The 72089-nt window shown below is 42.0% G+C and overlaps 1 protein-coding gene and 1 long non-coding RNA gene across 2 annotated transcripts; one reads left to right on the top strand and one right to left on the bottom strand.

The window, feature by feature from the left end:
* Window positions 1–27058: 27058 nt before the first annotated feature.
* On the bottom strand, window positions 27059–52213 carry LOC133539662 (uncharacterized). The gene is made up of 3 exons (XR_009803464.1): window positions 51072–52213; window positions 46184–46308; window positions 27059–27693 (listed from the first exon to the last, which is right to left on the bottom strand). It is a non-coding gene; the product is annotated as an uncharacterized LOC133539662 (long non-coding RNA).
* On the top strand, window positions 27198–62773 carry LOC133539661 (soluble guanylate cyclase 88E-like). The gene is made up of 16 exons (XM_061881723.1): window positions 27198–27539; window positions 43149–43281; window positions 43358–43532; window positions 46563–46654; window positions 50575–50832; window positions 50912–51056; window positions 51132–51257; window positions 51342–51462; window positions 51555–51684; window positions 51773–51919; window positions 51994–52140; window positions 55601–55757; window positions 55835–55944; window positions 57361–57450; window positions 60327–60445; window positions 62300–62773. The coding sequence occupies exons 1-16, from the start codon at window positions 27307–27309 to the stop codon at window positions 62667–62669; spliced, it is 2553 nt and encodes an 850-aa protein (XP_061737707.1). The 5' UTR covers window positions 27198–27306; the 3' UTR covers window positions 62670–62773.
* The last annotated feature ends 9316 nt before the right edge of the window (window positions 62774–72089 follow it).

The raw sequence follows: 72089 nt of genomic DNA, 5'->3' as shown, positions 1-72089 counted from the left end.
ATCGCAAGCATGATGCATGCCAACCCGACGCACGTACTACCCGTGGTGCAACGAGGCCGAAGACCCATTCAACGCTGCTCGCGGATTTAACTATAATTTCATTTTTTACTTGTTGGGGGGAAGCCCATTAATGTATGATTGACAACTTGTTTCAATAATCCATCCATCCATCCATTTTCTACCGCTTATTCCCTTTCAATAATGTGACGGAAAATCAAATGTGGCACCATCCAGGACTAGCTGCAGTGTGCTCAACTAACCACCAGGTAGCATCTGTGAGCAGATAATAATGTATCATCTGTTTCGGACTTCTCAGGTCTTATGAGGTCAGCAATGTAATATTCACTCCAGCCTAGCGCTAGTGCAGTGTTTTTCAACCTTTTTTGAGACAAGGCACATTTTTTTCCCATTTAAAAATCTGGAGGCACACCACCAGCAGAAAATGTTAAAAAATTCAACTCCATCAGGTCCTCCTCGTGCCTTATTTTGAGTTTGTTGGTGTTTTCCTGTGTGTAGTGCTTTAGTTCTTGTCTTGTGCTATCATTTTGGTGTTTTCCTGTAGCAGTTTTATGTCTTCCTTTGAGCGCTGTTCCCCGTACCTGCTTTGTGTTAGCAAGCGAGGCTATTGAAGTTGTTGCTATACTTCTTTGTGGGGACATTGTTGATTGCCATGTAATGCACGGATGTACTTTGTGGACGCCATCCGTCTCTGCTCCACACGCTGCAAGTATTTGCTGTCGTCCAGCATTCTGTTTCTGTTTACTTTGTAACCAGTTCAGTTTTACTGTTATTTTACATAGCCATCCCACTGATTTATTGCCTTTTCCTTTGGTTAATTTTTAGCTTAAACGTTACATACCTTTTTTTACCTGCACGCTGTGGTCTGCATATTGGGATCACAGTTCTACAGCAAAGTTCGTACAGCACGTACACTAAGGAACGGCACAGTATTTGCAGATTATAATTAATCATTTGCAAAAAAAATATTTTTGGGGCCAAATTTGGTGAAGTTGCATCATTTCCCACAGCACACCAGACAATATCTAACGGCACACTAGTGTTTGAAAAATATTGCTCTTGTGAATAACATGAAAGCAAACTCATATTTTAACACACATTTACCAACAATAAAAACGGCTTAGAGCAAAGACAACAGGGCTGAAGCAGCTAACCAGAAGATGTGGCGAAGTTGGTAGAGTGGCTGTGCCAGTAATCTGAGGGTCACTGGTTCAATCCCCACCTTCTACCATCCTAGTCACGTCCATTGTGTCCTTGGGCAAGACACTTCACCCTTGCTCCTGATGGGTCCTGGTGAGCGCCTTGCATGGCAGCTCCCACTGTCAGTGTGTCAATGTGTGTGTGAATGGGTGAATGTGGAAATAGTGTCAAAGCGCTTTGAGTACCTTAAAGGTAGAAAAGCGCTATACAAGTATAACCCATTTACCATTTACGTTAACGTACCAAGTTGCTTGCCGTTAGTTACCAACGGCATGCATTTGTATCTTGTTTGTTCCGTTTTCTGTAACAGTTATGCCTTCAAATCTTGACTTGCCTATTCTATTTTCAAAAAAAATGCCGAACTCCTCCTGCGTTGTGGAGTCTTATTCTTTCTCCTATTTTAGTTTTCTGGCAGAAAGTTGTTTTATTCAAAATGGGCCCTTCTTGTGTTTTGTCTTCTAATTGATTTTACAACTACATAGTTGCACTATTGCCACATCTCTGTAGTTTACACGCATGACACAGCACTCTCGCCTGAGAGTCATTTAAGGAAAACAAAATTAAAAAAAAACTTAAAGGCCTACTGAAAGCCACTACTAGCGACCACGCAGTCTGATAGTTTGTATATCAATGATGAAATATTAACATTGCAACACATGCCAATACGGCCGGTTTAGTTTACTAAATTGCAATTTTAAATTTTGCACATAAGTATCATGCTAAAACGTCGCGGTATGATGACGCGTGCGAGTGACGTCACGCATTGTAGAGGACATTTTGGTCCAGCACCGTCCACAGCTATAAGTCTCTTTTCATCGCGTAATTCCACAGTATTATGAACATCTGTGTTGCTAAATCTTTTGCAATTTGTTCAATTAATAATGGAGACGTCAAAGAAGAAAGATGTAGGTGGGAAGCGGTGTATTGCGGCCGCCTTTAGCAACACGAACACAGCCGGTGTTTCCTTGTTTACATTCCCGAAAGATGACGGTGAAGCTTTACTATAGAACAGAACGTACAAGCGAACATGGTTCCCTACCACAAGTCAACCGGCAGGTTTCGGTGAGAAAATGGTGGTAATAAGTCGGCTCTTACCGTAGACATGAGTTCCACCTGCACCTGTCAAAGAGGCAGCTGCGGACTCTCTTGCCTCCTCCCACCGGCCGCCCCCGACCCTCGGATGCTTCCAACATGGAGGAAGCATCGGCTGCCTTCGCCTCGTCGAGAAATGTGGCTTCCATCTGAGACACTGGCGCTCACCACACCCGTGGCCACACACCTTTGAGCTTAAGGTTGTACAGGTACAACCATATAATCTCACTAAAACACTAGTAACACAATAAGCAGATAAGGGATTTTCCAGAATTATCCTAGTAAATTTGTCTAATAACATCTGAATCGCTTTGCAGTCTAGTTTTTTTTTTCCTCTAGTCATTCACTCTCACTTTCCTCATCCACAAATATTTCATTGTCACTCAAATTAATGGGGAAATCGTCGCTTTCTCGGTCCGAATCGCTCTCGCTGCTGGTGGCCATGATTGTAAACAATGTGAGGATGTGAGGAGCTCCACATCCCGTGACGTCACGCGCACATCGTCTGCTACTTCCGGTACAGGCAAGGCTTTTTTATTAGCGACCAAAAGTTGCGAACTTTTATAGTCAATGTTCTCTACTCAATCCTTTCAGCAAAAATATGGCAATATCGCAAAATGATCAAGTATGACACATAGAATGGACCTGCTATCCCCGTTTAAATAAGACATTTCATTTCAGTAGGCCTTTAAAATGCAAGTAAACCAAAAATAAATAATGATCATTTCAATATATAACAATAATGAAGACAATGAAATTAACATACACATCTTTGTTGAAGTTTCCACAGTGATTTAACTAGAATGTTGCAACGTTCCTTCAACCATTTAACATTAAAAGTTGTTTCAACATTGATTAAACTTTGAAACAACTACTGACATGTTTTCAACTCTATTTCAACGTTGAACGAATGCCAGCTGGGTATGCTTAAAGTGAAGTATGAGGCAAAAATACAATCTTACCTGCTGTAATAAGTGCAACACTTATGCAACCGGTCTGTACCTGTGACGTGTTTGCAGACAGCCATCCCAGAATGGACTTCTTTTATGGGAGGTTGTATTCTGAAAATAAAGTAAAAATCACAAACTACTTCTATGACTCCTTGAAATGCTCTGCTTCCTCAGCATTCCAAGTAGCAAAGTCTACAGTTTAATTTTTTTTTACATTTATCATACAGCATTGATTCAATATAGCAGGGGTGTCCAAACTTTTTCCACAGAGGGCCAGACAACGAAAAATTTAAGCATGCGGAGGGCCATTTGATATTTTTCATTTTCAAACCATAACAAAATATATGGATTTTTTCATCCTGGGGAGCATAGTCTAAGTCATTAAAATTTTAAAAATAAGTCAAATTATTATTTTTTATTTTTATTGAATGCTTACAGTAAATCTTTAGATCAATTTATATACGTATATAAAGTAAAACAAATAGGGTTGTATGCCTTTTCTATCAAAGACAACTTTGTTTTTTAAAATAAACTGAAATATGCAGTATTCAGATAGATAGATAGTACTTGGGATGGTTTCCTGCTGGCTCCACTTTGATGGGACTCTCGCTACTATTTTGGATCCACTTTGATTCTCATGGGGGGTTGCCCACATATGTAGTCCTCTCCAAGGTTTTTCATAGTCATCATGGTCGACGTCCCACTGGGGTGAGTTTTTCCCTTGCCCTTATGTGGGCCCTACCGAGGATGTCGTTGTGGTTTGTGCATCCCGTTGAGACACCTGTGATTCAGGGCTATATAAATAAACATTGATTGATTGATTGACTTTATTGATTCTTTCAGGAGAATTCCTTTATTTAGCAATTAAAGCCCTCAAATATCAATAATGCAGGACACCATTGATTTTAATTATTTAATATTTTTGAGTAATCAGTGAAAAGTTAAAAAAAAAATCCTACTAAATATATTTGAGATCTGAAAGGTTCCCCACTCATAAAGTGATACATTTTTATTTGTGTTTTTTTGTCCTTTTAACACTTAAATTTGAAGATCAACTTCCGATATATCTGTAGATTTTAAGCTTGAAGTATTATTTTGTTTGTTTATGCTCTTTTGTCAAAACTTTGATGTAAGTCTCACCTTAAAACTCATCTGTATACTCTCACCTTAAAACTCATCTGTATACTCTAGCCTTTAAATACACCTCCTTTTTAGACCAGTTGATCTGCCGCTTCTTTTCTTTCTCCTATGTCCCCCCCTCCCTTGTGGAGGGGGTCCGGTCCGATGACCATGGATGAAGTACTGGCTGTCCAGAGTCGAGACCCAGGATGGACCGCTCGCCTGTATCGGTTGGGGACATCTCTACGCTGCTGATCCGCCTCCGCTTGGGATGGTTTCCTGTGGACGGGACTCTCGCTGCTGTCTTGGATCCGCTTGAACTGAACTCTCGAGGCTGTGTTGGAGCCACTATGGATTGAACTTTCACAGTATCATGTTAGACCCGCTCGACATCCATTGCTTTCGGTCCCCTAGAGGAAAGGGGAAAAAAAGAAAATAAAGACAAAAGGAACAAAAAAACTGCCTGCATGGCAGCTTTGTGTCAACATTGCCACTTTTTCTCATTAGATTTCACCTCATTTTTAAATGTTTTTATTTTTGCAATACTATCAATTTAGCAATTTTTGCAGAATGTGTGGGGGGCTGATAAACAATTAGCTGCGGGCCGCAAATGGCCCCCGGGCCGCACTTTGGATACCTCTGCAATATAGGGTGCAAAAAGAAAACACTGCCGACCAGCGGCCAAAATAGGCATTGCATGGGGGAGGCGTAAAAGGCAAGACAAAATGCAAATTTACAGTACTAGACATACCTGAAAATGAAGTAGGAATCACATACTCCTTTTTTCGACTCCTTGCAGGGCTTTTCTTCAAAATATAAAAAAAAGGATATATTTTACAACGGGAAACAGGTTACGTAATCTGGTCACGTGACAAAAAAAGCGGCCCGCTTCAAACAAATCGCGCCAACAAGTGTCACTCGACAAAAAACGCTCGTAGCTCTCAAAGTAGCGGGTAAAACAACACAAAAACACGTAATTCTTTAAAGGGTACATAACAGCAAAACAAAATTACACAATTAAACCATTAAATTAAACACAACACGACAGTATTTCGGCCACAACTTTACCTCCACACTGCTGGTGTAGAATGAATCAGAAAGGGGGAGGAGCTACACAAGCTACAGGAAACTACGGAAGCCTGGCAGGGTACGCAGTGACCGGAAGTAGTCAAATAAAATAATAAATCAATTAAAATGAAGAACTTTTCAAACTAAAATCCACACAAAAAAAAAACAAAAACACTGAAAACATTCAGGAATATTAATAAAGTGTGTTTTTATTCTGTTGTCACCTCGGGGTCGCATGGTCGTTTACCCAGGAAGCAGGGTGGAGGTGAGATTGATTGATTGATTAATTGATTATTTGATTGATACTTTTATTAGTAGATTGCACAGTTCAGTACATATTCCGTACAATTGACCACTAAATGGTAACACCCGAATAAGTTTTTCAACTTGTTTAAGTCGGGGTCCACGTTAATCAAATCATGGTACAAGAAGGTGTTTTGTTCAAATAACAAGGCATAAGTACTAAAAAAAGAAAGACAAAATGTGAGGATGGCACGAGAAGCTGCGGAAAAAAGCTTATAGCAACAAGACGAGCCAACAACGGAGCAAAAAGCTAGTAATTCCAAACTCATATCAAAATAAACACCAAGGTAGTAAATGTCACGTGTTGTCATCAAAACTGCCAGGCAGGAATAAAAAGCTCTCTGATTAGTGACCAAGAGCAGGTGAGCATCCAGACCAGAGGCAGATGACTGTTACAATATGATTACTACCTTGATTGAATTGATTAAGTTGAAAAACTTATTCGGTGTTACCATTTAGTGGTCAATTGTACGAAATACAGTGGGGCAAAAAAGTATTTAGTCAGCCAGCGATTGTGCAAGTTCTCCCACTTAAATGATGACAGAGGTCTGTAATTTTCATCATAGGTACACTTCAACTGTGAGAGACAGAATGTGAAAAAAAAAATCCAGGAATTCACATTGTAGGAATTTTAAAGAATTTATTTGTAAATTATGGTGGAAAATAAGTATTTGGTCAACCATTCAAAGCTCTCACTGATGGAAGGAGGTTTTGGCTCAAAATCTCACGATATATGGCCCCATTCATTCTTTCCTTAACACGGATCAATCGTCCTGTCCACTTAGCAGAAAAACAGCCCTAAAGCATGATGTTTCCACCCCCATGCTTCACAGTAGGTATGGTGTACTTGGGATGCAACTCAGTATTCCTCTTCCCTAAGCTCTGCTTCTCCATGTTCAAACTGCTTCCACAGTGGAGTGTTTTAAGTCTCGTCTTAAGACCCACTTTTATTCTTTGACTTTTCAATCAATCAATGTTTATTTATATAGCCCCAAATCACAAATGTCTCAAAGGACTGCACAAATCATTACGACTACAACATCCTCGGAGAACCCACAAAAGGGGCAAGGAAAACTCACACCCAGTGGGCAGGAGAATTCACATCTAGTGGGACGCCAGTGACAATGCTGACTATGAGAAACCTTGGAGAGGACCTCAGATGTGGGCAACCCCCCACCCCCCCCCTCTAGGGGACCGAAAGAAATGGATGTCGAGCGGGTCTAACATGATACTGTGAAAGTTCAATCCAGCCGCGAGAGTTCAGTTCAAAGCGATCCAAGACAGCAGCCAGAGTCCCGTCCACAGGAAACCATCTCAAGCGGAGGCGGATCAGCAGCGTAGAGATGTCCCCAACCGATACAGGCGAGCGGTCCATCCTGGGTCCCGACGAGCGGTCCATCCTGGGTCTCGACTCTGGACAGCCAGTACTTCATCCATGGTCATCGGACCGGACCCCCTCCACAAGGGAGGGGGGGACATTGAAGAAAGAAAAGAAGCGGCAGATCAACTGGTCTAAAAAGGGGGTCTATTTAAAGCTAAAGTATACAAATGAGTTTTAAGGTGAGACTTAAATGCTTCTACTGAGGTAGCATCTCGAACTGTTACCGGGAGGGCATTCCAGAGTACTGGAGCCCGAACGGAAAACGCTCTATAGCCCGCAGACTTTTTTTGGGCTCTAGGAATCACTAATAAGCCGGAGTCTTTTGAACGCAGATTTCTTGCCGGGACATATGGTACAATACAAATCGGCACTATGTGAGTTGTGTGGTCCTCTGTCCGCTGTGTTTTTTATACACTTTGATTTCTATTTTACTGTTTTAATTGATTTTACCCTTTAAAATAGTTTTTAATCGTATTTATTTTTATATTGTTTTTTATATTGGTTTCATACCTATTTTTTTTTGTTTTTATTCAGTCATTGGTAGAGCATAATATTGTTTTTTAATATCGTTTTTAACATGGCTGCGCAGCACTTTGGAAACGTTCTTGTTGTTTAAATGTGCTATATAAATAAAGTGGATTGGATTCCTCCAAACACGACCAGTTGAGTTATACCAAAAAGTCCTATTTTGGTTTCATCTGACCACATGACATTCTCCCAATCCTCTGCTGTATCATCCATGTATCCAATTTGGTATAAACTCAACTCGTCATGTTTGGAGGAAGAAGAATACTGAGTTGCATCCCAAGAACACCATACCTACTGTGAAGCATGGGGTGGAAACATCATGCTTTGGGGCTGTTTTTCTGCTAAGGGGACAGGACGACTGATCAGTGTTAAGGAAAGAATGAATGGGGCCATGTATCGTGAGATTTTGAATTTACTCATTGCTATTTTTATGTTTTTGTGCATTATTTGTGTCACGGCCAGAACAGGACTCTGAACACAGATGCAGGATTTTAAGAAAATATATTTATTTGGATAAAGGAAAGGGTCCAAAAGGGAGAAACTAAACAGGCTATCAAAAAAGAGCTTACCTAACCTCTAAACCAGGGGTGGGCATTACGTCGATCGCGATCGACTGGTCGATCTCGGAGGGTGTGTCAGTCGATCTCAAGCCAGGCATTAAAAAATAGACATAAAAATGAGCGATCATCAATCATACCAAGACTTCACTTTAGTCAGTTGTTTGACATTCTCGGCACCCGAGGATCTTGTGAGATGACGCTGGCTGCTGCGAGCTCATATTTAAGAAAAAAATCACTAACAGGGCGGACGCAAAGAACACATTTTATATCTAGAGACTCCGTACCTACTGTCAAAACTCTTAAAGACCGACTGCACAGTTCCTGTCTTCACCATAAAAGACCTGTTTCATCCTGCCTGTGCTAACAAAATAAGAGTCTCAGAAGCTAGCGAGCTACGGAGTTTGATGCCAATGTATTCTCCCCCGCCCTCAGCGACCGCTTTCTCACTTGCTTGCCCACCCCGCACAGTCACTGACGTCACTCACCTGCTGCCAGACATCAAAGGGCCACACACATATGCTACTCTCATAACAAAGTGTTAAAAACGAGTATGCAAGTTGGACAAATGAGATGCCAGATCCAACCACTTTCATGTGGTATTGGACAGAAAGGAGGACTTTTTTTTTTCCTCCATTTGAAAATGCGGACGTTATCAGCACCACTGTCTAATTCCAATCAATGCAAGTCATCAGAATCAGGTAATACACCAACTTATATTCTTGTCTTCATGAAAGAAAGGAATCTATGTGTGTTAAACATGCTTGTATTATCATTAAACACCATTAACTTGTGAACAAAAATGTCTCTTTCATAAATAAATAAATATAAATTATAAATAGGAATGAGGTAGATCTCCTCGACTTGGTCAATTGAAAAGTAGCTCGCCTGCAGAAAAAGTGTGAGCGCCCCTGCTCTAAACTAACAAAAATCTCAATAAACTCAAAACGCTCTAGCTGCGGAGGGAAAAAAGGTGCTGAGAATACCAAATGCAAAATACAACAAAAAGCGCTCCAACGGAGGCAATGCTAAGAAGCTAATCTTACCTGACAAAAAGGTTTACAAACAAATAAAGTCCCGTGGATCAAAAGGGTACAAAAACGTGGCAATGACTGGAACGCTGGAGGTACGCACAAAAGATACGAAACACTCTGGCACAGGACATGAGGAGGGCGAGACATTTATACACATGAGGGAGGGTGACACAGGTGGGCACAATCAGGCAATCAGGAAGGACGTCAGACCAGTGAAACAGGAGGAAGGGCAAGTGATCTGAAACGAGAGGCAGAGTCAGCATATAAATGGGTTGTACTTGTATTGCGCTTTTCTACCTTCAAGGTACTCAAAGCGCTTTGACACTACTTCCACATTTACCCATTCACACACACATTCACACACTGATGGAGGGAGCTGCCATGCAAGGCGCCAACCAGCACCCATCAGGAGCAAGGGTGAAGTGTCTTGCTCAGGACACAACGGATGTGACGAGGTTACTCATCAGTTACTCAGTACTTTGAGTCGTTTTTTCACAACATACTTTTAACTTTGGGTGCCCACTCCTTACTTTTACTTGAGTAATACATCTCTAAAGTAACTGTACTCTTACTTGAGTACAATTTCTGACTACTCTGCCCACCTCTGCTAGCGTATACAAATGAGTTTTAAGATGGGACTTAAATGCTTCCACAGAAACAGAAATAAACGACTAAGAAATACCAAACTAAAAACGGATCATGACATCCATCCATCCATCCATCATCTTCCGCTTATCCGAGGTCAGGTCGCGGGGGCAACAGCCTAAGCAGGGAAACCCAGACTTCCCTCTCCCCAGCCACTTCGTCTAGCTCTTCCCGGGGGATCCCGAGGCGTTCCCAGGCCAGCCGGGAGACATAGTCTTCCCAACGTGTCCTGGGTCTTCCCCGTGGCCTCCTACCGGTTGGGCGTGCCCTAAACACCTCCCTAGGGAGGCGTTCGGGTGGCATCCTGACCAGATGCCCGAACCACCTCATCTGGCTCCTCTCGATGTGGAGGAGCAGCGGCTTTACTTTGAGTTCCTCCCGGATGGCAGAGCTTCTCACCCGATCTCTAAGGGAGAGACCCAAACTCATTTCGGCCGCTTGTACCCGTGATCTTATCCTTTCGGTCATGACCCAAAGCTCATGACCATAGGTGAGGATGGGAACGTAGATCGACCGGTAAATTGAGAGCTTTGCCTTCCGGCTCAGCTCCTTCTTCACCACAACGGATCGGTACAACGTCCGCATTACTGAAGCATCCGTGACACTTACAGTGTAAACACTTTGTGGAAAAGACTGACACCCATTAACGTTTCAGGGACTTGACATCAATCTGTTTTTTGTTCAATTCAAAGTACTTTGGCACTCCACAAAAGTGTCAAGTTGTGCATTCTTGTGACGGATGAGGCAACGGAGGAAGATAAAGGAGAAAGCGGAATAAGACAAGAGTCGTTTTCATCTCACTGCTTGTTGTTGACGCAACAACAAAAAAAGAAGCATCGTAAGCAAAGTATGAAATGTGATTCGGCTTATTTTAGGGGCGGCTTGCCACTTGAATAAGGCCCGTGTGTAGAAACGATATCAGCGTGGCACAGCAGCTTCTTGGATCAGTACACGCCGCCTGATAACAGCATCAAGCCAGATAAGCGGCGGGCGGGGGAAAAAAAAACAAACAAAAAAGATCCACCTGTGCGTCGGCAGGTGGTTCCCGCGGAAAAAGACGTGAATGGACTCGGCGGGTGGCTCTAATGAAGGCGGCCGCCGCCGCCATCAGCAAGTCGTTATCTTCCGCGTGTTCCGCACCTAAGAGCGGCCGCCGACGCCGGGCGCCAAGGGCCGCTAACGACCCGCACCTGGCAACCAGGCGGGAAGGGGAAAGCACTGAGCCTCATTAGCACTTTCAAGTGACACACCTCTGCAGCGCAGGCGGAACACACACACACACACACACACACACACACACACAAGGTCAGCCAAAGTGTGTGTTCTTGTATTTCCACCCTTCTTGAGACATCAACAGGGAAAAGTAGCTTCCATATGAGGTGAACAAGTTAGGACAGGGGTCACCGACCTTTTTCAAAGCAAGTACTGATTAATGCGAAGGGCTACCAGTTTGATACATCCATCCATCCATTTTCTACCGCTTATTCCCTTTCGGGGTGGCGGGGGGCGCTGGCGTCTATCTCAGCTACAATCAGGCGGAAGGCGGGGTACACCCTGGACAAGTCGCCACCTCATCGCAAGGCCAACACAGATACTCCCCATGTCTAGCATTAAAAGATTACAGTTGGTACAAAATGCGGCTGCTAGACTTTTGACAAGAACAAGAAAGTTTGATCACATTACGCCTGTACTGGCTCACCTGCACTGGCTTCCTGTGCACTTAAGATGTGACTTTAAGGTTTTACTACTTACGTATAAAATACTACACGGTCTAGCTCCAGCCTATCTTGCCGATAGTATTGTACCATATGTCCCGGCAAGAAATCTGCGTTCAAAGGACTCCGGCTTATTAGTGATTCCCAAAGCCCAAAAAAAGTCTGCGGGCTATAGAGCGTTTTCATTTCGGGCTCCAGTACTCTGGAATGCCCTCCCGGTAACAGTTCGAGATGCCACCTCAGTAGAAGCATTTAAGTCTCACCTTAAAACTCATTTGTATAGTCTAGCCTTTAAATAGACTCCCTTTTTAGACCAGTTGATCTGCCGTTTCTTTTCTTTTTCTTCTATGTCCCACTCTCCCTTGTGGAGGGGGTCCGGTCCGATCCGGTGGCCATGTACTGCTTGCCTGTGTATCGGCTGGGGACATCTCTGCGCTGCTGATCCGCCTCCGCTTGGGATGGTTTCCTGCTGGCTCCGCTGTGAACGGGACTCTCGCTGCTGTGTTGAATCCGCTTTGGACTGGACTCTCGCGACTGTGTTGGATCCATTATGGATTGAACTTTCACAGTATCATGTTAGACCCGCTCGACATCCATTGCTTTCCTCCTCTCCAAGGTTCTCATAGTCATCATTGTCACCGATGTCCCACTGGGTGTGAGTTTTCCTTGCCCTTATGTGGGCCTACCGAGGATGTCGTGGTGGTTTGTGCAGCCCTTTGAGACACTAGTGATTTAGGGCTATATAAGTAAACATTGATTGATTGATTGATTCACACTCACATTCACACCAATTTAGTGTTGCCAATCAACCTATCCCCAGGTGCTTGTTTTTAGAGGTGGGAGGAAGCCCGAGTACCCGGAGGGAACCCACGCATTCACGGGGAGAACATGCAAACCCCACACAGAAAGATCCCGAGCCTGGGATTTGAACCCAGGACTGCAGGACCTTCGTATTGTGAGGCAGACGCACTAACCCCTCTGCCACCGTGAAGCCCAGTTTGATACACACTTCAATAAATTGTCAGAAATAGCCAATTTGCTCAATTTACCTTTAATAAATAGACGGTATAGCTCGGTTGGTAGAGCGGCCGTGCCAGCAACTTGAGGGTTGCAGGTTCGATTCCCGCTTCCGCCATCCTAGTCACTGCCGTTGTGTCCTTGGGCAAGACACTTTACTCACCTGCTCCCAGTGCCACCCACACTGGTTTAAATGTAACTTAGATATTGGGTTTCACTACGTAAAGCGCTTTGAGTCAATAGAGAAAAGCGCTATATAAATATAATTCACAATCTATATATATAAAAATATGAGTAGTTAAAAAAGGCTCCAAAAAAGCGCACCCCGTGGTTTACAGAAGAAACTAGAGCTCAGAAATTATTATGTAGAAAGCTGGAACGCAAATGGCGCACGACTAAACTTGAGGTGCACCATCAAGCATGGAGTGGTGGTTTAATAACTTATAAACACATGCTTACCTTAGCTAAAGCTAAATATTACTCAAATCTCATCCACCGTAATAAAAACGATCCTAAATTTTTGTTTAGTACGGTAGCATCGCTAACCCAACAAGGGACTCCTTCCAGTAGCTCCACCCACTCAGCTGATGACTTTATGCAATTCTTTAGTAAGAAAATTGAAGTCATTAGAAAGGAGATTAAAGACAATGCGTCCCAGCTACAACGGGGTTCTATTAACACTGACACGATGGTATATACGGCGGATACTGCCCTCCAAAATACTTTCTCTCGTTTTGAGGAAATAACATTAGAGGAATTGTTACAACGTGTAAATGGAATAAAACAGAGAACATGTTTACTTGACCCTCTTCCTGGGAAACTGATCAAGGAGCTCTTTGAATTATTAGGTCCATCAGTGCTAAATATTATAAACTTATCACTCTCCTCGGGCACTGTTCCCCTAGCATTCAAAAAAGCGGTTATTCATCCTCTTCTTAAAAGACCTAACCTCGATCCTGACCTCATGGTAAATTACCGACCGGTGTCTCACCTTCCCTTTATTTCAAAAATCCTTGAAAAAATTGTTGCGGAGCAGTTAAATGAACACTTGGCGTCTAACAATCTATGTGAAACCTTTCAATCCGGTTTCAGGGCAAATCACTCCACGGAGACAGCCCTCGCAAAAATGACTAATGATCTATTGCTAACGATGGATTCATCTATGTTGCTGCTCCTCGATCTTAGCGCTGCTTTCGATACAGTCGATCATAATATTTTATTAGAACGTATCAAAACACGAATTGGTATGTCAGACTTAGCCCTGTCTTGGTTTAACTCTTATCTTACTGATAGGATGCAGTGTGTCTCCCATAACAATGTGACCTCGGACTACGTTAAGGTAACGTGTGGAGTTCCCCAGGGTTCGGTCCTTGGCCCTGCACTCTTCAGCATCTACATGCTGCCGCTAGGTGACATCATACGCAAATACGGTATCAGCTTTCACTGTTATGCTGATGACACCCAACTCTACATGCCCCTAAAGCTGACCAACACGCCGGATTGTAGTCAGCTGGAGGAGTGTCTTAATGAAATTAAACAATGGATGTCCGCTAACTTTTTGCAACTCAACGCCAAAAAAACGGAAATGCTGATTATCGGTCCTGCTAGACACCGAACTCTATTTAATAATACAACTCTAACATTTGACAACCAAACAATTAAACAAGGCGACACGGTAAAGAATCTGGGTATTATCTTCGACCCAACTCTCTCCTTTGAGGCACACATTAAAAGCGTTACTAAAACGGCCTTCTTTCATCTCCGTAACATCGCTAAAATTCGCTCCATTCTGTCCACTAAAGACGCTGAGATCATTATCCATGCGTTTGTTACGTCTCGCCTCGACTACTGTAACGTATTATTTTCGGGTCTCCCCATGTCTAGCATTAAAAGATTACAGTTGGTACAAAATGCGGCTGCTAGACTTTTGACAAGAACAAGAAAGTTTGATCACATTACACCTGTACTGGCTCACCTGCACTGGCTTCCTGTGCACTTAAGATGTGACTTTAAGGTTTTACTACTTACGTATAAAATACTACACGGTCTAGCTCCATCTTATCTTGCCGATTGTATTGTACCATATGTCCCGGCAAGAAATCTGCGTTCAAAAGACTCCGGCTTATTAGTGATTCCCAAAGCCCAAAAAAAGTCTGCGGGCTATAGAGCATTTTCCGTTCGGGCTCCAGTACTCTGGAATGCCCTCCCGGTAACAGTTCGAGATGCCACCTCAGTAGAAGCATTTAAGTCTCACCTTAAAACTCATTTGTATACTCTAGCCTTTAAATAGACTCCCTTTTTAGACCAGTTGATCTTCCGTTTCTTTTCTTTTTCTTCTATGTCCCACTCTCCCTTGTGGAGGGGGTCCGGTCCGATCCGATGGCCATGTACTGCTCGCCTGTGTATCGGCTGGGGACATCTCTGCGCTGCTGATCTGCCTCCGCTTGGGATGGTTTCCTGCTGGCTCCGCTGTGAACGGGACTCTCGCTGCTGTGTTGAATCCGCTTTGGACTGGACTCTCGCGACTGTGTTGGATCCATTATGGATTGAACTTTCACAGTATCATGTTAGACCCGCTCGACATCCATTGCTTTCCTCCTCTCCAAGGTTCTCATAGTCATCATTGTCACCGACGTCCCACTGGGTGTGAGTTTTCCTTGCCCTTATGTGGGCCTACCGAGGATGTGGTAGTGGTTTGTGCAGCCCTTTGAGACACTAGTGATTTAGGGCTATATAAGTAAACATTGATTGATTGATTGATTCACACTCACATTCACACCAATTTAGTGTTGCCAATCAACCTATCCCCAGGTGCATGTTTTTAGAGGTGGGAGGAAGCCGGAGTACCCGGAGGTAACCCACGCATTCACGGGGAGAACATGCAAACTCCACACAGAAAGATCCCGAGCCTGGGATTTGAACCCAGGACTGCAGGACCTTCGTATTGTGAGGCAGACGCACTAACCCCTCTGCCACCATGAAGCCCAGTTTGATACACACTTCAATAAATTGTGAGAAATAGCCAATTTGCTCAATTTACCTTTAATAAATAGACGGCATAGCTCGGTTGGTAGAGTGGCCGTGCCAGCAACTTGAGGATTGCAGGTTCGATTCCCGCTTCCGCCATCCTAGTCACTGCCATTGTGTCCTTGGGCAAGACACTTTGCCCACCTGCTCCCAGTGCCACCCACACTGGTTTAAATGTAACTTAGATATTGGGTTTCACTATGTAAAGCGCTTTGAGTCAATAGAGAAAAGCGCTATATAAATATAATTCACAATCTATATATATATAAAAATAGGGGTCTTTCTGTCTGTCATTCCGTCGTTCATTTTTTTTCCTTTTACGGAAGGTTTTTTTGTAGAGAATAAAAAAAGAAAAATCACTTAATTGAAAGGTTTAAAAGAGGAGAAAACATGAAAAAATGAAAATTTCATTTTAAAACATAGGTTATCTTCAATTTCAACTCTTTAAAATTCAAAATTCAACCGAAAAAAAAGAAGAGTAAAACTAGCTAATTCGAATCTTTTTGAAAAAAATAAAGAATGTATGGAACATCGTTAGTTATTTTTCCTGATTCAGATTAATTTTAGAATTTTGATGACATGTTTTAAATAGGTTAAAATCCAATCTGCATTTTGTTAGAATATATAACAAATTGGACCAAGCTATATTTCTAACAAAGACAAATCATTATTTTTTACTAGATTTTCCAGAACAAAAATTTTAAAAGAAATTCAAAAGACTTTGAAACAATATTTAAATTTGATTCTTAAGATTTTCTAGATTTGCCAGAATATTTTTTTTTTTCATTTTATTCGTCATAAGTTTGAAGAAATATTTCACAAATATTCTTTGTTGAAAAAACAGAAGCAAAAATGAAGAATTAAAGTAAAATGTATTAATTAGTCTTTACAATAAAAAAAATAAATAAATGTATTTGAACATTGATTTAAATTGTCAGGACAGAAAAGGAAGGAATTTAAAAAGGCAAAAAGTGTGTTTAAAAATCCTAAAATCATTTTTAAGGTTGTAATTTTTTCTCTAAAATTGTCTTTCTGAAAGTTATAAGAAGCAAAGTAAAAAAAAAAAAATGATTTTATTCAAACAAGTGAAGACCAAGTCTATAAAATATTTTCTTGGATTTTAAAATTCTATTTGAGTTTTGTTTCTCTTAGATTTAAAAATGTCGAGGAAACTGAGACCAGCTTGCTAGTAAATAAATATAATTTAAAAAATAGAGGCAGCTCACTGGTAAGTGCTGCTATTTGAGCTATTTTTAGAACAGGCCAGCGGGCGACTTGGTGACCCCTGATTTACGACATAAACCATGGTCCCAATACGGAAAACCATTGCATCTAATAGAAAATGTCTCATTTGCACCCCTGGTGGTGAAATCTATCAAAATGAGGGTGGTCCCAAAAAGGAGGGATTTTTCAATTGGACTGTGTGTCGGTTTTAAAAGTGCTCCCTCTCTGGTCAACATATGAAATAACAAGTGTGTGTAAGAAATTGAAATGCGCCCCCTTCGGCCAAAATTAATAAAAACTAAATAAATATGTATATAAAGACATACTGTAATAACTTTAAGTAAATAATGAATATTAAAAAACAATTACAAACAATAAATAAATAACAAATAACTAAAATCAGTATTTGTCATGTCTGTGTGATCATGTTTTATTTTAGTCATGTTCGGTTTTGTTTTTGGACTCTTTGTGCACTTTTGTTTGTTTTGTCACCATAGCAACCCATTAGTTTTCACCTTGTCCTCATGTCACGCACCTGTCTCACGTTTTGCACTCACACACCTGTTTTCACTAATCTTGTCTTAAACTGAAAGTTGCCAGGGAGTCAGCCTGGCGACTTTACCTTTACCCACGTCATGCCATGCTACCTCTGTCACTCACACTGTCCATAGTTTCTCTCCTGCCCATGTCACGTAAGTTTTTGTTTTTTTTATGTCACAGTTATCGAGTTTTGTTTCACGTCCATAGCTTTAGCCCAAGTGCCAGTTTTTGTTTCATTCGTCAAGTTTGTTTTCCACCTTTGTGCGCGCCTTTAGTTTTGTACCTTTTTTTTTTTATAGCAATTAATAAATATGTCCCCACCTTCACGTCTTGCCCGCGCCAACTTTCCTTTGCCTTCCGGAAAAACAAACCCCCAAGTCCACATATTGACAGTATTTTACTCACAAAGTGTTGACTTTTTTCTTATAAAAATGGCAGCTATTTGTGATATTATTTCTGTTTCTGTAATATTGCAATATTTTCTTGTAAAATTATTCCTTTATGTAAAATTATTAGTTTTTAATGCAAAATGGTGACATTTGTCATATAAAAGTTTGACTTTTGTCACAATATTGCCCAATTGTTTTGTTCTAAAATAGTGACAGTTTTTGAGTAAAATTATGACTTTATGTGATAATTATGACTTTTTGTCATAATTTTGCTAAGTAAAATTCAGATTATTATTATAAAATTGCCAAAATTGTAAATTTCTTATAAAATTGTGACTTTTGTCAAGAAAAATTATGTGTGTGCCTGCATGTGAAGTGAATGATATTTATATAGCGCTTTTCTCTAGTGACTCAAAGCGCTTTACATAGTGAAACCCAATATCTAAGTTACATTTGAACCAGTGTGGGTGGCACTGGGAGCAGGTGGGTAAAGTGTCTTGCTCAAGGACACAACGGCAGTGACTAGGATGGCGGAAGTGGGAATCGAACCTGCAACCCTCAAGTTGCTGGCACGGCCACTCTACCAACCGAGCTATGCCGCCCCATGTGTGTGTGTTCTTGTATTTCTACCCTTCTTGAGACATCAAGAAGGAAAAGTACCTTCCATATGAGGACCAGTATACAAGTTAGGACATAAATCATGGCCCCAATACGGAAAACCATTGCATCTAATAGAGAGCCAAATGCTAGAGTCTGTGAACATTGCTCCAAAGTCAGGATTTTTGGTTGGTTTAATCGTGCATACAAAAGTAAACATTGACAGGTGCGAAGGCAGCAAAACATGGTAAAACAAGACGGCAGCTAAAGGTGGCAGCAAAAAGGAGGGATTTTTCCAATGGACTGTGTGTCTGTTCTAAAAGTGCTCCCCCTCTGGCCAACATATGAAATAACAAGTGTGTGTAAGAAATTTAAATGCGGCCACCCCATTTGGCCAAAAATATTTTTTTTAAAAAGATATATATATATATATATAAAGACATACTGTAATAACGAAGTAAATAATGAAGATTAAAAAACATCTACGAAAAAACATTTTTAAAAAATGAACTAAAAGCAGCCTTTTTTTCACAATCTGTCAACTTTTTGCTTATAAAAATGGTAACTATTTCTCATACTCTTTTTCTATCTGTAATATTGCAATATTTTCTGGTAAAATTATCACTTTTTATGTAAAATTATTACTTTTTAATGCAAAATGGTGACATTTGTCATAGAAAATTCTGACTTTTAGCATAATATTGCCCAATTTTTTTGTTGTGCTTGTAAAATGGTCACATTTTTTGAGTAAAATTATAACTTTTGTCAGAATTTTGCAAAATAAAATTTAAAATATTATAATATTGCCATCATTAGAAAGTTTTCTTATAAAATTGTGACTTTTGCCGAGTAAAATCACAACTCTTTTCCTAAAAGCTTTTCTTGTAAAATTGCGACCGTTATTGAGTAAAATTCCAACTTTTATCATACAAACCCCGTTTCCAAATGAGTTGGCAAATTGTGTTAGATGTAAATATAAACAGAATACAATGTTTGCAAATCATTTCCAACCCATATTCAGTTGAATATGCTACAAAGACAACATATTTGATGTTCAAACTGATAAACATTTTTTTTGTTGCAAATAATCATTAACTTTAGAATTTGATGCCAGCAACACGTGACAAAGAAGTTGGGAAAGGTGTCAATAAATACTGATAAAGTTGAGAAATACTCATCAAACACTTATTTGGAACATCCCACAGGTGTGCAGGCTAATTGGGAACAGGTGGGTGCCATGATTGGGTATAAAAGCAGCTTCCCGAAAAATGCTCAGTCTTTCACAAGAAAGGACGGGGCGAGGTACACCCCTTTGTAAGCAAATTGTCAAACAGTTTTAGAACAACATTTCTCAACGAGCTTTTGCAAGGAATTTAGGGATTTTACCATCTACGGTCCGTAAAATCATCAAAAGGTTCAGAGAATCTGGAGAAATCACTGCACATAAGCAATGGTATTACAGAGCCTTGATCCCTCAGGCGGTACTGCATCCAAAACCGACATCAGTGTGTAAAGGATATCACCACATGGGCTCAGGAACACTTCATAAAACCACTGCCAGTAACTACAGTTGGTCGCTACATCTGTAAGTGCAAGTTAAAACTCTACTATGCAAAGCAAAACTCATTTATCAACAACACCGAGGAACGCCGCTGGCTCCTCTGGGCCCGAGCTCATCTAAGATGGACTGATGCAAAGTGGAAAGGTGTTCTGTGGTCTGACGAGTCCACATTTCAAATTATATTTGGAAACTGTGGACATGGTGTCCTCCGGAACAAAGAGGAAAATAATAATTCGGATTGTTATAGGCGCAAAGTTCAAAAGCCAGCATCTGTGATGGTATGGGGGTGTATTAGTGCCCAAGGCATGGGTAACTTACACATCTGTGAAGGCACCATTAATGCTAAAAGGTCCATTCAGGTTTTGGAGCAACATATGTTGTCATCCAAGCAACGTCATCATGGACGCCCCTGCTTATTTCAGCAAGACAAGTGTTATAACAGCGTGGCTTTGTAAAAAAAAGAGTGTGGGTACTTTCCCGGCCCGCCTGCAGTCCAGACCTGTCTCCCATTGAAAATGTGTGGAGCATTATGAAGCATAAAATACGACAGCGGAGACCCCGGACTGTTGAAGGACTGAAGCTCTACATAAAACAAGAATTGGAAATAATTTCACTTTCAAAGCTTCACCAATTAGTTTCCTCAGTTCCCAAACATTTATTGAGTGTTAAAAGAAACTGTGATGAAACACAGTGGTGAACATGCCCTTTCCCAACTACTTTGGCACGTGTTGCAGCCATGAAATTCTGAGTTAATTATTATTTGCAAAAAAATAAAGTTTATGAGTTTGAACATCAAATATCTTGTCTTTGTAGTGCATTCAATTGAATATGGGTTGAAAAGGATTTGCAAATCATTGTATTCGGTTTATGTTTAAAATGTAACACAATTTCCCAACTCATATGGAAACAGGGTTTCTAATATTCCACAAATGTTCAGTTTTTCTCGTAAATTTTTTTTACTTGTGTTGGGTAAAATTATCACTTTTATTATAATACTGCCAAAATTCTCAGCTTTTTTTGTGAATTTCCAACTCATTTTCACAATAAGCTTTTTTATATTTACATTGTATGAATGTATTAAAAAAAAATATATATATATATATATCGTATTCCCTTGAATTTCCGCAGGGCATATAGTATGCGCCTGCCTTGAATTACTGCCTGGTCAAACTCGCTTCCCAAAATAATTAGCGCATGCTTAGTATTACCGCCTGGTCAAACTCGTGACGTCACGAGTGACACTTCCCCTGTCGTCATTTTCAAAATGGAGGAGGCTGATTTCAATACCGGTATTTTGAAATCGCATAAAGGGAAGAAGATTAAGAGCTATTCAGTAGGATTTAAGGTCCAAGCTTACTTCACACTAAAATTTTTACTGCATGCCTTTGGTAAGTGCCGGAGTGAGAAGAGGTTTTAAAATAATTAGCGCATGCTTACTTTTACCGCATGCCTTTGGTAAGCGCAGGAGTGAGAAGAGGTTTTAAATTAATTAGCGCCCCAGCGGCAATTCAAGGAAATACGGTAAAACATCTTTATTAATCTAGAAAGGGTCGTCTTAAGGAGGTCTCAAGAAGGCAACAAATACAAAAAATATATGTGTGTGTGTGTGTGTGTGTAATTGTGCAACACAAACGTGTGTGAGAGTGTCACACGTCTCCTCCCGCCAAAAGGTCACTCGCACCTTTCTCGACACCTTCCGGCTGCTTCCGTCCCTGGCAGGAAGCAACACAAGCTGTGCTAACAGTGCCCCCTGGCGGAGGCTGACAAAACAACCGGCTGTACTTTTGTGGGCGTTTACCCACTTCATTAGGAACACACACCCCTACACGCGAATATAATAACCTTCTTTCGTGATAATCATATAAAAAACCCATGGATTATTTTTGATCAGCATGAAATGTCAATCAATACAAATAATGACAAAACTATTTTAATATTTGTGTCTATATTACATTTTGGCATGTGCTGATGGAAATAGTTTCCCGTCTAAATAAAGGTTAATAATAATAATAATAATAATAATAATAATAATAATAATAATAAACGCTATTAAAAACATAGGTTGATTGGCAACACTAAATTGTCCCTTGTGTGTGAATGTGAGTGTGAATGTTGTCTATCTGTGTTGGCCCTGCGATGAGGTGGGGACTTGTCCAGGGTGTACCCTGCCTTCCGCCCGATTGTAGCTGGGATAGATTCCCCAAAAGGGAATAAGCGGTAGAAAATGGATGGATGGATAAATCATGTTCCTACCTGCAAGTCCTGTCCGGAGTCATCCGTTTGCATCCCGGGGGAACAAACCTAGCAGTAAGCTGCAAACCCGCCGTGACATAAAGGGGCGTACTATCCGCGTCGGGGTATAACATAGTCCCTTTTCTGTGGAGGAGGCCTTATCGGTTTGGAACAATCAGGCTGTATTTATTTCTGGGCGGGAGGGGGCTGTTTTTGTACTAAATAAGCTGACTTTTCCCGTTTTAATTTTCAGACCGCTTCTTGATGCCGCTATTAACGCATTGTAAGGCTGGTCTCCTACAACTCTAGTAAAAACTTGATAATATTGCTATTCCGTTTTGATGGTCCTTCTTACTCAACATATGTCATCTGAAAGAATTTGGCATTGACCACTGTCTTCTATTCCCTGAGAGGAAGACTGGTCTGATGCACCATTTTCACTAAAAAGGTGGGACTTTCGAAATGTTCCAGGAACCGACTTCCACCTGAATGCGGCTAAATCAGGCTTCAGTTCCCCCCGCGACCCCGAATGGGACAAGCGGTAGAAAATGGATGGATGGATTAAAAAAAAAACCAGCAATATTTGTAAATATAATATCAACTTATAAAACTTTTTCACATACTGCTAAAAATATGAGTGTTTATTGATCCACTACATGATATTTTAAGGGTAATATTATGATTACCTTCAAAACACTTCCTTGTGTTGTGCATAACATGAACTGGTTGGTGAAAATGTCGCATTGAAGATGTTTTACAGACCATCTTTCCGTTTTGTGGGTGGTGTTATTTACAGTGGGGCAAAAAAGTACTTAGTCAACCAGCGATTGTGCAAGTTCTCCCACTTAAAATGATGACAGAGGTCTGTAATTTTCATCATAGGTACACTTCAACTGTGAGAGACAGAATGTGAAAAAATAGTCCAGGAATTCACATTGTAGGAATTTTAAAGAATTTATTTGTAAATTATGGTGGAAAATAAGTATTTGGTCGACCATTCAAAGCTCTCACTGATGGAAGGAGGTTTTGGCTCAAAATCTCACGATACATGGCCCCATTCATTCTTTCCTTAACACGGATCAATCGTCCTGTCCCCTTAGCGGAAAAACATCCCCAAATCATGATGTTTCCACCCCCATTCTTCACAGTAGGTATGGTGTACTTGGGATGCAACTCAGTATTCTTCTTCCTCCAAACACGACCAGTTGAGTTTATACCAAAAAGTTCTGTTTTGGTTTCATCTGACCACATGACATTCTTCCAATCCTCTGCTGTATCATCCATGTATCCATTTTGGTATAAACTCAACTCGTCGTGTTTGGAGGAAGAAGAATACTGAGTTGCATCCCAAGAACACCACACCTGCTGTGAAGCATGGGGGTGGAAACATCATGCTTTGGGGCTGTTTTTCTGTAGGATTGATCTGTGTTAAGGAAAGAATGAATGGGGCCATGTATCGTGAGATTTTGAGCCAAAACCTCCTTCCATCAGTGAGAGCTTTGAATGGTTGACCAAATACTTATTTTCCACCATAATTTACTAATAAAGTCTTTAAAATTCCTGGATTTTTTTTTTCACATTCTGTCTCTCACAGTTGAAGTGTACCTATGATGAAAATGACAGACCTCTGTCATCATTTTAAGTGGGAGAACTTGCACAATCGCTGGCTGACTAAATACTTTTTCCCCACTGTACATGCCTCCACTTCGACAGCTGAATTATTATTTTCTCTGAATTATTCAAGTATACTAATCGCTACATTAAATATTTAAAAAGTATTGAATTATTGTTTTCTTTAAACATAATATAGTTTATAATATTAAAGTATTTAAGTATATGTATTATCCATCCATTTCCTACCGCTTATTCCCTTCGGGGTCGTCGGTTCCTATCTCAGCTACAATCGGGTGGAAGGCGGTGTACACCCTGGACAAGTCGCCACCTCATCGCAGGGCCAACACAGATAGACAGACAACATTCACACTCACATTCACACACAAGGGACAATTTAGTGTTGCCAATCAACCTATCCCCAGGTGCATGTCTTTGGGGAACCCACGCAGTCACGGGGAGAACATGCAAACTCCACACAGAAAGATCCCGAGCCCGGGATTGAACCCAGGACTACTCAGTACCTTCGCATTGTGAGGCAGACGCACTAACCCCTCTCCCACCGTCAAGCCCAAGTATTTAAGTACATGTATTATTATTACATGTGTTTTCTGTTACATAATATTGAAATACTTCGGTCTGTCATTTTTTATCAAAGTACTGAAATATTCAGGTATATTTATCATTACAGTTATGATAATACATAATTTTTTATATGTATCAATACATTTTTTAATTATTTAAATCTGCAAGCATATTTATCCTGACAATTTTGTGATACACAATACATAAGTATTTAATAATAATTTTCATTTAATGTATTAAAGTACATCATATTATAGTGTTTAAGTATCTTTAATATTGCATTTAATTTGACATAATATTGAAGTACTTTGGTCTGTCATCATGTTTATCATATTACTGAAATATTCAGGTACATTTATCATTACATTTATGATATTACATAATATTGAAATATTTGATTTGATATTTATCAATATTTTTTTTAAATATTATTGACATCTGCAAGTATAGGTATTGCTACAAATGTTATATTAAACAGTAAATATTTATTAATAATAATTTTAATTTAATGTATTAAAGTATACAATAGAGTATTTAAGTATATTTGATATTACATTTAATTTGACATAATATTCAAGTACTTCAGTTTGTTATGTTGATCAGATTACTGAAATATTTATTATAACAATATATATTTATCATTACATTTATTACATAATATTGACATATTAGATTTTATATTTATCAATACATTTATTAAATATTATTGAAATCTGCAAGTATATTTATTGCTACATTTTGATAAACAATAAAGAACTATTTAATATTAATTTTAATTAAATTTATTTAAGTATATAATGCTTAATTCTTTAAGTATTTTCATTATTACATGTATTTTTTTACATAATATTGCAATCCTTCAGTATATTATCCACCCATCCATCCATCCATTTTCTACCGCTTATTCCCTTTATTGGGGTCGCGGGGGGCGCTGGTGCCTATCTCAGCTACAATCGGGCGGAAGGCGGGGTACACCCTGGACAAGTCGCCACCTCATCGTATTACACAAAATAAAAACATATATTCAGTATGTATAAACATCTGAGGTCCTCTCCAAGGTTTCTCATAGTCAGCATTGTCACTGGCGTCCCACTGGATGTGAATAAGATCACGGGTACAAGCGGCCGAAATGAGTTTCCTCCGCCGTGTGGCGGGTCTCTCCCTTAGAGATAGGGTGAGAAGCTCTGCCATCCGGGAGGAACTCAAAGTAAAGCCGCTGCTCCTCCACATGGAGAGGAGCCAGATGAGGTGGTTCGGGCATCTGGTCAGGATGCCACCCAAACGCCTCCCTAGGGAGGTGTTTAGGGCACGTCCAACCGGTAGGAGCCCACGGGGAAGACCCAGGACACGTTGGGCAGAGTATGTCTCCCGGCTGGCCTGGGAACGCCTCGGGATCCCCCGGGAAGAGCTAGATCAGGGGTGTCAAACTCAAATACAGATTGGGCCAAAATTTAAAACCGAACAAAGCCGCGGGCTGAGGTTGAACAAATTAACCTTTTAATCGGGACCCAAACAAGTTCTGCATTGAATATTGAACAAGCAAGGCTTATATAACTTTATAGTGAGTGTAATAATAATAATCAAAAAATATCAATGGCATATCAAAATTTAAATAAAAATTGAATGCCTCTTTTCGGCGGCGGGGTTGAGGTGGACGGGGTTTGGTGATAGCGAGGGTTGTATATTGTAGTGTCCCGGAAGAGTTAGTTCTGCGAGGGTTTCTGGGTATTTGTTCTGTTGCGTTTATGTTGTGTTACGGTGCGGATATTCTCCCGAAATGTGTTTGTCATTCTTGTTTGGTGTGGGTTCACAGTGTGGCGCATATTTTTAACAGTGTTAAAGTTGTTTATACGGCCACCCTCAGTCTGACCTGTATGGCTGTTGCCCAAGTATGCCTTGCATTCACTATATTATGTGACAGGGACGGCACGCTGTTTGTATGGAGGAAAAGTGGACGTGGCGACAGGTTGTAGAGAACGCCAAGGGCAATACCTTTAAGGCCCACCCCCAGTATTGTTGTCCGGGATGAAATTTGGGAGGGGCACTGTACTTTGGGAGTCTTCCGGGAAAATTGGGAGGGTTGGCAAGTAAGAGTATTAGCGGTGAATGCGGTGTTACCAGCTCTAATGTTAATTTGATATTGACTCAAGGGCCAGAGTTTGACACCCATGGGCTAGATGAAGTGGCTGGGGAGAGGGAAGTCTGGGTTTCCCTGCTTAGGCTGTTACCCCCGCGACCCGACCTCGGATAAGCGGGAGAAAATGGATGGATGGATGGACATCCTCATGCAGCGGGTGTGGGTTCGAATCCGGACATTGCAGGGACACACCCCCTCCCAAATAAAAAGGGGGTGGGGGGTAGGGTTAGGACGACTTCAAGGGAAATCCTCGCGGTTCAAAACACGGAAAACAATGTCAAACACTGGGGACAACAATGCATTCTGGGAAATAACTAGTTTGGTGCACACCAAACGTAGGCCGTTGACGAAAAATGTGAGGACTGGAGCTGAGGTTTTTCTGCCAAAACTGTGAGTGGACGTCTTTTCTTTAGCAGCTGACACAAACACTCCTTACTTGTTGCTATTTTAAAGCCACTCACCTGTTGACCTGACAGCAGAGTGTCAGTGGGGGGGGGATATAAACGTGGGGGCGGGGGGGGGCACATGTCACCTGCAGGTGCACACTCTGAGCGGGGGTCCATGTTGAGGTTGAGCTCCAGGCGACACAACACTTTGAAGACCTTTGCTGGTACCGCACTTTTGGCTCTCCGCCTGGTTCTGACCTGCCGGGTTGCTGCCGGGACGCTCGGATCCGTGGCCGCCCGCCCGCTCAGTCAGTCAGTCAGCTCCTGTTGGGTTCTTCTTCTACTTCTTTGAATGGAGCTCGTGTCCTGAAGAGGCTGGCTGAGGTTTTCATGAGGTTGAGCAGCACCGAGGTGAGCTCCAGTCTGGTCCACTCTGACAAGAAGAACCTCTCCTCAGCTGAGCAGTTAAGTCGGGCAGCACCGAGCCCCGTGAAGATGTACGGCCTGTACTTGGAGGCGGTCAACGACTACATCAACGAATCCTACGGCGAGGACGTGTGGCGGCTGATTGAGAACCGAGCCGAGATCCCTCACCTGAAGTTTGTCAGGCATCAGATGTACAAGTAGGTTCCTCATTTGGGGGACGTTGGGAGGTTCTGGATGCTCTTAATGTTTGTGTCTTTGTTAATAAAGTTGATGGTTTCGAAGGTTCTAGGTGCACGTCTCTCTGAGTAAGAGATTGTCTCGGACCGGTCGTAGCTTCCTGGTGTGATGTGCCTAAAAAAAAAAAAAAAAGCCGACCTTTAAACCTTCAAAAAGGAAGTTATCCGACCACAAGTGGGGCAAAAAAGTATTTAGTCAGCCAGTGATTGTGCAAGTTCTCCCACTTAAAATGATGACAGAGGTCTGTAATTTTCATCATAGGTACACTTCAACTGTGAGAGACAGAATGTGGAAAAAAAAACCAACCCAGGAATTCACATTGTAGGAATTTTAAAGAATTTATTTGTAAATTATGGTGGAAAATAAGTATTTGGTCAACCATTCAAAGCTCTCACTGATGGCTCAAAATCTCACGATACATGGCCCCGTTCATTCTTTCCTTAACACGGATCAATCGCCCTGTCCCCTTAGCAGAAAAACAGCCCCAAAGCATGATGTTACCACCCCCATGCTTCACAGTAGGTGTGGTGTTCTCGGGATGCAACTCAGTATTCTTCTTCCTCCAAACACGACGAGTCGAGTTTATACCAAAAAGTTCTATTTTGGTTTCATCTGACCACATGACAGTCTCCCAATCCTCTGCTGTATCATCCACGTTCTCTCAGACGGGCCTGGACATGCACTGGCTTAAGCAGGGGGACACGTCTGGCTCTGCAGGATTTGATTCCCTGTCGGCGTAGTGTGTTACTGATGGTAACCTTTGTTACTTTGGTCCCAGCTCTCTGCAGGTCATTCACCAGGTCCCCCCGTGTGGTTCTGGGATTTTTGCTCACCGTTCTCATGATCATTTTGACCCCACGGGATGAGATCTTCCGTGGAGCCCCAGATCGAGGGAGATTATCAGTGGTTTTGTTTGTCTTCCATTTACTGATAATTGCTCTCCCACAGTTGATTTTTTCACACCAAGCTGCTTGCCTATTGTAGATTCACTCTTCCCAGTCTGGTGCAGGTCTACAATTATTTTCCTGGTGTCCTTCGACAGCTCTTTGGTCTTGGGCATAGTGAAGTTTGGAGTCTGACTGTTCGAGGCTGTGGACAGGTGTCTTTTATACAGATATCGAGTTCAAACAAGTGCCATTAATACAGGTAACGAGTGGAGGACAGAAGAGCTTCTGAAAGAAGAAGTTACAGGTCTGTGAGAGCCAGAGATCTTCCTTGTTTGAAGTTTTTAAATTCTTAAAAATTCCTACAATGTGAATTCCTGGATTTTTTCCCCCACATTCTGTCCCTCACAGTTGAAGTGTACCTATGATGAACATTACAGACCTCTGTCATCATTTTAAAGTGGGAGAACTTGCACAATCGGTGGCTGACTAAATACTTTTTTGCCCCACTGTATCTGCGGTCACGGATTAAGGATTGTGTCCCGGGTGTGTGGGGAATCATGTATGCACCCTCATCACTTAACTGCCTCCTGACTTCCATGTCACAACAGGATGCTACGACAGCTCTGACAAAAGACTGAAACTGTCCACAGGTAAGAGACATCTTTCGTTCAAAAAAACTTTGTCTGCACACAAACCCTGAACCACTCGACGTCCATTCCACCGGTCACCCAGGGGCGGGGTCTCCATATCTGCAGTCCTCTCCAAGGTTTCTCATTGTATCCCTTTGGGTTGAGTTTTTTCTTGGCCTGACGTGGGATCTGAGATGCGGATGTCGTTGTGGCTTCTCTAGCCCTTTGAGACACTTGTGATTAAGGGGGTTCCTGGTTCAATCCCCACCTTCTACCATCCTAATCACGTCCGTTGTGTCCTTGAGCAAGACACTTCAGCCTTGCTCCTGATGGGTCCTGGTTAGCACCTTGCATGGCAGCTCCCTCCATCAGTGTGTGAATGTGTGTGTGAATGGGTGAATGTGGAAACAGTGTCAAAGCGCTTTGAGTTCCTTAAAAAAAAACGGTAGAAAAGCGCTACACAAGTATAACCCATTTAGCATTTGAGACACTTGCGATTTAGGGCAAAATAAATAAACTTTGATTGATTGATTGATTGAACCTGTTCAGGAAGAAGAAACGAATGATTCGATTGATTTGTGTACAAACTGCACAACTTCAAATACCACAACTTGCATTATTCATTCACCTGTGGATTATTTCATATCAAAACAGTTTTTTGGTGGGGGAGTTTTGTATATATAATTTAAAATCCTCATTTTTTTCAGACATTCTAAAACAGCGGTGTCAAACGTACAGAAAGAAACTGCTGTTCTAAATGTGTCCACCGGATGTCGCAATAGCAATTCTTTGTATCTTTGTAGATCAGGGGTGCCCATTACGTCGATCGCGAGCTACCAGTCGACCGCGGGGGGTGTGTCAGTCGATCTCCAGCCAGGCTTTTAAAAAAAATAGACCTAAAAATGAGTGATCATCAATCTTCACCAAGACGTCACTTAAATGACATTCACGGTACTGGAGGGTCTTGTGAGATGACGCTGGCTGCTGCAAGATCATTATTACGAAAATATGACCGAGAGGAAGGTGAGAAACACTTTTTATTTCAACAGACTCTCGCGCCGTACCTTCCGTCAAAACTCTAAAGGCCGACTGCACATTTCCTATCTTCACAATAAAAGCCCTGCTTCATGCTGCCTGCGCTAACTAAATACAGAGTCTCGGAAAACTAGCGTGCACAAGCAATCCCTCAGAAAGACTCTTATTTTGTTAGCGCAGGCAGCATGAAGCAGGGCTTTTATTGTGAAGATAGGAAATGTGCAGTCGGCCTTTAGAGTTTTGACGGAAGGGACGGCGCGAAAGTCTGTTGAAATAAAAAGTGTTTCTCGCCTACCTCTCTGTCATTTTTTCATAATAATGAACTGGCAGCAGCCAGCGTCATCTCACAAGACCCTCGGGTGCCGTGAATGTCAATCAAGCAAGCTACGGAATTTGCCGCCAATGTTTTTCTTGTAAAGTGTATGGAAGCTGGATGAATTAGATGCCAAAAACCAACCACTTTCATGTGGTATTGTACAGAAAGGACAACTTTTTTTCTCCTCCATTTGAAAATGTGGGCGTTATCATCATTACTGTCTGATTCCAATCAATGCAAGTCATCAGAATCAGGTAATACACCAACTTATATTCTTGTCTTCGTGAAAGAAAGACATCTATATGTGTTACACATGCTTGTATTATCATTAAACACATTTAACTTGTTTACAAAAATGTCTCTTTCATAAATAAATAAATATAAATGATATATATAAATGAGGTAGATCCCCTCGAGTTGGTCAATTGAAAAGTAGCCCGCCTGCAGAAAAAGTGTGGGCACCCCTGCTTTACGATGTTAGTTCAGTTCACAAACAAGGAGAAGTAGACGAGTTGTGTTAACTCTTACAAGCCTTGGAAAAGATAAGTCTGTAAGTAAACTGTTTAACTTGTTTATATAACTCAATAAGTAAAGTGAAGTGAATTCGATTTATATAGCGCTTTTTCTCTAGTGACCCAAAGCGCTTTACACAGTGAAACCCACCACCAGGTGTGAATGGTTGAAAAGCGCTATATAAAATCTAATCCATTATTATTATTATGATCCTGTTCTGTCTCCCTGTAATGTTTCACCTTGAATGAGATTGTGCTGAAAATTTTAATTTCCCATCGGGGATTAATAAAGTATGTCTGATTCTGATTATCATTATAAATGTTACTTCTATAGCCCTTAATCACAAGTGTCTCAAAGGGCTGTACAAGCCACAACGACATCGTCGGCTCAGAAACAACTCAACCCAATGCGCACCACGAGAAACCTTGGAGGGGACCGCAGATGACCGCAAAAGTCCAACAGCCACATTTTGTACCAACTGTAATCTTTTAATGCTAGACATAGGGAGACCCGAAAATAATACTTTACAGTAATGGAGACGAGATGTAACGAACACATGAATAATGATCTCAGCGTCGCTAGTGGACAAAATGGAACAAATTTTAGCGATATTACGGAGACGAAAGAAGGCTGTTTTAGTAACGCTTTTAATGTGTGTCTCAAATGGGAGAGTTGGGTCAAATACAATATATATATATATATATATAATATATTATATAATAAGATATACAGTATACACTAGCTCAGGGGTCACCAACGCAGTGCCCGCGGGCCCCAGGTAGCCCGTAAGGACCAGATGAGTCGCCCGCTGGCCTTTTCTAAAAATAGCTCAAATAGCAGCACTTACCAGTGAGCTGCCTCTATTTTTTTAATTTTATTTATTTACTAGCAAGCTGGTCTCGCTTTGCTGGACATTTTTAATTCTAAGAGAGACAAAACTCAAATAGAATTTGAAAATCCAAGAAAATATTGTCAAGACTTGGTCTTTACTTGTTTAAATAAATTCATTTATTTTACATTGCTTCTTATAACTTTCAGAAAGACAATTTTAGAGAAAAAATACAACCTTAAAAATGATTTTAGGATTTTTAAACACATATACCTTTTTACCTTTTAGATTCCTTCCTCTTCTTTCCTGACAATTTAAATTAATTTTCAAGTAAATTTATGTTTTTTATTGTAAAGAATAATAAATACATTTTAATTTAATTCTTCATTATAGCTTCTGTTTTTTCAAAGAAGAATATTTGTGAAATATTTCTTCAAACTTATGATTAAAATAATAAAATAAAAAATTCTGACAAATCTATACAATCTGTAGAATGGAATTTAAATCTTATTTCAAAGTCTTTTGAATTTCTTTTCAAATAAAATTTCTGGAAAATCTAGAAGAAATAATGATTTGTCTTTGCTAGAAATATAGCTTGGTCCAATTTGTTATATATTCTAACAAAGTGCAGATTGGATTTTAACCTATTTAAAACATGTCATCAAAATTCTAAAATAAATCTTCATTAGGAAAAATAACTAAGGATGTTCCATAAATTATTTTAATTTTTTCAAAAAGATTCGAATTAGCTAGCTTTTCTCTTCTTTTTTTTCGGTTGAATTTTGAATTTTAAAGAGTCGAAATTGTTTCAAAATAAAATTTTCATTTTTTTCCTGTTTTCTCCTCTTTTAAACCAATTAAGTGTTTTATTTCATCATTTATTCTCTACAAAAAAAACTATATTATATATATATATATATATATATATATATATATATACACATACACATATATCTATATATAACATATATATATATATATATATATATATATATATATATATATATATATATATATATATATATATATATATATATATATATATATATATATATATACACACACACACATACACACAATAGATTTATTTATTAAAGGTAAATTGAGGAAATTGGCTATTTCTGGCAATGTATTTAAGTGTGTATCAAACTGGTAGCCCTTCGCATTAATCAGTACCCAAGAAGTAGCTCTTGGTTTCAAAAAGGTTGGTGACCCCTGCACTAGCTTATCTAAGATAGATCGATAGGTCGTGAGTAGATATGTCCGATAATATCGGACTGCCGATATTATCGGCCGATAAATGCTTTAAAAAGTAATATTGGAAATTATCGGTATCAAAAAGTAAAAAGTAAAATTTATGACTTTTTAAAAGGCCACTGTACAGAGTGGTACACGGACGTAGGGAGAAGTACAGAGCAGTTGCGTCTCGCAGAAAATCTCCCGGGGCAACCGTTTTCCCGAATTTCTCCCGATTTCCGTCCAGACAACAATATTGGGGGCGTGCCTTAAGAGGAACTGCCTTTGCGTGCCAGCCCAATTACACAATATCAATGGCTTTTCACACACATGAGTAAATGCAAAGCATACTTGGTCAACAGCCATACAGGTCACACTGCGGCTGGCCGTATAAACAACTTTAACACTGTTGCAAATATGCGCCACACTGTGAACCCACACCAAACAAGAATGACAAACACATTTCGGGAGAACATCCGCACCGTGAGCCAAAACCTCCTTCCATCAGTGAGAGCTTTGAATGGTTGACCAAATACTTATTTTCCACCATCATTTACAAATACATTCTTAAAAATTCCTAGATTTTTTCCCCCACATTCTGTCTCTCACAGTTGAAGTGTAACTATGATGAAAATTACAGACCTCTGTCATCATTTTAAGTGGGAGAACTTGCACAATCGCTGGCTGACTAAATACTTTTTTGCCCCACTGTAAATAAGGGGTAACCAGACCGAGAAGTGATTAATAAATTAAACCATACATGGAGGAAATCTGCGTACTGATAAAGATGGACAGTTTGCCTTTGCATACAAAGTGGTCGAGGTTGCCACAACCAGTAATTAAACTTAACTCACAGTATTCAGTTTTTTCAAACGAGTGTCAGGTGCATTCACAAAATGCAAGTATAAAAGTGGCAAGTAGTAATACTTGCTCCCAGCTGCTTCCGAGCAAATCGTTACAACCGGCTGTCGACTCTGCGCATAAACCGTGTCTGAAATGGTCTCAGAGGTGAGTCGTGGACATTTTACAGAAAACCATAACACAACAACGTTAAGCAACAAGGCAAGGAACCGAAACAAGGCAGTGGAACCCCTTTCACTTACTCTTCCGACTTCCGTTGAGAACATACACTATATTGCCAAAAGTCTTTGTATTCGGCCACCCGTCCAAGTGATCAGAATCAGGTGTCCTAAAATGAAGCACTTAAAGGCCTACTGAAAGCCACTACTAGCGACGACGCAGTCTGATAGTTTATACATCAATGATGAAATATTAACATTGCAACACATGCCAATACGGCCGGGTTACCTTACTAAAGTGCAATCTTAAATTTCGCGCCGAAAAAGCCTCGGTATGATGTCACGGATTGTAGAGGACATTTTGTGCCAGCATCGTTCCCAGCTATTAAGTCGTCTGTTTACATCGCGAAATTCCACAGTATTCTGGACGTCTGTGTTGGTTAATTTTTCGCAATTTGTTCACTGAACAATGGAGACATCAAAGAAGAAAGCTGTAGGTGGGAAGCGGTGTATTGCGGCCGGCTTTAGCGACACAAACACAGCCGGTGTTTCATTGTTTACATTCCCGAAAGATGGCAGTCAAGCTTTACTATGGAACAGAGATGTCAAGCGAACACGGTTGGATTGGATTGGATTAGACCACAGACACAAAAGTACTGTGTATTATGTGTATTAATAAATAACATTTTACCATTTTGTATTCACGGTGGCAGAGGGGTTAGTGCGTCTGCCTCACAATACGAAGGTCCTGCAGTCCTGGGTTCAAATCCAGGCTCGGGATCTTTCTGTGTGGAGTTTGCATGTTCTCCCCGTGAATGCGTGGGTTTCCTCCGGGTACTCCGGCTTCCTCCCACTTCCAAAGACATGCACCTGGGGATAGGTTGATTGGCAACACTAAATTGGCCCTAGTGTGTGAATGTGAGTGTGAATGTTGTCTGTCTATCTGTGTTGGCCCTGCGATGAGGTGGCGACTTGTCCAGGGTGTACCCCGCCCTCCGCCCGACTGTAGCTGAGATAGGCGCCAGTGCCCCCCGCAACCTCGAAAGGGAATAAGCGGTAGAAAATGGATGCATGGATGAATGGCATTCTGTATTCTGAAGGCGATCTATGTCGTGTGCTACTCGAGCATCAATATCAGCAGCGTCCTCCTGACCGTCACCGTTGGGTTCAAAGCGGTATGGCTCTATCCCTTGTTGCGGTTGGTCCTGCCACGGCGCCTCTCCCCTATCTGATTCTATCCCACTGCCCTCTAGTCCTTTTTTTCTTCTTTTTTTCTAGTCCTTCACTCTCACTTTCCTCATCCACGAATCTTTCATCCTCACTCAAATTAATGGGGACATCGTCGCTTTCTCAGTCCGAATCGCTCTCGCTGCTGGTGGCCATGATTGTAAACAATGTTCAGATGAGAGGAGCTCCACAACCCGTGACATCACGCGCACATCGTCTGCTACTTCCGGTACAGGCAAGGCTTTTTTATTAGCGACCAAAAGTTGCGAAATTTATCGTCGATGTTCTCTACTAAATCCTTTCAGCAAAAATATGGCAATATCACGAAATGATCAAGTATGACACATAGAATGGACCTGCTATCCCCGTTTGAAAAAGAAAATCTAATTTCAGAAGGCTTTTAAGCATGGAGACTGTTTCTCCAAACATTTGTGAAAGAATGGGCCGCTCTCAGTGATTTCCAGCGTGGAACTCTCATAGGATGCCACTTGCGCAAAAAAATCCAGTCATGAAATGTCCATCCATCCATTTCCTACCGCTTATTCCCTTTTGGGGTCGCTGGCGCCTATCTCAGCTACAATGGGGCGGAAGGCGGGGTACACCCTGGACAAGTCGCCACCTCATCGCAGGGCCAACACAGATAGACAGACAACATTCACACTCACATTCACACACTAGGGCCAATTTAGTGTTGCCAATCAACCTATCCCCAGGTGCATGTCTTTGGGTGAAATTTCCTCACCCCTAAATATTCCAAAGTCAACTGTCGGCTTTATTATGAGAAAGTGGAAGAGTTTGGGAACAACAGCAACTCAGCCACCAAGTGGTAGACCAGGTAAACTGACAGGGAAGCGCATAGTGCAAAGACTTTCTGCACAGTCAGTTGATACAGAGCTCCAAACTTCATGTGACCTTCCAATTAGCCCACGTACAGTACGCAGAGAGCTTCATGGATCGGGTTTCCATGGCCGAGCAGCTGCATCTAAGCCATACATCACTAAGTCCAATGCAAAGCGTGGGTAAAGCACGTCGTCACTGGACTCTAGAGCAGTGGAGACGTGTTCTCGAGAGTGACGAATCACGCTTTACCATCTGGCAATCTGATGGACGAGTCTGGGTTTGGAGGTTGCCAGGAGAACGGTAAATTTCCGACTGCATTGTGCTGAGTGTGAAATTGGGTGGAGGAGGAATTATGGTGTGGGGTTGTTTTACAGGAGTCGGGCTTGGCCCCTTAGTTCCGGTGAAAGGAACTTTGCATGCTCCAAGATACCAAAACATTTTTGGACAATTCCATGCTGCCAACCTTGTGGGAACAGTTCTTCCAACATGACTGTGCACCAGTGCACAAGGCAAGGTCCATAAAGACATGGATCAAATCATCCATCCATCCGTTTTCTACCGCTTATTCCCTTTCGGGGCCGCGGGGGGTGCTGGCGCCTATCTCAGCTACAAATCAAATTTATTTAGTGAAGTGAATTATATTTATATAGCGCTTTTCTCAAGTGACTCAAAGCGCTTTACATAGTGAAACCCAATATCTAAGTTACATTTAAAGCAGTGTGGGTGGCACTGGGAGCAGGTGGGTAAAGTGTCTTGCCCAAGGACACAACGGCAGTAACTAGGATGGCACAAGCGGGAATCGAACCTGCAACCCTCAAGTTGCTGACACGGCCACTCTACCAACCGAGCTATGGCGCCCCACATTTAAAATTTACCACTGGGGTAGGCAAAGTGCTGTACAATGGACAGGTTAAAAGATAATACGAGGACCGAGCAAACAACAAAACATGATAAAAAAATAAAAATAAAACATAAAAACAGGTTGACAGCAGGTGTATAATGGGGAGCCATTGCAGGATGGATATCACTTAGTGTTAAAAGCCAAGGAACAAAAGTATGTTTTTAAGAGAGATTTAAAAACAGGACGAGAGGAGGCTTGTCTAACACGGTTTTGTGGGTGGTCTTATTTACAGTGGGGCAAAAAAGTATTTAGTCAGCCAATGGTGCAAGTTCTCCCACTTAAAATGATGACAGAGCTCTGTAATGTTCATCATATGTACACTTCAACTGTGAGAGACAGAATGTGGGAAAAAAATCCAGGAATTCACATTGTAGGAATTTTAAAGAATTTATTTGTAAATTATGGTGGAAAATAAGTATTTGGTCAACCATTCAAAGCTCTCACTGATGGCTCAAAATCTCACGATACATGGCCCCGTTCATTCTTTCCTTAACACGGATCAATCATCCTGTCCCCTTAGTAGAAAAACAGCCCCAAAGCATGATGTTTCCACCCCCATGCTTCACAGTAGGTGTGGTGTTCTTGGGATGCAACTCAGTATCCTTCTTCTTCCAAACACGACAAGTTGAGTTTATACCAAAAAGTTCTATTTTGGTTTCATCTGACCACATGATATTCTCCCAATCCTCTGCTGTATCATCCATGTATCCATTTTGGTATAAACTCAACTTGTCGTGTTTGGAGGCTTGTCTAACACTCAGAGGTAGGTCGTTCCAGGTTGTTTAGACATTTAAAAGCAAATAGAAGGAGTTTAAAATTGATTCGATAACGCACAGGGAGCCAGTGAAGGGACGCTAATATAGGGGTGATGTGCTCACGTCTTCGGGGGTGTGTTAACAGACGAGCAGCAGAGTTCTGCACGAGCTGCAGGCCGGCGAGGGAGGCGTGGCTAATGCCGACATACAGAACATTGCAGTAGTCTAAACCATTCGAGATAAAGGCGTAAATTAATTTCAAGGTCATTTTCGCTATTTGGCATAATTGATAAAAGCTTTTTTGAACGACGCTGCCGATTTTTTTTTTTTATTTAAAATCTGAGTCGAACTTTACCCCCGGGTTTGTGACACAGTCGCTGAGATACGGGGTCAGAGTGCCGATGGATGACAGAGTCCGTTGTGGATGAACTTGACTGGCCAGCACAGAGTCCTGACCTGAACCCGATAGAACACCTTTGGGATGCTGATTTGTTTTTCGAGTTTAAAATCCGAGTCGAACTTTACCCCCGGGTTTCTGACACTGTCGCTGAGATACGGGGTCAGAGTGCCGATGGATGACAGAGTCCGTTATGGATGAACTTAACTGGCCAGCACAGAGTCCTGACCTGAACCCGATAGAACACCTTTGGGATGCTGATTTGTTTTTCGAGTTTAAAATCCGAATCGAACTTTACCCCCGGGTTTGTGACACAGTCGCTGAGATACGGGGTCAGAGTGCCGATGGATGATAGAGTCCGTTGTGGATGAACTTGACTGGCCAGCACAGAGTCCTGACCTGAACCCGATAGAACACCTTTGGGATGCTGATTTGTTTTTCGAGTTTAAAATCCGAATCGAACTTTACCCCCGGGTTTGTGACACAGTCGCTGAGATACGGGGTCAGAGTGCCGATGGATGACAGAGTCCATTGTGGATGAACTTGACTGGCCAGCACAGAGTCCTGACCTGAACCCGATAGAACACCTTTGGGATGAATTAGAACGGAGACTGAGAGCCAGGCCTTTTCTACCAACGACAATATGTGACCTCACCAATTCCTACAAACACACTTCGCAACCCTTGTGGACAGCCTTCCGAGAAGAGCTGAAGCTGTAATAGCTGCAAAAGGTGTACAGACATCATATTGAACCCTATGGGTTAGCAATGGGATGGCACTTCAAGGTCATATGTGAGTCAAGGCAGGTGGCCAAATACTTTTGACAATATAGTATACAAACCCCGTTTCCATATGAGTTGGGAAATTGTGTTAGATGTAAATATAAACAGAATACAATGATTTGCAAATCATTTCCAACCCATATTCAGTAGTAAATATGCTACAAAGACAACATATTTGATGTTCAAACTGATAAACATCTTTTTTATTTGCAAATAATCATTAACTTTAGAATTTGATGCCGGCAACACGTGACAAAAAAGTTGGGAAAGGTGGCAATAAATACTGATAAAGTTGAGGAATGCTTATCAAACACCTAGGCTAATTGGGAACAGGTGGGTGCCATGATTGGGTATAAAAGCAGCTTCCATGAAATGCTAAGTAATTCACAAACAATGATGGGGTGAGGGTCACCACTTTGTAAGCAAATTGTCGAAAAGTTTTAGAGCAACATTTCTCAACGAGCTATTGCAAGGAATTTAGGGATTTTACCATCTACGGCCCGTAAAATTATCAAAAGTTTCAGAGAATCTGGAGAAATCACTGCACGTAAGCGATGATATTACGGACCTTTGATCCCTCAGGCGGTACTGCATCAAAAACCGACAGTGTGTAAAGGATATCACCACATGGGCTCAGGAACACTTCAGAAAACCACTGTCAGTAACCACAGTTGGTCGCTACATCTGTAAGTGCAAGTTAAAACCCTACTATGCAAAGCAAAACCCATTTATCAACAACACAAAGGAACGCCGCCGGCTTCGCTGGGCCCGAGCTCACCTAAGATGGACTGATGCAAAGTGGAAAAGTGTTCCGTGGTCTGACGAGTCCACATTTCAAATTATATTTGGAAACCGTGGACGTGGTGTGCTCCGGAACAAAGAGGAAAATAACCATCCCGATTGTTATAGGCGCAAAGTTCAAAAGCCAGCATCTGTGATGGTATGGGGGTGTATTAGTGCCCAAGGCATGGGTAACTTCCACATCTGTGAAGGCACCATTAATGCTGAAAGGTCCATACAGGTTTTGGAACAACATATGTCGTCATCCAAGCAACGTTTTCATGGACGCCCCTGCTTATTTCAGCAAAACAATGTCAGGCCACGTGTTACAACAGCGTGGCTTCGTGGTAAAAGAGTGCGGGAACTTTCCTGGCCCGCCTACAGTCCAGACCTGTCTCCCATCGAAAATGTGTGGCGCATTATGAAGCGCAAAATATGACAACAAGACCCCGGACTGTTGAACAACTTAAGCTGTACATCAAGCAAGAATGGTAAAGAATTCCACTTTCAAAGCTTCAACAATTAGTTTCCTCAGTTCCCAAACGTTTACTGAGTGTTGTTAAAAGAAAATGTAATGTAACACAGTGGTGAACATGCCCTTTCCCAACTACTTTGAAACGTGTTGCAGCCATGAAATTCTAAGTTAATTATTATTTGCAAAAAAGTTTATGAGTTTGCACATCAAATATCTTGTCTTCGTAGTGAATTCAACTGAATATGGGTTGAAAAGGATTTGCAAATCATTGTATTCGGTTTATATTTACATCTAACACAATTTCCAGCAGTCACTTTCATTGTCGCTTAACGTTGTGTTGTGAAGTTGTTGTGACCCTTCACTGCCACCATATTCATCAGGCAGATTGGAAGCCAAACATGAAAAAAGGTCTGGTGTTAAAAGATTAGGCCTTGACAAGTAATAAACAAGTCGTCTCGCACACTGTTATGGTGTTTGTTGGGTTCGAAAACAACGTTTTAGGAACTGAGTTCAACCAATCAGCGGTCGGGTCAACCACACGGTTGCTGGAACATTTTGAAAGTCCCACCTTTTTAGTGGAAATTGTTGCATCAGACCAGTCTCCCTCTCAGGGAATAAAAAACAGTGGTCAATGCCAAATTCTTTCAGATGACATATGTTGAGTAAGAAGGATCATCAAGATAGAATAGCAATATTATCAAGTTTTTACTAGAGTTGTAGGAGACCAGCCTTACAATGCGTTAATAGCGGCATCAAGAAGCGGTCTGAAAATCAAAAACGGGAAAAGTCAGCTTATTTAGTACGAAAACGGCCCCATCTTGCCCAGAAATAAATACAGCCTGATTATTCCAAACCGATAAGGCCTCCTCCACAGAAAAGGGAATATGTTATACCCCGACGCGGATAGTACGCCACCTTCTGTCATGGCAGAGTTGCAGCTTACTGCGAGGTTTGTTCCCCCGGGATGCAAACGGATGACTCCGGACAGAACTTGCAGGTAGGAACATGATTTATCCATCCTTCCATTTCCTACCGCTTATTCCCTTTTGGAGTATCTATCTCAGCTACAATCAGGTGGAAGGCAGGGTACACCCTGGACAAGTCGCCACCTCATCGCAGGGCTAACACAGATAAACAGACAACATTCACACTCACATTCACACACTAGGGCCAATTTATTTTTACCAATCAACCTATCCCCAGGTGCATGTCTTTGGAAGTGGGAGGAAGCCGGAGTACCCGGAGGGAACCCACGCATTCACGGGGAGGACATGCAAACTCCACTCAGAAAGATCCCGAGCCTGGGATTGACCCCAGGACTGTAGGACCTTCGTATTGTGAGGCAGACGCACTAACCCCTCTTCCACCGTGTACATGATTTAATCTTGATAAAAGAATCGAAGAGGTACAAAACAGAAAACAACCCACGGACCAAGGTGCCGATAGCACTTGAAGCTAAACTTAGCATGAGTTAGGAGGCAAGCCAAAAACTTTCGTAACAGCAGCGTGAAGCAAAACAAAGAAGCCGGGACGAGTGACCGGCATAAGCAGGCTTAAATAGTGTCTCTTGATTACAAACGGGTGAGTGTCCCGAACAACAGAGGCAGGTGAAAATCATAAGTAACTCAGGAGGTGCACAAACAGGAAGTAAAAGAGTCCAAAACAAACAGAAAACACAAAACATGATCTGGACGACAGGATCATGACACCTTCAAGGTGAAACAAAGAGTTTACTAATGGACACAACATAAAGACCCAAAGTGTTCACATGGGAACATATTATCTGCTTTAAACATGACTATGGATTAAGAAAGAACACTTTGAAATATATAATTCGCACAAAATGCAGGGGGAACCTTAGTTACCCAGGAAAATGGGTATCAGTTCCTACCATACTTGCCAACCTTGAGACCTCCGATTTCGGGAGGTGGGGGGCGTGGTTAAGAGGGGAGGAGTATATTTACAGCTGTTGTGTGCGCAGTTGTTCACTGCACTCTCTAAAAGCCGTAGATGTTATTGTCACATGTGCATGATTGATTGATACTTTTATTAGTAGATTGCACAGTACAGTACATATTCCGTACAATTGACCACTAAATGGTAACACCCGGATACGTTTTTCAACTTGTTTAAGTCCATGTGAATCAATTCATGGTACAAATATATACTATCAGCATAATGCAGTCATCACACAAGTTAATCATCATAGTAGATACATTAAATCATTTACATTATTTACAATCCGGGGGGTGAGATGAAAAGCTTTGGTTGATATCAGTTTTTCAGTCATCAACAATTGCATCAACAGATAAATGTGTAGGTGTGACTTAGTAGGATATGTACAGCGAGCAGAGAACATAGTGAGTTCAGATAGCATAAGAACAAGTATATACATTAGAAGTACATTCGATTATTTACATTAGGTTATTTACAATCCGGGGAGATGGGATGTGAATGGAGGAGCGTATTAGTAAAGGGTTGAAGTTACCTGGAGGTGTTGTGGTGCATGTAAAGTAGATGGCAGTATTGTCCTGTTTCAGAGTGTCACAACATTGCTGTTTACGGCAGACAAACTGCTTTACGGTAGACGAAAACGTGACTGCTGTTGTTGTGTGTTGTTAATAAACCCACATAAGAAACCAAAAACTGGCCCTTGATCATTCTAAAGTTATGACGTCATTGGGCCGACACGCTGCATGGAGCTGGAGGGGGCCGTGGCTTCTAGCTCCGCCTGAATTTTGGGAGAGGCGCTGAATTTCGGGAGTCTCCCGGAAAATCCGGGAGGGTTGGCAAGTATGGTTCCTACTGATTGGCCTTAAAAGTAATTACTCTCAGTTATTAATGAAGATCCATTTCTTGTTTGCTTTTAAACATATGCAAATCAGTTGAAATTGGGCCGCTAACTAACTAGCTAACCAATTAACGAACCGACTACCCACTCCCTCTAGTGACAACCTGATCCTGCGTCTAGCGAAGGCCGCGGGTGAAGTGTTGGGAAAAACCCACGACGAGCTGATGTACGCCTTCGGAGTCTACATGGTGAAGAGGATCGGGAACTACGGCTATGAGCGGATCCTGAAGGTCCTCCAAAGACAGAGCAATAAGTCTTCTACTCTCTGATCACATTAGCGCCATACCCGGTCTTTGATGTTTGCAGGTTTTGGGACGAAACGTCCGCGACTTCATCAACGAACTGGACAACCTGCACGAGTACTTCCGCTTCTCCTTCCCCAAAGTCCAGCCGCCGAGCTTCTGCGTGGAGGAGGAGTGCGAGACCAGCTTGACGCTGCACTACCGCAGCACCCGCAAGGGCTTCACGCAGTTTGTCAAAGGTGACGTCACAGCTGAGGTGTCGGACCTTACTGACGAGGACATGACACCCACCTCCAAATCTCACCCGACTCATCAGCTCCTGGGCACTAATCAGAAACCTATTTATTCCACAATCAGTCTGGCTTCCTCTGATTAGTGTTCGGGACGCTCACCTGCTCCTGGGCACTAATCAGAAACCTATTTATTCCACAATCACTCTAGCTTCCTCTGATTAGTGTTCGGGACGCTCACCAGCTCCTGGACACTAATCAGAGAGCTATTTATTCCACAGTCTGGCTTCCTTTAATAAGTGTTTGGGACACTCACCTGCTCCTGGGCACTAAACAGAGACTTATTTATTCCACAATCAGTCTGGCTTCCTCTAATAAGTGTTCAATACGCTCCCCATCTCCTGGGCACTAAACAGAGACGTATTTATTCCACAATCACTCCAGCTTCCTCTGATTAGTGTTCGGGACGCTCACCTGCTCCTGGGCACTAATCAGAGACCTATTTATTCCACAATCAGTCTGGCTTCCTTTAATTAGTGTTCGGGACGCTCACCTGTTCCTGGGCACTAATCAGAGACCTATTTATTCCACAATCAGTCTGGCTTCCTCTTAATTATTGTTCGGGACGCTCACCTGCTCCTGGACACTAATCAGAGAGCTATTTATTCCACAATCAGTCTGGCTTCCTTTAGTTATTGTTCGGGACGCTCACCTGCTCCTGGGCACTAATCAGAGAGCTATTTATTCCACAGTCTGGCTTCCTTTAATAAGTGTTTGGGACACTCACCTGCTCCTGGGCACTAAACAGAGACTTATTTATTCCACAATCAGTCTGGCTTCCTCTAATAAGTGTTCAATACGCTCCCCATCTCCTGGGCACTAAACAGAGACGTATTTATTCCACAATCACTCCAGCTTCCTCTGATTAGTGTTCGGGACGCTCACCTGCTCCTGGGCACTAATCAGAGACCTATTTATTCCACAATCAGTCTGGCTTCCTTTAATTAGTGTTCGGGACGCTCACCTGTTCCTGGGCACTAATCAGAGACCTATTTATTCCACAATCAGTCTGGCTTCCTCTTAATTATTGTTCGGGACGCTCACCTGCTCCTGGACACTAATCAGAGAGCTATTTATTCCACAATCAGTCTGGCTTCCTTTAGTTATTGTTCGGGACGCTCACCTGCTCCTGGGCACTAATCAGAGAGCTATTTATTCCACAATCACTCTAGCTTCCTCTGATTAGTGTTCGGGGCGCTCACCTGCTCCTGGACACTAATCAGAGAGCTATTTATTCCACAGTCTGGCTTCCTTTAATAAGTGTTTGGGACACTCACCTGCTCCTGGGCACTAAACAGAGACTTATTTATTCCACAATCAGTCTGGCTTCCTCTGATTAGTGTTCGGGACGCTCACCTGCTCCTGGGCACTAAACAGAGACGTATTTATTCCACAATCACTCTAGCTTCCTCTGATTAGTGTTCGGGACGCTCACCTGCTCCTGGGCACTAATTAGAGACCTATTTATTCCACAATCAGTCTGGCTTCCTTTAATTAGTGTTCGGGACGCTCACCTGTTCCTGGGCACTAATCAGAGAGCTATTCATTCCACAATCAGTCTGGCTTCCTTTAATTAGTGTTCGGGACGCTCACCAGCTCCTGGGCACTAATCAGAAACCTATTTATTCCACAATCAGTCTGGCTTCCTCTTAATTATTGTTCGGGACGCTCACCTGCTCCTGGACACTAATCAGAGAGCTATTTATTCCACAATCAGTCTGGCTTCCTCTGATTAGTGTTCGGGACGCTCACCTGCTCCTGGGCACTAATCAGAGAGCTATTTATTCCACAATCAGTCTGGCTTCCTCTGATTAGTGTTCGGGACGCTCACCTGCTCCTGGGCACTAATCAGAGACCTATTTATTCCACAATCAGTCTGGCTTCCTTTAATTAGTGTTCGGGACGCTCACCTGCTCCTGGGCACTAATCAGAGAGCTATTCATTCCACAATCAGTCTGGCTTCCTTTAATTAGTGTTCGGGACGCTCACCAGCTCCTGGGCACTAATCAGAAACCTATTTATTCCACAATCAGTCTGGCTTCCTCTTAGTTATTGTTCGGGACACTCACCTGCTCCTAGACACTAATCAGAGAGCTATTTATTCCACAATCAGTCTGGCTTCCTCTGATTAGTGTTCGGGACGCTCACCTGCTCCTGGGCATTAATCAGAGACCTATTTATTCCACAATCAGTCTAGCTTCTTCTGATTAGTGTTCGGGCGCTCACCTGCTCCTGGGCACTAATCAGAGAGCTATTTATTCCACAATCAGTCTGGCTACCTCTGATTAGTGTTTGGGACACTCACCTGCTCCTGGGCACTAGTCAGAGAGATATTTATTCCACAATCAGTCTGTCTTCCTCTAATTAGTGTTTGGGACGCTCACCTGCTCCTGGGCACTAATCAGAGACCTATTTATTCCACAATCAGTCTGGCTTCCTTGTTTGCATCACGCAACAGCTAACGACGGCTACAGTTTTTGATTCCTGTTCATATGATTACTCCCGCGCTGGCCTCCTCAGCTCGGCCCCCCTTGCTATCGGCACGCTTTTGTTTATCCTGCATTTCCCCGCATAATTTATGCAAATGAATCATTTCCTACCTGCACGCGATCTCCGGAGTTTTCCGTCTGCATCCCGGGAGAACCACCTCCGCATAACCATGCGACTAAGTGGTGACAGAGTCTTCATTATCTTTGGACCGGGATTGGCTTAGCTTCACTAGAAACTGAAACAGAAACAGAGAGAGTGGGATCTTTGTAAGTTCGATAAGACAACTAAATGTGTCCGAGAAGGAATAAAGAAAGCTGTAAAACAATTAGAAGCACACAGAAGCAGCGGTACTGAGAACACCGGACGTAAAGTCTGTGGGAACAGTTAGCTGGAAAATCTCCACTTTTCACGTTTGGTAGCTTAGCTGTCCCAATACTTATGTCCACATACTACTGCTGCATTAAATGTGCATGTGGTCGCCCCCTACAGGCCAACTCTCCCAGGTGGGCCGGCAGTTCTACAACACAGATATCGAAGTGGAGATCTTATCCAAAGAAGAGACAGAAAAGATGACATACGTGGTACGTACACTCAACTTTGACCCAACTTCCATTAAAATAGTAATGATTACATCAACTTCCAAGGGAGGCCAGTGGAGAGTATTTGTTGGAGGCGGATGTTTATTGGAGAATGACTAAATGCGGTGACAGAGCAGGGGTGTCCAAACATTTTAACTTGGGGGTCGTATTGGGCTAAAAAAAAAAATGTTGAGGGCCAAAAGTCGATATAATGTACAGTGGGGCAAAAAAGTATTTAGTCAGCCACCGATTGTGCAAGTTCTCCCACTTAAAATGATGACAGAGGTCTGTCATTTTCATCATAGGTACACTTCAACTGTGAGAGACAGAATGTGAAAAAAAAATCCAGGAATTCACATTGTAGGAATTTATTTGTAAATTATGGTGGAAAATAAGTATTTGGTCAACCATTCAAAGCTCTCACTGATGGCTCAAAATCTCACGATACATGGCCCCGTTCATTCTTTCCTTAACACGGATCAATCGTCCTGTCCCCTTAGCAGAAAAACAGCCCCAAAGCATGATGTTTCCACCCCCATGCTTCACAGTAGGTATGGTGTTCTTGGGATGCAACTCAGTATTCTTCTTCCTCCAAACACGACCAGTTGAGTTTATACCAAAAAGTTCTATTTCGGTTTCATCTGACCACATGTGATTCTCCCAATCCTCTGCTGTATCATCCATGTATCCATTTTGGTATAAACTCAACTCGTCGTGTTTGGAGGAAGAAGAATACTGAGTTGCATCCCAAGAACACCATACCTACTGTGAAGCATGGGGGTGGAAACATCATGCTTTGGGGCTGTTTTTCTGCTAAGGGGACAGGACGATTGATCCGTGTTAAGGAAAGAATGAATGGGGCCATGTATCGTGAGATTTTGAGCCATCAGTGAGAGCTTTGAATGGTTGACCAAATACTTATTTTCCACCATAATTTACAAATAAAATCTTTAAAATTCTTACAATGTTAATTCTTGGATTTTTTTTTTTCACATTCTGTCTCTCACAGTTGAAGTGTACCTATGATGAAAATTAGAGACCTCCGTCATCATTTTAAGTGGGAGAACTTGCACAATCGGTGGCTGACTAAATACTTTTTTGCCCCACTGTAAATAAGACCACCCACAAAACCGTGTTAGACAAGCCTCCTCTCGTCCTGTTTTTAAATCTCTCTTAAAAACATACTTTTGTTCCTTGGCTTTTAACACTAAGTGATATCCATCCTGCAATGGCTCCCCATTATACACCTGCTGTCAACCTGTTTTTATGTTTTATTTTTTATTTTTTTATCATGTTTTGTTGTTTGCTCGGTCCTCGTATTATCTTTTAACTTGTCCATTGTACAGCACTTTGCCCACCCCTGTGGTAAATTTTAAATGTGCTTTATAAATAAATTTGATTTGCCCCACAGTATACCAGTATTAGTATAGTACCGCGATACTAATGAATCATATTCGGTATTATACCGCCTCTCAAAAAGTACCGGTCATTTTCCCATCACGATTTGTAATGGATGGGTATAATTTTGATATTTTTCTATGGTGGACGTTTTTTTTTTTTTTATAATATCCACAAAGTCCAGAGACCATGTTTGTTTACATTTTGTATTGGTTGGATTTTTTTTTTTTTTTCACTATGACTAGGCAAGGTTGTTCGCATTCAGTCATATAAATAGATGCTGCACATTCCACACATAAAAAGTCATTGATCAGGAAGAACTCATTTTGTCCACCAGATTGTATCAAAATAGCTGCATTTAAAATGTTATACTTTAGAAATTGTTGAAATTTTCCTGCGGGCAAGATTTGTTACTAAACTCATGACGTCACTTGGGCCAATTTGAAGATGTGGGTGGGCCGCGTTTGGCCCACGGGCCGTATTTTGGACACACCTGCAGTAGAGAAACTGGTCACCATTGTCAGTGTGACCCCTGTTCACTCTTTGATTTAAAAGTTCTGATGTGCCACTTCTCTTTTGACCAGCACATCTTTAAAAAGGTAAGTACTGGTTTATCAATGACCAAATGAACACGATACTACCCATTAGGGTTGTACGGTATACCGGTATTAGTATAGTACCGCGATACTAATGAATCACGTCACGTCATGTCATTGCTGGTTTACGAGCATGTTCGGCAGCACACAATCACAGAGTATTTACAAATCCCGTTTCCATATGAGTTGGGAAATTGTGTTAGATGTAAATATAAACGGAATACAATGATTTGCAAATCCTTTTTAACCCATATTCAGTTGAATATGCTACAAAGACCACACTCAATAAATGTTTGGGAACTGAGGAAACTAATTGTTGAAGCTTTGAAAGTGGAATTTTTTCCCATTCTTTTTCTATGTAGAGCTTCAGTCGTTCCGCTGTCGTATTTTACGCTTCATAATGTGCCACACATTTTTGATTAGAGACAGGTCTAGACTGCAGGAGGGCCAGGAAAGTACCCGCACTCTTTTTTACGAAGCCACGCTGTTGTAACATGTGGCTTGGCATTGTCTTGCTGAAATAAGCAGGGGCGTCCATGATAACGTTGCTTGGATGACAACATATGTTGCTCCAAAACCTGTATGGACCTTTCAGCATTAATGGTGCCTTCACAGATGTGTAAGTTACCCATGCCTTGGGCACTAATGCACCCCCATACCATCACAGATGCTGGCTTTTGAACTTTGCGTCTATAACAATCCGAATGATTATTTTCCTCTTTTTTCCGAAGGACACCACGTCCACAGTTTCCAAATATAAATTGAAATGTGGACTCGTCAGATCACAGAACACTTTTCCACTTTGCATCAGTCTCCCCAGCCACTTCGTCTGGCTCTTACCGGGGGATCCCGAGGCGTTCCCAGGCCAGCCGGGAGACATAGTCTTCCCAACGTGTCCTGGGTCTTCCCCGTGGCCTCCTACCGGTTGGACGTGCCCTAAACACCTCCCTAGGGAGGCGTTCGGGTGGCATCCTGACCAGATGCCCGAACCACCTCATCTGGCTCCTCTCGATGTGGAGGAGCAGCGGCTTTACTTTGAGTTCCTCCCGGATGGCAGAGCTTCTCACCCTATCTCTAAGGGAGAGACCCAAACTCATTTCGGCCGCTTGTACCCGTGATCTTATCCTTTCGGTCATGACCTAAAGCTCATGACCATAGGTGAGGATGGGAATGTAGATCGACCGGTAAATTGAGAGCTTGGCCTTCCGGCTCAGCTCCTTCTTCACCACAACGGTTCGGTACAACGTCCGCATTACTGAAGACGCCACACCGATCCGCCTGTCGATCTTACGATCCACTCTTCCCCCACTTGTGAACAAGACTCCTAGGTACTTGAACTCCTCCACTTGGGACAGGGTCTCCTCCCCAACCCGGAGATGGCACTCCACCCTGTTCCAAACGAGAACCATGGACTCGGACTTGGAGGTGCTGATTCCCATTCCGGTCGCTTCGCACTCTGCTGCGAACCGATCCAGTGAGAGCTGAAGATCCCGGCCAGATGAAGCCATCAGGACCACATCATCTGCAAAAAGCGGGGACCTAATCCCATGGCCACCAAACCGGAACCCCTCAACGCCTTGACTGCGTCTAGAAATTCTGTCCATATGAACCATCTAAGTCTAATACTAGATCTGACCATCTATGAGCATGGCTGACAGGTAAAATGTCTAAGACAAACCAAACAGTCCAGTTGCAATCGCTTGAATGCCCTGAGACTTGGATGAATAAGAACATCCATAGACATAAAGAACTGAACAAACATCCTCCAAGTCTGGTGATTCTATCATCTTTTCCAGGGCTTGTACAAAGACTACTTTGGTCTTTGGCTCTCGTTGCTGAAGTGTTTGGCTTTGTGCACCCTGCCTTGCTATGTCTAGGGAGGACAGGAATAAAGAAAGTGGTTTCACGAACGTTCCTTTCCTTGTTCAGGTCTATAAGATGAACTTTGACAATGCCGCCTTCAAGCACCGCATGCCCCAGCAAAAGACGGCACCAAGCTATGAGAAGCTTCCCATGAAGCGAGGTATCTTTTTTGACATGTTCCCCTTCAGCGTCATCTTCCGGCGCGACATGACCATGTACCGCATTGGCGACGGCCTCAAAGAGGTCTTCTCTGACCTCCAGGGCAAGAAGGTCAACGAGGAGTTCACTCTGGTCAGGCCGATGCTGGAGTTCAGTTGGGACAACGTGAGTGTTTGGTCAAACATCTTGTTTATCTACATCACAACTACTTTGCTCACATGAAACCTTGTCTTGCTCCTGACAGATCTACACCCACCTGAACAACGTCTTTGAGCTGGTCTCTAAAGCAGTGGTGGAGAGCAAACAAAAAGTCAACATTCCTAAACTGAACAAAGAGGAGCCCGAAGAAAAGGAGGAAAACGAGAAAGCCAAAAGGGAAGAAGAAAGAGGTACATCATTCTTACACTGAGTCCACACCGAGTCCAAAAGCCATACTGACTCCTGAGTCTTTGTCTCGTGTGAAGAACAAAAGTCAGTAGAGGAGATAAAGGGCACAGACCATGAGTACAGTAGTGCTCTGACTCAATACAACAGTTCTGCTAACTCTGGAGGCGAAGACATCGAGCTGCTGGCTTTCCAGACTGTCACAGGTCAGAACATCTTTCTCTCAAATAAATCTTACATCCTTTGTTTAGATGAAGATTAAGTAAACTGAAAAGCTCTTTTCCTCTCAGGCAAATGCAGTGAAACTATCTTTGAAGACATGCGGGAGCCCCCTAAAAAGCCTCTCCACCTGAAAGGCCAAATGAAGTATGTCCCCCAGTGGGATTCTCTCATCTTCCTGGGGACGCCCATGTAAGACCTCAGTCCATCCGTGCTTATGTCTTCACATGCCTACACCTTGGTCTCAAGCAGCCTCAAGTAAACCTCTTGTCCTCTCTCTGCAGCATTGAGACAGTGGAGGACATGATCAAGATGGGCGTCTACGTCAACGATTTGAATCTACACGACTCCAGCAGAGAGCTGATCCTGGCTGGCACGCAGCAGTCAGCTGAACTGCAGCTGGCCCTGGACCAGGTTCGGAAATGTCCATTGTCTGTGCTTATCCTGGATCGGGTCATAGAGCAAAAACCTCTTACAGATAAATACGCTTTTAATCTTGTAGGAACAACAGAAGTACGCTCAGCTGCAGGAAATCATAAAGAAGCTGGATGAAGAGAAGAAGAGAGGCGACTCCTTGCTGTACGCCATGATCCCTAAGGCTGTAGCCGACCGCCTCAGGAAGGGAATCACAGCTCTGGAAACATGTCAGGTACGTCATGGTGGACAGCTTCAAGAATCGACTGCTACCATCCGACGCGACATGGTGACCCCCGTGTGTTCCAGGTCTTCTCCGATGTGACCATCCTGTTCAGCGACGTGGTCAAGTTCAATGAGATCTGCATCCACATCACGCCCATGCAGGTGGTGGACATGCTCAACGAGATCTACATCGTCTTTGACACGCTCAGCGAGAAGCACAACGTTTACAAGGTTGGCTCCTCCCACCGTGACTACGTGTGACCCCCGAATGAACCCAATCCAAGAGTCCTCATTTGTTCCTGAGTCTTCATTTCAGCAAGAGTGGGACAAAAGAGTATTTAGTCAGCCACCCGTTGTGCAAGTTCTCCCACTTAAAATGATGACAGAGGTCTGTAATTTTCATCAACTGTGAGAGACAAAATGTAAGAAAAAAAATCCAGAAGTTCACATTGAAGGAATTTAAAAGAATTGAATTGTAAATTATGGTTAACCATTCAAAGCTCTCACTGATGGAAGGAGGTTTTGGCACAAAATCTCACGATACATGGCCCCATTCATTCTTTCCTTAACACGGATCAATTGTCCTGTCCCCTTAGCAGAAAAACAGCCCCAAAACACAATGTTTCCACCCCCATGCTTCACAGTAGGTGTGGTGTTCTTGGGATGCAACTCAGTATGTTATGCCCGTTTGATTGTGGACTATTACTGACACCTTGTGGCGATGGGAAATGCTGCGCGTCATTAGTTTGGCACTTCCGGTTTAGTTTAGGCCAGGGGTGCCCATTACGTCGATCGCGAGCTACCAGTCGACAGCGGGGGGTGTGTCAGTCGATCTCCAGCCAGGCTTTTAAAAAAAATAGACCTAAAAATGAGTGATCATCAATCTTCACCAAGACGGCACTTAAATGACATTCACGGTACCGGAGGGTCTTGTGAGATGACGCTGGCTGCTGCAAGATCATTATTATGAAAATATGACCGAGAGGAAGGCGAGAAACACTTTTTATTTCAACAGACTCTCGCGCCGTACCTTCCGTCAAAACTCTAAAGGCCGACTGCACATTTCCTATCTTCACAATAAAAGCCCTGCTTCATGCTGCCTGCGCTAACTAAATACAGAGTCTCGGAAAACTGGCGTGCACAAGCGATCCCTCTCTTATTTTGTTAGCGCAGGCAGCATGAAGCAGGGCTTTTATTGTGAAGATAGGAAATGTGCAGTCGGCCTTTAGAGTTTTGACGGAAGGGACGGCGCGAAAGTCTGTTGAAATAAAAAGTGTTTCTCGCCTTCCTCTCTGTCATTTTTTCATAATAATGAACTGGCAGCAGCCAGCGTCATCTCACAAGACCCTCGGGTGCCGTGAATGTCAATCAAGCAAGCTACGGAATTTGCCGCCAATGTTTTTCTTGCAAAGTGTATGGAAGCTGGATGAATTAGATGCCAAAAACCAACCACTTTCATGTGGTATTGTACAGAAAGGACAACTTTTTTTCTCCTCCATTTGAAAATGTGGGCGTTATCATCATTACTGTCTGATTCCAATCAATGCAAGTCATCAGAATCAGGTAATACACCAACTTATATTCTTGTCTTCGTGAAAGAAAGACATCTATATGTGTTACACATGCTTGTATTATCATTAAACACATTTAACTTGTTTACAAAAATGTCTCTTTCATAAATAAATAAATATAAATGATATATATAAATGAGGTAGATCCCCTCGAGTTGGTCAATTGAAAAGTAGCTCGCCTGCAGAAAAAGTGTGGGCACCCCTGGTTTACGATGTTAGTTCAGTTCACAAACAATGAGAAGTAGACGAGTTGTGTTAACTCTTACAAGCCTTGGAAAAGATAAGTCTGTAAGTAAACTGTTTAACTTGTTTATGTAACTCAATAAGTAAAGTGAATTAGATTTATATAGCGCTTTTTCTCTAGTGACTCAAAGCGCTTTACACAGTGAAACCCAATATCTGAGTTAAATTCAAACCAGTGTGGGTGGCACTGGGAGCAGGTTGGTAAAGTGTCTTGCCCAAGGACACAACGGCAGTGACTAGGTTGGCAGAAGCGGGAATCGAACCTGCAACCCTCAAGTTGCTGGCACCAACCGAGCTAAATCGCCCCTGTCGTCAGTAAAGGTGACTAAGGAATCTACTGTGAGTAAGCACATCTATACCTATAATAAACTATATTACTACAGTCTACAATACTAAAGTGGAAAGAGGCTAAATTTGTTAGTAAGATGAGTATTGAAAAACGATTTTTGTGCACTATTTTAATGAATGTTTGAGGATTTAAAACGGCATATTTCCACCATCGAAATAGTTTCAACCCCTCAGCAGTATTTGTTTGGTAATAATGCTGTATGTTTGTGTAAAGCTAATGTTTACATATTGTGTCTTACATTTCAGTTTGTTAGTTGAAGCATACAGCTTATACATTGTCATTGTGTGTATTTCAGTTTTACAAGAATAATAATAATAATAATACAAATAAAAATCCAGTGCAAGACAAAGCAAGATCAACAATAATAAAGAGCCTAAATAGATTAATCTGCTTTGGAACTTTATTAGAACGTCCCGGATTGGTTGTTAGCTGTCTAACCTCAACACATTCAGTGAGGGCAGAACTCAGTATTCTTCTTCCTCCAAACACGAACAGTTGAGTTTCTACCAAAAAGTTCTATTTTGGTTTCATCTGACCACATGACATTCTCCCAATCCTCTGCTGTATCATCCATGTATCCATTTTGGTAGAAACTCAACTTGTTGTGTTTGGAGGAAGAAGAATACTGAGTTGCAACCCAAGAACACCACACCTACTGCGAAGCATGGGGGTGGAAACATCATGCTTTGGGGCTGTTTTTCTGCTAAGGGGACAGGACGATTGATTTGTGTTAAGGAAAGAATGAATGGGGCCATGTATCGTGAGATTTTGAGCCATCAGTGAGAGCTTTGAATGGTTGACCAAATACTTATTTTCCACCATAATTTACAAATAAATTCTTAAAAATTCCTAGATTTTTTCCTGGTGAATGACCTGCAGAGAGCTGGGACCAAAGTAACAAAGGTTACCATCAGTAACACACTACGGCGACAGGGAATCAAATCCTGCAGAGCCAGATGTGTCCCCCTGCTTAAGCCAGTGCATGTCCAGGCCCGTCTGAGAGAACGTGGATGATACAGCAGAGGATTGGGAGAATGTCATGTGGTCAGATGAAACCAAAATAGAACTTTTTGGTATAAACTCAACTCGTCGTGTTTGGAGGAAGAAGAATACCGTGTTGCAACCCAAGAACACCATACCTACTGCGAAGCATGGGGGTGGAAACATCATGCTTTGGGGCTGTTTTTCTGCTAAGGGGACAGGACGATTGATCCGTGTTAAGGAAAGAATGAATGGGGCCATGTATCGTGAGATTTGGAGCCCAAACCTCCTTCCATCAGTGAGAGCTTTGAATGGTTGACCAAATACTTATTTTCCACCATCATTTACAAATAAATTCTTAAAAATTCCTAGATTTTTTCCCCCACATTTCGTCTCTCACAGTTGAAGTGTACCTATGATGAACATTACAGACCTCTGTCATCATTTTAAGTGGGAAAACTTGCACAATCGGTAGCTGACTAAACACTTCTTTGCCCCAACTTTGTGGAAACACAAAAAAAAAATGCTCTCACTCCCTCGGGTGCAGGTGGAGACAATCCGTGACGCCTACATGGTGGTGGCAGGCGTTCCCAACAAGACCACGTTCCATGCCCATCACATCTGCGACATGGCCTTGGACATGCTGAGCTCAATCGACCACTTGAAGGACCCGTCCACCGGGGACAATATTCAGATCCGAGTGGGTGAGTGGGCCGACTACTTCTGTGTGGATCGGGTCACTGCTGTCAGAGTTTTTAGTTCTGAATGAAACTTGCCGCAGGGATCCACTCGGGAATGGTGGTGGCCGGCGTGGTGGGTCTGAAGATGCCTCGCTATTGTCTCTTTGGAGACACCGTGAACACGGCCTCCAGGATGGAAAGCAATGGCGTGGTGACTCCACTAACCTTAAATACTCACTTTGTACAGCTAAACATGCTACATGCTAACATGATTGATCTAAATCAGGGGTCACCAACCCGGTGCCCGTAAGGACCAGATGAGTCGCCCGCTGCCTTGTTCTAAAAATAGCTCTAATAGCAGCACTTACCAGTGAGCTGCCTCTATTTTTTAAATGTTGTTTATTTACTAGCAAGCTGGTCTCGCTTTGCTTGACATTTTTTCATTCTAAGAGAGACAAAACTCAAATAGAATTTGAAAATCCAAGGAAATATTTTAAAGACTTGGTCTTCACTTGTTTAAATAAATTCATTTATTTGTTTAACTTTGCTTCTTATAACTTTTAGAAAGACAATTTTAGAGAAAAAAATACAACCTTGAAAATTATTTTAGAATTTTTAAACACATATACCTTTTTACCTTTTAAATAACTTCCTCTTCTTTCCTGACAATTTAAATCAATGTTCAAGTAATTTTTTTTTATTTTTATGGTAAAGAATAATAAATACATTTAAATTTAATTCTTCATTTTAGCTTCTGTTTTTTCAACGAAGAATATGTGTGATATATTTCTTCAACCTTATTATGATTAAAATAAAATAAAAAAATATTCTGGAAAACCTGTAGAATCAAATTTAAATCTTATTTCAAAATCTTTTGAATTTATTTTAAAATTTTTGAAGAAAATCTAGAAGAAATAATGATTTGTCTTTGCTAGAAATATACCTTGGACCAATTTGTTATATATTCTAACAAAGTGCAGATTGGATTTTAACCTATTTAAAACATGTCATTAAAATTTTAAAATGAATCTTAATCAGGAAAAATTACTAATGTTCAATAAATTATCTTTTTAATTTTTTCAAGAAGATTCAAATTAGCTAATATTTTTCTTCTTTTTTTTTCGGTTGAATTTTGAATTTTAAAGAGTCGAAATTGAAGATAAACTATGTTTCAAAATGTAATTTTCATTTTTTTTCCCTGTTTTCTCCTCTTTTAAACCATTCAATTAAGTGTTTTCATCATTTATTCTCTACAAAAAACCTTCCGTAGAAGGAAAAAAAATGTAAGACATTCCGGAATGACAGACAGAAATACCCCTTTTTTTAAATGTATCCGTTTCTATATATATTTATTGTAAGAAATCATTCAGATGATCAGTGTTTCCACAAAGATAAATATCATTAATTATTAATAATAACATAGTTAAAGGTAAATTGAGCAGATTGGCTTTTTCTGGCCATTTATTTAAGTGTGTATCAAACTGGTAGCCCTTCGCATTAATCAGTACCCAAGAAGTAGCTCTTGGTTTCAAAAAGGTTGGTGACCCCTGGACTAAATGGATAATGAGAGGGAGATCTAGTGTAATTGTGTTTGTGTGTGTGTGTGTGTGTGTGTGTGTGTGTGCAGGGCATGCAGATACACATCAGTCAGACCACCAAAGACCACCTGGAACACGAGCCCTACAGCATAGAAGAGAGGGGCAAAATCTTTGTCAAGGCAACAACCTTCTCCTTGCTCTAATCTTTATAACGGAAGATTGGTTAAAGTTTGAAGTAGCATTTCAAGTGTAAAACCTGCTCAGAGGCCTTGTGGTTAGAGTGTCCGCCCTGAGATCGGTAGGTCGTGAGTTCAAACCCCGGCCGAGTCATATCTAAGACTATAAAAATGGGGACCCGTTACCTCCCTGCTTGGCACTCAGCATCAAGGGTTGGAATTGGGGGTTAAATCACCAAAATAATTCCTGAGCGCGGCCATCGCTGCTGCTCACTGCTCCCCTCACCTCCCAGGGGGTGAACACAGGGATGGGTCGAATAATTTAATTTCGCCACACCTAGTGTGTGCGTGACTGTCAGTGGCACTTTAACTTTAAAAAGAAGTTCACTGCGGTGAATGCATTGGCTAACGCAGTGTTTTTCAACCACTGTGCCGCGGCACACTAGTGTGCCGTGAGATACAGTCAGGTGTGCCGTGGGAGATTATCTAATTACACTGATGTGGGTTAAAAACATTTTTTTGCAAACCAGTAATTCTATTTTGCAAATGATGTGTTGTTGAGTGTCGGTGCGGTCTTACATATCAGTAGGTTTGAGCAGGTAGCTAATTGCTTTGTAGATGTGGGAAACAGCGGGAGGCAGGGTGCAGGTAAAAAAGGTGTCTAATGCTTAAACCAAAAATATACAAAAGGCGAGTGCCCCTAAGAAAAGGCATTGAAGCTTAGGGAAGGCTATGCAGAACGAAACAACAAAAGAACCGGCTAGAAAAATGAAAAAAACTCAATGCTGGACGACAGCAAAGACTTACTGCGGCGCAAATATGGCCTCCACAATGTACATCCGAACATGACTATCAACAATGTCCCCACAAAGAAGGATATAAACAACATAAATATTCTTGATTGCTAAAACAAAGTAGATGCGGGAAATATCGGTCAAAGGAAGACACGAAACTGCCAAAAAAAAGAGAAAAAGCCAGCAAAATAGGAGCGCGAGACAACAGGAAAACAGCAAAAACGTCCGAACAAGTCAGGGTGTGACGTGACAGGTGGTGACAGTACACCTACTTTGAGACAAGAGCTATAGTGATACATAGTTGGATATGCTTTAAAGGGGAACATTATCACCAGACTTATGTAAGCGTCAATATATACCTTGATGTTGCAGAAAAAAAGACCATTTGTTTTTTAAACCGATTTCCGAACTCTAAAAGAGTGAATTTGGCGATTTAAACGCCTTTCTATTGTTCGCTGTCGGAGCGATGACCTTTCACCCGTGACGTCACAAAAGGGATTAATCCGCCATTTTCTCAAACACATTACACACACCAAGTCAAATCAGGTCTGTTATTTTCCGTTTTTTCGACTGTTTTCCCGTACCTTGGAGACATCATGTTGTCGGAGCGTGTAACAACACGATCAGGGACGGATTCAAGTTGACTTACGTGGAGTGTGCATCGATTAGCACGGCATGCTAATCGATGCTAACATGCTATTTAGGCTACATATTGCATCATTATGCCTCATTTGTAGCTATATTTGCATCCAGCCTTTCCCTCCACCCACATTTAATGCCAAACAAACACATACCAATCGACAGATTCAAGTTGCACCAGTGGTCAAAAGATGCGAAAGTCCCTGGTTTGTTCTGCACATTTTACCGACGATGGCGATGCTACGACAGAGATGTGTGGATATCCTGCGACACTCAAAGCAGATGCGTTTCCAGCGATAAAGTCAACAAAATCACAAAGGTGAGTTTTGTTGATGTTATTGACTTATGTGCTAATCAGACATATTTGGTCACGGCATGACTGCCAGCTAATTGATGGTAACATGCTATTTAGGCTAGCTGCATGTACATTTGTAGCTATATTTGCATCCAGCCTTTCCCTCCACCCACATTTAATGCCAAACAAACACATACCAATCGACAGATTCAAGTTGCACCAGTATCAAAAATGCGAACGTCCCTCGTTGGTTCTGCACATTTTACCGACGATAGCGATGCTACGACAGAGATGTGTGGATATCCTGCGACACTCAAAGCAGACGCATTTCCAACGATAAAGTCAACAAAATCACAAAGGTGAGTTTTGTTGGCGTTATTGACTTATGTGCTAATCAGACATATTTGGTCACGCCATGACTGCCAGCTAATCGATGCTAACATGCTATTTAGGCTAGCTGCATGTACATTTGTAGCTATATTTGCATCCAGCCTTTCCCTCCACCCACATTTAATGCCAAACAAACACATACCAATCGACGGATTTAAGTTGCTCCAGTGGTCAAGAGATGCAATCGTTGGTTAGAAGGCGATCGCCGAATTCGTCGTCGGTTCCTTTGTCCGTCGTGATATAGCTCAATAGCTTCAGTTTCTTCTTCAATTTCGTTTTCGCTATCTGCCTCCACACTCCAACCATACGTTCCAATACATGCGTAATCTGTTGAATCGCTTAAAATCCGAGTCTGAATCCGAGCTAATGTCGCTATATCTCGCTGTGCTATCCGACATGTTTGTTTGTATTGTCATCACTATGTGACGTCACAGGAAAATGGACGGGTGGATTTACAAATAGCGAAAATCAGGCACTTTAAAGCCTTTTTTCGGGATATTCCATGATGGGTAAAATTTTGAAAAAGCCACTGGGAACTGATTATTGGTTTTAACCCTTCTGAAATTGTGATAACGTTCCCCTTTAAAGTCATATCCAACAATTGCGACAACGATTTTTTTACTGTTAAGTCAACTGAGTTTTCTTTTTTAATGATTTCTGTTGGTGGTGTGCCTCTGTATTTTTTCAACACAAATAATGTGCCTCGGCTCAAAAAAGGTTGAAAAACCCAGGGCTAACGTATATTTGCTAATGTGCTGTAGGGTAAAGGCTACATGAAGACTTACTGGCTGAAGGGAAAGAAAGATCTTTCCTTCAAGACTCCAGCTGAGCTGCGATACAGCAGCGAGCAGAAGGACTCGGAGGACAAAAGTTCAAATGGGTGAGAAGATAATGAAGTAGATCTTCTCTGCATTTTATACACTTTATGCATACAGTGGGGCATAAAAGTATTTAGTCAGCCACCGATTGTGCAAGTTCTCCCACTTAAAATGATGACAGAGGTCTGTAATATTCATCATAGGTACACTTCAACTGTGGGAGACAGAATGTGAACAAAAAAAAAAAATCCAGGAATTGACATTGTAGGAATTTGTAAATTATGGTGGAAAATAAGTATTTGGTCAAATATTCAAAGCTCTCACTGATGGAAGGAGGTTTTGGCTCAAAATCTCACGATACATGGCCCCATTCATTCTTTCCTTAACACGGATCAATCCTACAGAAAAACAGCCCCAAAGCATGATGTTTCCACCCCCATCCTTCACAGTAGGTATGGTGTTCTTGGGATGCAACTCAGTATTCTTCTTCCTCCAAACACGACGAGTTGAGTTTATACCAAAATGGATACATGGATGATACAGCAGAGGATTGGGAGAATGTCATGTGGTCAGATGAAACCAAAATAGAACTTTTTGGTATAAACTCAACTGGTCGTGTTTGGAGGAAGAAGAATACTGAGTTGCATCCCAAGAACACCATACCTACTGTGAAGCATGGGGGTGGAAACATCATGCTTTGGGGCTGTTTTTCTGCTAAGGGGACAGGACGATTGATCCGTGTTAAGGAAAGAATGAATGGGGCCATGTATCGGGAGATTTTGAGCCATCAGTGAGAGCTTTGAATGGTTGACCAAATACTTATTTTCCACCATCATTTACAAATAAATTCTTTAAAATTCCTACAATGTGAATTCCTGGATTTGTTTCCCACATTCTGACTCTCACAGTTGATGAGTATGATGAGTATGACGAGGGGAGTATAGGAGCAGCGGGGGCCGTCTACGGAGCAGACGCCAGCGGCGTGATCGGAAACGCGGATGTCCAGCGGGGCTGAAAACAAAGCAGAAGGCTAATCCCCACAAAACACCACTTCCCTCCATCCCGATGCCGGATTTTGCGCTGCTGATCCGCCTCCGCTTGGGATGGTTTCCTGCTGGCTCCGCTGTGAACGGGACTCTCGCTGCTGTGTTGGATCCGCTTTGGACTGGACTCTCGCGACTGTGTTGGATCCATTATGGATTGAACTTTCACAGTATCATGTCAGACCCGCTCGACATCCATTGCTTTCCTCCTCTCCAAGGTTCTCATAGTCATCATTGTCACCGACGTCCCACTGGGTCATTATTGTCACCAATGTCCCACTGGGTGTGAGTTTTCCTTGCCCTTATGTGGGCCTACCGAGGATGTCGTAGTGGTTTGTGCAGCCCTTTGAGACACTAGTGATTGGCAGAGGGGTTAGTGCGTCTGCCTCACAGTACGAAGGTCCTGCAGTCCTGGGTTCAAATCCAGGCTCGGGATCTTTCTGTGTGGAGTTTGCATGTTCTCCCCGTGACTGCGTGGGTTCCCTCCGGGTACTCCGGCTTCCTCCCACTTCCAAAGACATGCACCTGGGGATAGGTTGATTGGCAACACTAAATTGGCCCTAGAGTGTGAATGTGAGTGTGAATGTTGTCTGTCTATCTGTGTTGGCCTTGCGATGAGGTGGCGACTTGTCCAGGGTGTACCCTGCCTTCCACCCGATTGTAGCTGATATAGGCGCCAGCGCCCCCCGCGACCCCGAAAGGGAATAAGCGGTAGAAAATGGATGGATGGATGATTGATTTATTGATGAAAATTACAGACCTCTGTCATCATTTTAAGTGGGAGAACTTGCACTAAATACTTTTTTTGCCCCACAATACATTCTTGTTTCAGGAATGTAAAGTGTCTTTATGTCCAATTCGTTTTCGTTTCAGCTCCACCAGCACCTGCGCCAAGCGCACAGACTCCTGCGTCCCCGCCAGTGGCGGCGAGGAGCAGGCGGAGGGCAAGCCCAGCCCCAGCGACCTCCCTCCGGACGCCGTGCCGCCGCAGGAGGCCGCCACCGAGCCCCTCAACACTTCGGGCGAGCTTCAGGAAAAGGAGAAATCCAAAAAGACTAAGAACAACAAAGGAGCCAAGCCGGACGCGGCCCAGGGAAACCCCATGTCTGAGTTGATGCCGCCCGCCGACGAGCTGCAGAACCTGGGACCGTTTCTACAAAACAAGAGGAACAGCTTCAGGCAGCAGTACGTCAAGCTGCCCGCCAACTTGCCCATAAGGAGCTCCTCCTGCACCCTCCTGTGAACCCCCACCATGACATCACTATAGTGTGGCGCCATGACAACACAACATTATAATGGTGTGGCACAACGTAAATATGACATCAGAATAGTGTGGCGTCATTAAAGGCCTACTGAAAGCCACTACTAGCGACCACGCAGTCTGATAGTTTATATATCAATGATGAAATATTAACATTGCAACACATGCCAATACGGCCTTTTTAGTTTACTAAATTGCAATTTTAAAATTTCCCGCGAAGTGTCCTGTTGGAAGCGTCACGGACTGTTAGGAAATAACAGCGTTGCACACACACACAGCTAAAAGTCGTCTGCTTTAAATCGCATAATTACACAGTATTTTGGACATCTGTGTTGCTGAATCTTTTACAATTTGTTCAATTAATAATGGAGAAGTCAAAGTAGAAAGATGGAGGTGGGAAGCTTTAGCCGTTAGCCACACGAACACACGGTGATTCCTTGTTTAAAGTGAAGTGAAGTGAATTATATTTATATAGCGCTTTACATAGTGAAACCCAATATCTAAGTTACATTTAAACCAGTGTTGGTGGCACTGGGAGCAGGTGGGAAAAGTGTGTTGCCCAAGGACACAACGGCAGTGACTAGGATGGTGGAAGAGGGAATCGAACCTGCAACCCTCAAGTTGCTGGCACGGCCACTCTACCAACCGAGCTATAAAATTCCCCTAGGCTTTATTTTACGATGTGTCAGAGCGGTCAAGCGAACATGGATCCCGACCAAATGTCAACCAGCAGTTTTCGGTGAGAAAATTGTGGTAAAAAGTCGCCTCTTACCGGGGATCAGCTGAGCTTGTGCCGTCCGTACAGCTGCCGTCGACTTCCATCAGACACTGGCCTCAACACACCCTTCCGACTATCAGGTACTATTAAACTCACTAAAACACTAGCAACACAATAGAAAGATAAGTCATTTCCCAGAATTATCCCAGTAAATGCGTCTAAAAACATCTGAATCCGTCCCAATGCAATCGCGTTTTTTTTCTTTTCTTTTTCTAGTCAGTCGCTATCAATATCCTCAAACACGAATCTTTCATCTTCGTTCAAATTAATGGGGAAATTGTCGTTTTCTCGGTCCGAATAGCTCTTTTTGTTGGAGGCTCCCATTAAAACAATGTGAGGATGTGAGGAGCCATCAACGGGTGACGTCATCGTCTGCGACTTCCGGTAAAGGCAGGGCTTTTCTATTAGCGACCAAAAGTTGCGAACTTTATCGTGGATGTTCTCTACTAAATCCTTTCAGCAAAAATACGGCAATATCGCGAAATGATCAAGTATGACACATAGAATGGACCTGCTATCCCCGTTTGAATAAGAAAATTCTCATTTCAGTAGGCCTTTAAGTCGTGATGGTGTGGCGTCATAACGTCATGATGGTGTGGCGCCATGACATCATATAGACGTGACATTATGATACCATAACGGCATGGTTCCTTGACGTCATAATGGTGTGGCATCATTACATCATAATGGCGTGGCATCATTACTTTGTGACATTATAACGGTGTCATGACACCATAAGGGCGTGGTTTCATCCATCCATTCATTTTCTACCACTTGTCCCTTGACATCAAAATATCATGATGGTGTGGCGCCATGACATCATAATGACGTAGCATCATGATTTTGTGACATCATAGCGATGTCATGACATTATGACATCAAAATGGCGTGGTTCCTCGACATCATAATGTTGTGGCACTGTGACATCACAATGGCATGGCATCATGGCATCATAATGGCGTGGCATCATGACATCATAATGGCGTGGCATCATGACATCATAATGTTGTGGCGCCGTGACATCACAATGGCGTGGCATCATGACATCATAATGGCGTGGCATCATGGCATCATAATGGCATGGCATCATGACATCATAATGGCGTGGCATCATGGCATCATAATGGCATGGCATCATGACATCATAATGTTGTGGCGCCGTGACATCACAATGGCGTGGCATCATGACATCATAATGTTGTGTCGCCATGACATCATAATGGTGTGGCGCCATGACATCACAATGGCGTGGCATCATGACATCATAATGGTGTGGCGCCATGACATCATAATGGTGTGGCGCCATGACATCATAATGGTGTGGCGCCATGACATCATAATGACATGGCATCATGATTTTGTGACATAACGATGTGAAAACATTATGACACCATAACGGCATGGTTCCTTGACATCATAATGGTGTGGCATCATGACATCATGATGGTGTGGCGCCATGACATCATAATGACGTGGCATCATGATTTTGTGACATCATAGCGATGTCATGACATTATGACATCAAAATGGCATGGTTCCTCGACATCATAATGTTGTGGCACCGTGACATCACAATGGCATGGCATCATGATGGTGTGGCGCCATGACGTCACAATGGCGTGGGATCATGACATCATAATGGTATGGCGCCATGACATCATAATGGCATGGCATCATGATTTTGTGACATAACGATGTCATGGTTCTTTGACATAATGGTGTGGCGCCGTGACATCACGTTGGCGCGGCATCATGACATCATAACAGTGTCATGACACCATAATGGCGTGGTTCCATCCATTCGTTTTGTACCGCTTGTCCCTTGACATCACAATGGCGTGGCATCACGACATCATAATGGTGTGGCGCCATGACATCATAATGACGTGGCATCTTGATTTTGTGACACAACGATGTCAAGACATTATGATACCATAATGGCATGGTTCCTTCACATCACAATGGCGTGGCGCCATGACATCACAACGGCGTGGCATGATTCCTTTGTGACATAACGGTGTCATGACATAATGACACCATGATGGCGTGGTTCCTCGACATCATAATAGTGTGGCATCATGACATTAGGACACCGTAATGGCATAGTTCCATCCATCCATCCATTTTCTACTGCTTGTCCCATGACATCATAATGGCGTGGCATCATAACATTATGGCATGGTTCCACCCATCCATCAGTTTTCTCCCGCTTGTCCCTTGACATCATAATGGTGTGGCGCCATGACATCATAATGACGGCATCATGACTTTGTGACATAACGGTGCCATGACATTTTGACATCATAATGGCATGGTTCCCCAACATCATAATGGCGTGGTTCCCCAACATCATAATGGCGTGGCATCATTACATCATAATGGTGCGGCGCCATGACATCCTCATGACGTGGCATCAACACTTTGTGACATCATGACAATATAATTGCATGGTGTCTTGACATAAATATGTAGCATCATGACTTTGTGACGTCATAACAGTGTGGCGCCATGACATTATGACAGCATAATGGCGTGGTGCCTTCACATCATACAAACCCCGTTTCCATAAGAGTTGGGAAATTGTGTTAGATGTAAATATAAACGGAATAAAATGATTTGCAAATCATTTTCAACCCATATTCAGTTGAATATGCTACAAAGACAACATATTTGATGTTCAAACTGATACTTTTTTTTTTTGTGCAATTAATCATTAGCTTTAGAATTTAATCGCAGCAACACGTGACAAAGAAGTTGGGAAAGGTGGCAATAAATACTGACAAAGTTGAGGAATGCTCATCAAACACTTGTACGGAACATCCCACAGGTGTGCAGGCTAGTTGGGAACAGGTGGGTGCCATGATTGGGTATAAAAGCAGCTTTCATGAAATGCTAAGTAATTCACAAACAAGGATGGGCGAGGGTCACCACTTTGTAAGCAAATTGTCAAACAGTTTTAGAACAACATTTCTCAACGAGCTATTGCAAGGAATTTAGGGATTTTACCATCTACGGTCCGTAAAATCATCAAAAAGTTCAGAGAATCTGGAGAAATCACTGCATGTAAGCGATGATATTACAGACTTTTGATCCCTCAAGCGGTACTACATCAAAAACCGACATCAGTGTGTAAAGGATATCACCACAAGGGTTTAGGAACACTTCATAAAACCACTGTCAGTAACTACAGTTGGTCGCTACATCTGTAAGTGCAAGTTAAAACTCTACTATGCAAAGCCAAACCCATTTTTTAACAACACCAATGAACGCCGCTGGCTTCGCTGGGCCTGAGCTCATCTAAGATGGACTGATGCAAAGTGGAAAGGTGTTCTGTGGTCTGATGAGTCCACATTTCAAATTATATTTGTAAAAAGAGGACGTGGTGTCCTCCAGAACAAAGAGGAAAATAACCATTCGGATTGTTATAGGCGCAAAGTTGAAAAGCCAGCATCTGTGATGGTATGGGGGTGTATTAGTGCCCAAGGCATGGGTAACTTACACATCTGTGAAGGCACCATTAATGCTGAAAGGTCCATACAGGTTTTGGAACTACATATGTTGTCATCCAAGCAACGTTATCACGGACGCCCCTGCTTATTTCAGCAAGACAAGTGTTACAACAGCGTGGCTTAGTAAAAAAAGAGTGCAAGTACTTTACTGACCCGCCTGCAGTCCAGACCTGTCCCCCTTCGAAAATGTGTGGCGCATTATGAAGCGTAAAATATGACAGCGGAGACGCCGGACTGTTGAACAACTTAAGCCCTACATAAAACAAGAATGGGAAAGAATTCCACTTTCAAAGCTTCAACAATTAGTTTCCTCAGTTCCCAAACGTTTATTGAGTGTTGTTCAAAGAAAAGGTGATGTAACACAGTGGTGAACATGCCCTTTCCCAACTACTTTGGCACGTGTTGCAGCCATGAAATTCAAAGTTAATTATTATTTGCAAAAAAAATTAAGTTTATGAGTTTGAACATCAAATATCTCGTCTCTGTAGTGCATTCAATTGAATATGGCTTGAAAATGATTTGCAAATCATTGTATTCTGTTTATATTTACATCTAACACAATTTCCCAACTCATATGGAAACGGGGTTTGTAATAGTGAGGCGCCATGACATTATAACACCATAATGGCGTGGTTCCTTTACATCATAATAGTGTGGCACCATGACATCATAATAGTGTGGCATCATGACATCACAATGTCATGACATTACGGCACATTAAGGGCATGGTTCCCTGACATCATAATGGCGTGGCATCATGGCTTTGTGACATAGTGGTGTGGCGCCATGACACCATAATGGAGTGGCGCCATGACGTCACACATCCTAAAGGCATGACGCCATAACAGCATGACATCATATTGACGACAACATGACAACCGTTTTTGAAGCGTGCACAAATACACAAACTTATTTCTAGCATCCCTGATGCTTATTGTTTTTATGATTGGACTTTTCACCTGGGCGACGATGACAACAAAACGACAGAATATTTGGGCAATAAACACTTTTTGTATTGTACGAGTATAGACATCTTCTGTTTTGTTGAAAGTAGTCCAGCGAGTTATTAAGTAGCATGACTTGTACGCCTGCATGTAAGATAGTTTGTATTTCAGGGGTCGGCAACCTTTACCGCTCAGAGAGCCATTTGGACCCGTTTCACAAAATAAAGAAGACGATGGGAGCCGCAACCATTCTCGCGAATATCTGCTGATGGTCACCCAGATAACAATAATAAGGGCGTGCTATAAAGCCATTACCTTTGACGCCTTCTACAACATGTACAAACCGCTTGCCAGCCCAGTGACATGTTGTATGTGGCTTCCGCAGACACGACTACAAGGCAATGTGTTTAACAGCCATACTGGTCACACTGAAGGTTGTGATATAAACAACTTTAACACTCTTACTAATATTTTCCACACTGTCAACCCACACCAAACAAGACAAACACATTTCGGCAGAACATCCGCACTGTTACACATTATAAACGCAATCCAATCCAATCCACTTTATTTATATAGCACATTTAAACAACAATAACGTTTCCAAAGTGCTGCACAGCCATGTTAAAAACAATTGTAAAAAAATAAAAATAACATAACAATTACCCAGAATCCCATGCATCCATGACTCTTCCTGGCTATATTATACACCGCGCTAGCACCACACCCCACCCCAGCCCCTTCCGTGCGTCAATTGAGTTGGGCGGGGGTGTATAATATAGCCAAGAATAGTCATGGATGCATGGGATTCTGGGTAATTATGTTGCGTTTATGTTGTGTTACTGTGCGGATGTTCTCCCGAAATGTGTTTGTCATTCTTGTTTGGTGTGGGTTCACATTGTGGCACATATTAGTAAGAGTGTTAAAGTTGTTTATATCACAACCTTCAGTGTAACCTGTAAGGCTGTTGACCAAGTATGCCTTGCAAAGTCGTTCGTGTGACAATAGAAGCAGCGAAATGCATGCGTCCGGCCGGCACGCAGATAGTATGGTGTAAAGGCGGGCGCGATGATATGTTGTAGAGCAGGGGTGCCCACACTTTTTCTGCAGGCGAGCTACTTTTCAATTGACCAACTCGAGGGGATCCACCTCATTTATATATATCATTTATATTTATTTATTTATGAAAGAGACATTTTTGTAAACAAGTTAAATGTGTTTAATGATAATACAAGCATGTGTAACACATATAGATGTCTTTCTTTCACAAAGACAAGAATATAAGTTTGTGTATTACCTGATTCTGATGACTTGCATTGATTGGAATCAGACAGTAATGAGGATAACGCCCACATTTTCAAATGGAGGAGAAAAAAAGTTGTCCTTTCTGTATAATACCACATGAAAGTGGTTAGTTTTTGGCATCTAATTCATCCAGCTTCCATACACTTTACAAGAAAAACATTGGCGGCAGATTCCGTAGCTTGCTTGATTGACATTCACGGCACCCGAGGGTCTTGTGAGATGACGCTGGCTGCTGCCAGTTCATTATTATGAAAAAATGACAGAGAGGAAGGCGAGAAACAATTTTTATTTCAACAGACTTTCGCGCCGTCCCTTCCGTCAAAACTCTAAAGGCCGACTGCACATTTCCTATCTTCACAATAAAAGCCCTGCTTCATGCTGCCTGCGCTAACAAAATAAGAGTCTCGGAAAGCTGGCGTGCACATCACTTGTGCACGCCAGCTTTCTGAGGGATCGCTTGTGCACGCCAGTTTTCCGAGACTCTGTATTTAGTTAGCGCAGGCAGCATGAAGCAGGGCTTTTATTGTGAAGATAGGAAATGTGCAGTCGGCCTTTAGAGTTTTGACGGAAGGTACGGCGCGAGAGTCTGTTGAAATAAAAAGTGTTTCTCGCCTTCCTCTCGGTCATATTTTCATAATAATGATCTTGCAGCAGCCAGCGTCATCTCACAAGACCCTCCGGTACCGTGAATGTCATTTAAGTGACGTCTTGGTGAAGATTGATGATCACTCATTTTTAGGTCTATTTTTTTTAAAAGCCTGGCTGGAGATCGACTGACACACCCCCCGCGGTCGACTGGTAGCTCTCGCGATCGACGTAATGGGCACCCCTGTTGTAGAGGATGTTAAAAGTAAAGCCATCACGGCACGCCCTCAATATTGTAGTCTGAGTGAAAATCTGGAAATTTAAGCCCCGGTTGATGTCCGGGAGAGGCACCAAAATCCGGAAAACTCCCCGAAATAATCAGGGGCGTCGGCGATTATGCAGCTGAGCCACATCAGAGTGGCCAAAGAGCCACATGCAGCTCCGGAGCCGCGGGTTGCCGACCCCTGGTGTATTTATATAAAGATGGATGTACAGCCTTCATACACCAATGCACGTGTGTATCACTCGCACTATAGTGGCTCTGGATGAAGTAACCTAGCTTGCACTGAGGCTTCCTTGCAATGTACATAAGTAAAGTATGAAAAAGATGGAACGCTCGTGAATCTTTTTATCTCTGACTTTGTGGTACGGAGTGTGTGTGCGTGTGTGAGAGGGGTCGTAACCATGGTAACACCAGCAGACCTCAGAGTCAACATCTGATGCAACAGAAGTGGAAGCACTAAAGGGCCTGTTATGATGTGACCAAGTCAAACATGATAGTGTGTAATAAAGTGGAACACACACACACACACACACACACACACACACACACACACACACACTTGTATTTGTTACCTTCTTGAGACCTCCGAAAAATGCCTACCTCTTTAGGACCACCCTTTCTAGATAAATAAAGATTTGTGTTTACAACATCAATAATACATTCGTACTATGCAAATACAAAAAAAAAAGTGAAAAATAAGCTGGAATTTCACAAGAAAAACTTACAATGTTGGCAGTATTATAATAAACGGAGTTTTACTCATCGCAAGTCAAAAACGTTGACAAGAAAAACTGAACATTTGTGCAATATAATGATAAAAGTTGGAATTTTACTCAATAACAGTCGCAATTTTACAAGAAAAGCTTAAAATTTGAGCGATCGTATGAAAAGGGTCGTAATTTTACTCGACAAAAGTCACGATTTAAAAAAAAAAAACTTTAAAATGCTGTCAATGTTATAATAATCTGATTTTTAAATTATGACAGGAGTCATAATTTTACTCAAAAGATGTCACTATTTTACAAGAACAACAGAATTGGCCAATGTTGTGATAAAAGTCAGAATCTTATATGACAAGTGTCACCATTTTGTATTAAAAAGTAATAATTTTACATAAAAAAGTCATAGTTTTATGAGAAAATATTGCAATATTACAGAAACAAAGAAAGTGAAAAATTGTTCCCAATTTTATAAGAAAAGAATAGTGCTTTTAATCACAATTTTTTTTTGTAATTGGTTTTTAATCTTCATTATTTACTTCAAGTTATTACACTATGTCTCTATATACATATTTGATTTTTTTAAAATACATTTTGGCCAAAGGGGGCACATTTCAATTTCTTGCACACACTTGTGATTACATATGTTGGCCAGAGGGGGAGCATTTCAATTTTTTTACATACACTTGTTATTTCATATGTTGACCAGAGGGGGAGCACTTTTAAAACAGACAGTCAATTTGAAAAATCCTTCCTTTTTGGGACCACCCTCATTTTGACAGATTTCACCACCAGGGGTGCAAATGAGACACTCTTTTAGATGCAATGGTTTTCCCTATTGGGACCAACTTTTCTAGATGAATAAAGATTTGTGTTTACAACATTAATAATATACATGTATACATAATATGCAAATATAAAAAAAGCTTGTTGTGAAAAATTAGTTGGAATTTCACAAGAAAAAAGATCACAATTTCACAAGAAAAACTTTGAATTTTGGCAGTATTATAATAAGTCGTAATTTTACCCAAGAGTCAACATTTTACAAGAAAAACTGAACATCTGTGCAACATTATGATAAAAATTGGAATTTTACTCAATAACAGTCACAATTTTATAAAAAAAACTCTAAAACGTTGGCAATATTATAATAATAACCGGAATATTACTTTGCAAAATCATGACAAAATTCATAACTTTACTCAAAAAATGTCGCTATTTTACAACAACAACAAAAAAATTGGGCGATATTTTGATAAAAAACAGAATTTTATAACAA

Source organism: Nerophis ophidion, linkage group LG21 (genome assembly GCF_033978795.1).
Source record: "Nerophis ophidion isolate RoL-2023_Sa linkage group LG21, RoL_Noph_v1.0, whole genome shotgun sequence".
Classification (NCBI taxonomy): domain Eukaryota; kingdom Metazoa; phylum Chordata; class Actinopteri; order Syngnathiformes; family Syngnathidae; genus Nerophis; species Nerophis ophidion.
Note: the sequence above shows the minus strand (reverse complement) of the source record. Positions and strands in the feature narration are given on the sequence as shown.

Bases quoted from the DNA above. Each gene is read 5' to 3' on its own strand.
- LOC133539661 (XM_061881723.1), top strand. From the start codon at position 27,307: ATGAGGTTGAGCAGCACCGAGGTGAGCTCCAGTCTGGTCCACTCTGAC. The intron at 46,655-50,574 runs GTACGTACACTC...TTCCTTGTTCAG, and splicing joins CAGAAAAGATGACATACGTG to GTCTATAAGATGAACTTTGA. The intron at 51,685-51,772 runs GTTCGGAAATGT...TTAATCTTGTAG, and splicing joins TGCAGCTGGCCCTGGACCAG to GAACAACAGAAGTACGCTCA.